Genomic DNA, 70,486 nt, shown 5'->3' with positions numbered 1-70,486 from the left:
ACTACCATATCCAAATCATCATCTGAGGCAGAATATAGAGTCTTATCTTCAGCAACATGTGAGTTAACTTGGCTTTTGTACTTGCTGAAGGATCTACATGTTGAAAGTTCTAAGCAGCCAGTAATATTTTGTGATAATCAAAGTGCCTTGCATATAGCTTCCAATCCAGTCTTTCATGAAAGGACTAAACATATAGAAATAGATTGTCATCTTGTGAGGGAAAAGGTTCAAGAAGGGTTAATGCGCCTATTGCCAATTTCAACACAGGATCAGCTTGCAGATTTCCTAACAAAGGCACTACCTACTCCAAAGTTCAACAATTTTATATCCAAGCTTGGACTGCTTGATATATACCAAGCATCAGCTTGTGGGAGGCTGTTAAGTGATAATTATGATCAGCACATTGTAAATAGCAAGCTAATTCAAGATGATCATGACTAACTTGTTGAACAAGTTATTGTATATAGCTAGTGTAGCTTAGCTTAGCATAGATCTTATGTACTTGTATATATATAGATCATTAGCTGCAGTTTGTAATTCAATTCATTCAATTCATAATGAAAGCATTCTTTCTTTCAATTCTCTCTTTTCATTAGATTGTAACAAACTTAACGCTAGCTAAGATTCTCATAAGCTAACTATAAAGGTTACAAATTAGCATTTAAATGAAGTTTGAAGAATGAAGCTAAAGAAAATAGGAATTTAGGGTAAGATTGCTTCAGATTGAGGGCTTTGTAGGGGAAAAATTAAAACTTAACTTTTGATTTTGTTATGGTATTATACTATAGATAGATAAATTAACATCCATTTGGCCTTCTCAATATCACACATCATGATTTATGGTGGAATAAAATGTTACGTACGTAACGTTTTTTTATGAGGGTAACATGTTAGATAACAATTGGGACTAAAATGACTATCGGATAAAATTTTGAATGATTTATTTGTATTCTTATTAGAGTTAAATGTGTTTTACACTTTTTACGACCAGTCGCTTAACCGTGTGAGAGAAGTTCCACAATGATTTTTTTGAACAAGAAAAAAATAAATTTATGGCCACAAACCCATTATAACAAGAAAAAATAAGGATGGTTAAATAGCAATACAAAGATTCATTCTTATAAATAAGAGGCAACCGAAAACTTATTTCTTAAAGATACAATATTCAAGAGCCTCTATTTCTGATTAGATATCTAAGTTTGATCATTGCCTCTTCAATACAGCAACTGGGATCGACACTCCTCCGCCAAGTCGAACTAGAACTCTAATACAACTTGTAAAGGAGTCTGGGGAATGCCAAGAAAAAGAACGGCCTAAATGATCCAACGGACCAAGACCCAGAAGAGGATCCAACCCCTCTTGCATATTAAACATTCATCTGATTTATAGTTAATGTGAGAGCGGCCACTCACACTTGAACTCAACAATCTCTCTCAAGTATGAGTCTCCAACATCCTATACTTACTAACCAACATAACACACCTGACTACACGACTACACTCTGAAGAAGATCATTTCAATAGAAGGATTCAACATTGGAATCTATTCACGCTCCTCCACCAAGTCGAATTAGAACTCTGATGCAATTTGTAAAGGAGTCCTTAGAGCGCAAAAAAAAAAAAAGAACGGCCTAAATGATCTATGACCCGTTAGAGATCTTGACACAACTCCACACAAAATTTCAAGATACTAAATGTGTTATTAGTCGTTCCTTTTGAATAAACATACCTTTTATGGTTGGTACGTTTTTATAAAGTTAACATTTTTTAATTTACTTTATAGTAGTTAATTATAAAAAGATCACCTGATCATATGCTTTTGTGGTTGGTAAAGTAATGGAATATCAAGAAATCAAGCATCATTAACATATTAAACATAACTAAAAGGATATGCCAAAAACAAACAAAAAAACTTCCTCCAAAAGTGAAAATGTATATGCATAAATATAATCTATAAAGTATATTTGCTCTGTATGTAACAATCAATTATTGTAGTTTATTTACTTTAAAAAAATTGACAGTTGAGTAAGATCAATCCCTTTATAAGTTAAAGCCATAATAATGTTAATCACACACAGTTATTATAACTTTATAATGTCTTCAATTCAAAACATTAACCATTAGCAAAGGCACATTTGAGTCCTTACATTTCTAACAACAATGACAATTGACAAACAAAAAGATAAAGATTAAGGATCCTATTCAAATGTGGGGTATAAAAAGCACTTTGAAGGAGTCCTCCAATGATGTAGTGGCTTACAATCACAGACTTCATAACACAAAAAGAAGAGATCACACACATTGCAATGTTCCACTAATTCCTCTTGCTCTCTCCTCATCAATCAACATTACCTTTTATTTTTACTCACTCATTATTATTAATATTCTTGAAAATAAATTTAAATGTTTAGAAAATAAATGGTTTAAATCTATTCCTAGAACCTTCCACTCAAATATTTTATGTCAAACCTAATCCTTAACTTTATTTGAAAGAGTGATCTGTCTCAAATGAATATAGTGGACATGTCACTTTCATATTCTTATTACTATTTGTTCATTGTACTAACTTTGCCTATAAATAGGGAAGTTTTCATAACAAACCTAAGCAAGTGAGGTGTGAAGTGTATACACAAAAAATCAAGAAGAGTAAAGCTTTCTTCTACTACTTTAGCATCTTAGAGTTTTTTCTTTGTTGAACTTCATAACATGGTTAGTTTTTGGTCAATGAAAGGTTTAACTTGAAATATGAAGTTCTTTTTTATTTTTGTAAATATTTTATCTCAATATTTTTAGGAGAAGAAAATGAGCTGGACAGTTGGAGATGCTGTGGACTATAAGGGCTTCCCTGCTGATAGGTCCAAAACTGGTGGTTGGGTGACAGCTGCTCTTATTTTAGGTTTGTTACACTTCCAGCATGCTCCCTCTGGCGACAAATATAAACAAAATTGCACTTTTCAGATTCATTGAATAACTGATGTTTTGGTCTGTATTATAGTCCAAATACATCAGTTATTCAATGAATCTGAAAAATGCAATTTTGCTTATAATTGTGACCAGAGGAAGTAACCATTCAAACACCCTTTATAGCTCATGAGGTGATGTAGAAACATTTAGTGTATTTGGTTATGGTGATACATATATAGGTTGGAGAATATGATCCATTTTTGGAACACTTTCCTTTCTCAGAAACATTTAGTGTATTTTTGTGGCCTTTAACAAGACTGTTTCATTGCAATAGTAGATTTTGAGTCATTGATGCATAAAAAAATCTTAACATAAAACATGTGAACTCACCTTAAAGTTTGAGATGGTAGTTAGATGTCATAAATGGTTTTAATTGCTTACTAACTGTAACAAAGTTTTAGTACATATTAGAATCAATACATTGGCCCATGTGTAAAACCCTTGGCCATGTGATTATAATTCAGTTGGTAGGAACATTATAATATGTAGAGGTCGATGTTTGAATTTGAGATTCTCTACTTATTCGCCACCTTAATGGATGAAATTCTGACAACAAAAAAATGTTTTAGGACATGTGTTACATTTATATATAGAAAAGTAGTACTAATTGTTTTTCCAATAATAATAATTTTGTTTATTTGATTAATATCTCAGTTCTTTCTGAGAAAATCATATTTCAGTTGACAGAGTAATTTTATTAAGATGTGTAAATTATTTTAGTAATGATAGATGATATGAGAATAATGATTTTTGGGGGTTATGATTGCATGAGAGGAAGGAGACAAACCAAGAGGATATTGAAGGACAAACAAACCATGTGAAATATCAGCTACAGCACTTGCATTTGCATACATACTCATTGAGAATAATTTGTCACTTTATGTTTGGATTAGGGGAAAAAAGCATAATATTATAATATTAGACTTTTTCATGTGATTTAAGATACTGATATTCCTTAATATGTATCACTACTTTTTTATCTTATTTTATTGACCCACTTTCTAAATATTGAGTTTTACTTTAGGTGGCTTTTAGAATGGACTATTTCTACATTTTGTCCTTTTTCAATAGACTAAGATTCACTTTTCACTTACAATATCTTCTTTACCAACACAAATATTTTATATTTTATATTTTATAGTCTCGAATTTATGGCTCAATCCACTTTTACATAAACGTATCCAATCACTTTTTACGAGAATTAAATTATTTTTTTTCACCGCAGAAACAAACACAATATTTTATAATGTACTTGAAAAAATTGTTACAGGGATTGAAATTGTTGAGAGGCTTTCCACTATGGGGATTGCAGTTAACTTGGTGACATATCTAATGGGAGTCATGCATCTTCCAAGCTCAACTGCAGCTAATACTGTGACTGACTTCATGGGAACATCATTTCTCCTTTGTTTGCTTGGAGGTTTTCTTGCAGATTCCTTCCTTGGAAGATTTAAGACTATTGGAATCTTTTCTGCAATACAAACACTGGTTAGTTACATTACTATAAGTTCCAAAGTTATATTCATATTTCGCCGAAATAAACTTATACTCATTCTCCGGGGATCAAAATTGAGATATTAAAAATGTGCGACCAAAATACTATATGTCATAAAATAAGTTAGGGGACTAAAACCGCAATTCTGCCAAAGTAATAAATAGTTTCTAATATTTGTTCCTAACATTTTCGACCCGACTAGTTCTGTATGAATTGAAAATATATAACTTGAGGACATATGTGACAAAAAGTAACATACTATTTATTATTTTAAGGTTAGGTACTAAATTGATGGTTTATTTGAAATTCTAATTTTAAAGCCAAACATTAGTATCAATGTACGTGTTCTTAGTTTCTTACTAGTATTAACTTGGAGGGGATGGTGATTTCAGGGTACTGCAGCATTAGCAATCTCAACAAAATTGCCGCAGTTACGTCCACCACCTTGCCACGCCGGTGAAAGTTGCAAGCCAGCAAATGGATTCCAAATGGGAATCTTATACTTGGCTCTATACCTTATTGCACTAGGAACCGGCGGCCTTAAATCAAGTGTTTCGGGGTTTGGTTCTGATCAATTTGATGAGAAAGATGAAAAGGAGCAATCCCAAAGGACTTATTTCTTCAACAGGTTTTTCTTCTTCATCAGTTTGGGAACTCTTGCGGCCGTCACAGTACTTGTTTACATACAAGATGAAGTTAGTCGAAGTTGGGCTTATGGAATATGTTCTGTTTCTATGGTCATTGCCATTGTAGTATTCCTATCAGGAACTAAAAGATACAGATACAAGAAGAGTATGGGAAGCCCTATTGTCCACATTTTCCAAGTTATTGTTGCATCAATAAAGAAAAGGAAGATGGAACTTCCTTACAATGTTGGAGCTTTGTATGAGGACACTCCAGAAGATTCAAGAATAGAGCACACCGATCAGTTCCGGTAAGCTCATAACTATTTTACACTGTCGCTGCATATCCATTACACTCTTCTGTAAGAATTAGTTGGAGTTTGTTATAGATATATAGTTGCAATTTGGTTAGGATTAGTCGCAAGTTAGTTAGGATTAGGACTGCCGTTCATTTCTGTTCTTAATATTTTGAATTTTACAGTTTTTTGGAGAAAGCAGCAATTGTGTTAGAAGGTGATTTTGAGAGGGATGTATATGGTTCTGGTCCAAACCCTTGGAAGCTATGCTCACTGACAAGGGTAGAAGAAGTGAAAATGATGGTGAGACTTCTACCAATATGGGCCACAACCATTATATTTTGGACCACATATGCACAAATGATCACCTTTTCAGTTGAACAAGCCTCCACCATGGAAAGGAATATAGGGAATTTTCAAATCCCTGCAGGATCTCTCACAGTCTTTTTTGTCGCCGCAATCCTAATCACTCTAGCTGTCAATGACCGAGTCATCATGCCCCTTTGGAAGAAATTTAAGGGCAAACCGGGTATAAAACAACTCGTGATTTGTTATACATATACATTATAACATCAACAATCGACTTATTTATCAACTTATCAACAACTAATATTACTCACTTTTTACTATGCATGTAGAGTCAACTGATAATGCCAAATTTGACTACATATAACTTACCAAAAGTTTAGACAAACGAGATCGAATCAATCCTTGTTATAAAAAGAAATAAAATATTGCATATAGATGTACCCTGGATCTCCAACTGAGCTGTCTGCTTTCTACATGTCACAGGTTTCACCAACCTACAAAGGATCGCCATTGGACTTTTTTTGTCAATATTGGGTATGATGGCTGCTTCTCTAGGTGAAGTGAAACGGTTATCAGTTGCAAAAGGCGCAAAAGGCAATCAAACAACACTACCAATAAGTGTTTTCCTTTTAGTCCCACAATTCTTCTTGGTTGGTTCTGGTGAAGCATTCATATACACAGGACAACTTGATTTCTTCATAACACAATCACCAAAAGGAATGAAAACAATGAGCACTGGTCTATTCCTCACAACTTTATCACTTGGTTTCTTCATCAGTAGTTTCCTTGTGTCAGTTGTGAAGAAAGTAACTGGTACAAGTGATGGTCAAGGATGGTTAGCTGATAATATCAACAAGGGAAGACTTGACTTGTTCTATGCACTTCTTACCATACTTAGTTTCATCAATTTTATAGCATTTTTGGTATGTGCATTTTGGTATAAGCCTAAGAAAACTAAGCCATCAATGCAAATGGGAGCAATTAATGGATCCTCAGTTGAAGAGAAGTGCTAAAAGTGTCTTAGCATTGGGAATTAGACCCATCATTAATATTTATGGTGCTTTTCTTGATTCTTAGATAGGTAGTTATGTGTATGCATCCAAAGAATGGGGTGAGTTTGATTCAGTACTCTTGGTGGGTTATACTAAAGAAATAATGTTTAGGTTGGTTTCAATGTGTAAAATTGTAACATATTATATGGTATTGTCAAGCCCATACTAGTTTTTCTCAATTAGGCTTGCTTTGTAATCTTTCCCTTAGGTAGATTTGTGAGCTTTAAAAATTTACATGCATGAATCGGAGGTTAAAGGGGGATGTTGAAAACTGGAACAATTATGATAGTGAAATTATTATTTGAATGATATAGAACTTGTCTTGTGGTATGTTGCAACAACTTGAACAAGAAGATAATGATGGTTGCTCAAAATGATTTTAAAGTATGTCCGAACACACTAAGCTTTAAGTTCAATGTCACCACGTGTATACGCAAACTTGATGCATTAGGCATAACCATGAATCTCCTCCAGGATACTTTTGAATCCGTGAAGTCAACCACACTCACTTGATGCATTATTGAAAAATTTATGTCGCTCTTCACCATGTGAGAGTTAAAAACATCATCAATGTCTAACACATCTCGAATAAGATGATTTAGCAAAAAGAACACAATCATTGAGCCATTTGGAAACAATATATACTTCATATTGAGATGTTGGTGATGAAATAGAAAGAGAAAAATAAAAAGAAATTAATTAAGATGTATGAAATTATAGGGTGTCTAAATATAAGAGTTGTTTATATTTTAAAAGGAGTGACTGGTATTTCAACTAAAAGATTAAAATTTGGTGTAATTGTTTTCAGTTTATTCATCATTGTTGCATATACTAATTATAAGAATTTTTTTTTTTATACTGAATTATAAGAAGTGTTTTGTTTGTATAGTATAAATAAAAGGCTTAATTAATAAAATAGTCCCTTAAAGATATTTTTGATTTCACATAGGTCCCTTAAAGAAAAAAAGGTTCGAATAGGTCCCTTAAAGAAAAAAAAATCCGAATAGGTCCCTTAAAGACATCTCCGTTAATCAGTTTGGTCCTTTCCGTCCATTTTTTCGAGGACCAAACTGATTAACGGAGATGTCTTTAAGGGTTCAAACTGATTAACGGAGATGTCTTTAAGGGAGCTATTCAGACCTTTTTTTCTTTAAGAGACCTATTTGGTCCTTTTTTTCTTTAAGGGACCAATGTGAAACCAAAAATGTCTTTAAGGGACCATTTTACTAATTAAGCCTAAATAAAACTATATAGTAGTACTATAGTGCATTTTGCATATATGAGCCAAAATCAAGTTAGACACTCCTGAGAGTCCGTTTGGTATGAAGGAAAGAAAGTGGAAGAAAAGAAAATTACGCAAACCAATGAATGAATTTGGATTAAAGTTAGTCTAGGTTCATTCATTGGTTTACGTAATTTTCTTTCCTCCCACTTTCCCCCTCAAACCAAACTGACCCTAAGGTTGGGGGAACATAATAGATATATGGATCAATTAAATGGAAAACTTTTCCATAGTCCTAAGGTGGTGAGATACTCATCAGTCAATCATTCTATAGTTGCAGGTGATTCCATTTGGTTGGATGGTTCAAGTTCTCAACAATTCAATTATAACACATGCATTGAGTCAGAGCATATAGTTAAAGTGACATGGTTGGTATATTCCTTCATGTTTTGTTATCTTATCAACATACCAAAATTCAAAGGAATATAACTGTTGATAATAATTGTAGATTCAGATTTTATTCTTCCTCGTCTATCAAAAGAATCCAAAGGCCGTTTTAACGAGAACCGTTTATTCTTTGTTTTTCTGTCTCTTCAGTGGTCTTTCTTATGAATATCAATGAATTCAACTATGAGTAGTATCAATTTAACATAAAGTTAGTCAAACTAGTAAGTTTGAACGAACAAAGCAAATCCACAAAAACAGTGTACAGATAAAAAAAAATGCCTAAATTAGCAAATTACTATGAAACAAATTAAGCAGGTATATCCTCTAACTGGATACATGTAGTAAGTTTGGTTCAAATTGCTGTACATGAAATGAGGAGGGGTAATCATGCAGAGTAGCACAACGGAACTACAACGGCCCATTTGGTGCGTAGATAGGATAGAAGTAGGATATGAATAAGAAGCTGGATAAGGATATGATACGATAGTGACATGATAAGCACATATCCTGTCATGTGTTTGGTGCATACATGATAAGAAAGAAGATAACATTATTTTATCATATCCTATGTTTGGTGCACACTTGATATTGACTTGATAAGATACCTGTTATATTTAAATGAAAAATTTATTCTTGTGAAGAAAATGTACAGTTTTTATAAAAATAAATAAATTTTTTATTCAAATAATTTATATTTTTAATTAACATTAAGAAGAATAAAATAAGTTATGAAAAATTATTTTATACACATTTTTTATAAAATAAAATAATATAATATTTTAGTTGGTATTAAAAAAAGGGTTGAATAAGTTTTTTATACTTAAAAAATTAATGAATTTTGATTTTTCATTCTTAAAAATAAAAAATATGATTTTGTTTTTACAAAAAATGTGATGTTTTTATCCTCCCAAATATTTCTATTTTGTTTTATTGCTAGTCCCCAATTTTATAATTATTGTCCACCATGTATTGAAATAATTATATATTACTAATATATTAAAATCGATTACCACCAAAGTTTCTAATTTATCCTTATTACTTTTAACCACGTTGCAAGTTTTATATCTTTCATTGTAATTTTACTAAAAAAAATATAGAAAGATGATATATTAAAAATATTTTCCACGTGTTAGTTAAATATGAAAGAAACTTGAGATTGCCATTTCCTCTCCAACAATGGCGGAAATGGGAAAAAAAATTGGGGTGAGCCGAGAAAAAATTTATAATGTATAAATTAAAGAAAAAATAAAATTTGCACCGATAATGTAAAATAATTTTACATTAATAGTACCCGTTAATTCTGCCAAATCATCTCATTAGTCCTCATTAAAATCTAAGCACAAATTTATATTTCATACAAAACATTAAGTCATAATAAGCACAAATTTGGTCATTAAAAAATTTAATTGTGTAACTCTAAATAATATATTTTTTGAAAAAAAATAGAAATTGTGCTTCTTTTATATTGATATATCTATATATTTTTTGGAAAAAAAATATAAATTATTCTTCTTTTGTATTGATATATGCATATGGATATTAAAATTGTTTTTTTAAAAGAAAAAGGAAAAGAAAATTGAACAAACTGAAGAAAAGAAAAGAAAAAAGAACAAAATGTTAAAAATCATACTTTGTACGATTCGAACTCACGACTTGAGTATGCTATGGCATGCTACAAGCCACTAGGCTAGTGCTTACATTTTGCATTTGGACGTGTAACTAAATATATATCTAGTATAATTGTTTATTTTATAATAAAATCAAGGGTATATTAGTAATTTTCTATTTTTTCGGGGTGGCCACAGCCCACCCCAGCCCCACCCTAGTTCCGCCAGTGCTCTCCAAATGGAGAGGATCCTGACTCGAAAGGAGTTAATTCAATAAAAAAAATTGAATAAATAAGCTTACAAGAAATACTTAACACAATAATTTCACTTCTATTTCACAAACGGGTCTCTAAACTAGTTTTTAATGAAATTAATTAAATTTGTTTGTGTAAAAAAAAATAGACCCCCGAATCAAATTAAATTGATGGTGAAAGTCAAAAAATTTTAAAAAAGTTAGAGTATTGCTATGATTGGGTATTTTGCGATATGGGTATTTGTTTACCTTCCTCGACAACAACAAATTTTGTTTTCCAAATCAATCTCAAAGGTAAAATCCTAATTTTATTTTAACTCACATATATCTAACACCTAACACAGCGGAAAGACCATGATTTCATGAGAACAATAAAACCAATTTCTGAAAATTAAATTTTAAAACGAAAAACAATTTAAGGGTCTTCAAAGGAGACCCGTGAAAAAGAACAACCTAATGCTTTACCCAACAATTTGGAGAAATTAAAGCCTTAAACTTTTATGACCCGCTTGATGCACATAATAGAAACAAGATATGATAAAATTATCCTATCTTATTCAAATTTCTTGTTTGGTGTACCGGTTGGAAAGGATAAAACAAACCTATTACTTATCCTATCCTATTGAGCCTTTATTATTTTAATCCTAATTTTAAGCTAGATTAGCAACATGATAAACATGTCACGCGTTTCCTCTCTTCTAGTCACGGTGAATACATTTTGCTGAATTTTTTATTATTTGATTCACCATATTTTACTTATGATATGCATACCAACCCACACGTATTTTTCCAGTAACCCACACGTGTTACATGATTCCTCACCCACATACTATTTTTTTTTACTAATCTTTGTATGTTTATATTATTGTTTTCAATTCTGTCAAAAAAAAATATTATTGTTTCAAAATATATCACTGACTGACTAATCTTTGTATGTTTATTTGGAAAACAAAATTTGTTGTTGTCGTCGAGGAAGGTAAACAAATACCCATATCGCAAAATACCCAATCATAGCAATACCCTAATTTTTTTTAATTTTTTTTGCTTTCACAGTCAATTTAACTTGATTCGGGGTCTATCACGACATCAAGTAATTTCAGCCCCCTCCCAATCGCAATTGCAGGAAATCGAACTGAGTTCTCCTTCAACATCCACTGAACCAACTAACGATTGATAGCAATATTTTAATTTGATTGCTAGTAACTTTATTTTTGACAATAGTAATTTTATTAGTAAATGCAAAAGAAAAACATAATTTTTTTTCCTTCTAATTTCATCGATAAGGTTTTTCTGTATTTTAATTGTTTCAAAAAAGAATTTTGTTTTTTTAATTTAAGAAATAATAATCTTATATTTAAATTTAAATAATATTAAATAAATTACAAATGATGTGGCAGCCACATAATTATAAAATACAATGTCACATTATTTCACGAGATGCCACATCATCAAAATTGAAGGGCAAAATATGAAAGGACTAAATTTTAAAAAAAAAATAGGGAGACCAAAATTACGAAAAATAAAATAGAGGGATTAAAATTGCAGATTTAGCAAAATAGGGAAACCAAAACTATTTTTAAGCCTATTCAAATAAAGAGGGATGCACCTTAAAGAAAATTGCAGAACACGATATGCAAGTGCTAGTACCATAAATACTCTCAAAAGCGGCGAAATAACAGCAATCACTTCACTGCTGACCAATAGAGCTAAAAAGATATACGCGAGAAAATGAGTTGAGTTAACTGTTCGTTTCATGAATTGGTGCTACTACTTACTGGTGAATGGTGATCAGTAGAAAGAAAGATGAAATCATATGCATGTATATAGTTCACACAAGTTCACCAAATTTGAATGAGCAAAGCAAATCCAAGAATGCACATAAACAGTTGACAAAATAAGAAAACCACCATCAAACAAGGATTCCGAACTTGAAAATTGATTTGATAAGGAAACAATGTAAATGGTGGTTCTAAAAGAAATGAAGAGTTGATCATGCAGAGTTCAGAACTTAAACATAACCAAAGATCCATTTCATGGAATCTACATACTAAAATCTCTGCACTATTCTCACAGTAAAATGCAATTCATAGGAATGTAAATGAAACAATAATTCATCGATATCATAAACATACACACAAAGATACAAATCCTTTCTCAACAAAAATAGAAACCCAAAGACTGTATACTGCTTAATCTCTGGTTTCCACATAGCACATCTAGACCACTTGTAAAAGTTGCAATATATTGTGACAATATTGTTCATGTTAGTTTCTCTTGCTCAAAACATTCTTGTTTGAGAGAAAATTTTAGAGTTTTAAATCCAAATTGAGCATCTTGTTACATTAAACAGGTTAGCTGATCCAATAACAAAAAGCCCCTCTTGAAATTTTTCATAATCACACAACTCATATGGGTAGTTAATACCTAATTCTTTGAATGATTTGGGGCAAAGGAAGTCTGATATTGTATATTTGCTTATTGTTAGTCATTTTTACAATACTTCTATTTTATATATCTCTAATTTCTTAAGAGCATTGTCATATGTTGGACCACTTACATAGTTACATATTTTCTGGAGCATATAAGCAAAGCATTTCAGCAATTTTACACTCGGAAGAGGAAAGTTTTTTCTCATACGCCAAAATTTCTTGATCAAAGGTAGTTAATATACTATAATCTTGTATCTATGATTGATCTAGGTTTATAATTTTAGATAATTCCATCAATAGTACCCGATGAAATCATATGCAAAAGATAGATAGAATAATTCATACCCAACAAATGCAAAAATAGCAAGAAGAATAAACACAAATTTAGTATGTCATCTTAACAATGAAAAACTACAATTGCTATAGTTTTTCAATGTTAACCCGATAAAACCATCAACTTCCCAAGTTGATAACAAACATTCATAGCATCAAGGAAGCTAAATTCATTATCTAATCATAATATGAAACACTGAATCAGCATATATGAGACAAACATCTCAGATCCAATACACAACTAATATGAACCAAAGAACAGAAATGAAACAGGCAGAAGTAAAGTAACATAATAGTAATGATGCTGATACTAGTAACAATTAATCAATTACCTAAAGTAGTACATTACACCACCACATATACCCAAAAGCAAATCGCGCCTCATCGATCATCCAGCAGCAGTAACAAATTTTGTATCCAAAAATGAGTTCGACATGTTGAATCAGTTCTGGTTGTCACTCTTCCTTCCGGTCCCTTCCCCATCTCTCTGTTCCAACAACTTTCCAGCTTCTTCATCATTCTGCTGAGCCTTCTTCTGCGTCTCCGAAGCCTTAAGTGCCTGCAACTTGGAATGATTATAATACGCAACCCCCAAAAACGCCAATCCATAACCAATCAAATTAATCGGCGTAACAGTATCCTTAATCACAGACCAAGAGAATGCAATCAAAAGCCAATCCTTAACAACACCAGCAACATTCATAGTCAAAGCCGAAGTCTTCCCAACAAGCAAAAACACAGCAAGATTCAAAGCAAAAGCACAAAGCGAATTCGTTCCAAAAATGGTGAAATCCAAATGAAAACTGGAGTTATCCCTCAATGAAGGATACTCAACAATAAGCCAAGGAACAGACAAAAACACCAAACAACAAGGAGCAATGTAATAAAGCGATGTAATAGGGTTCAAAGAAATTCCTTTAGAATTAAGCAAAATCTGAATCAAAACCAAACGAGTAGCTTCAAAAGCAACAGCCATAAGCTGAAGAGTAACACCCCAAGTATCAAATTTAGCTTCACCATAAGCAGCAACAGCAACACCAAGTGAAATCGAAATCATATTCGCCATAGTCTCATTCTTAAAACCCTCTTTCTTAAACAAAACACCAATTGAATAAACAGCAACAGGCATAAGAGCTTTCAGCATCTGAATAAACGAAACAGATAGATAAATATAAGCAGAATTTGAAAACCATAGCGAAAGAGAGTAAAGTGCACCAATCGGAACAACCGATTTGAGATACAGATCGCGTGACATTGAAACAGGTTCAACGAGCTTGAAAACACGAACGAGAATATAAGCGAGTGAAGAACAAAAAGCCATGTGAATCATGGTTAGAGAAATAGGGTATGGCCAATTGTACATCTTACGATCTAAGATGTACTTGTTGTAAACGATAACGGTGAAGCTAAGGAAGATCCAAATCGCGACGTAGGTGTATGAGAGGATAACTTTCTTGACGACGCCATCGGAAACCGCCATTTTTTCTGGTCAAACCCTAACCCTAACGGGTTTCGTGCGTTTCGGACCAGATCTGAAATGAAGGTTGAAGAAATTGAAATTTGAGGAATAATGGAATAATCGCGTTTAGAGATGCGATTTTGTATTATTTTTAGATCTAGAGTTTCTTTTTTATCTTAGCTTGAGTAGAGAGAGTAATGAGAGTAATAATGGATAATTTTAAATGTGACACTTGCCTAAACTATGACTTTTGGGCTATTTAATTAATGGGCTTTCTTTGTTTGATATTACCTACCCAACACTGCGTTGGATCAAGTACATATACTTACATACATATAGATACAACAAGTTTTTTTATTAAATAGTCAAATTCGCACACTTAAAAGTCCTAATAATACATTACTAAATTATTATTTTTTGAAGCAATAATACATAATATAGTACATTATTAAAATAGATAAGGCAATCTTAACATGTGGTTTAAAATGTACTTGCTTATTAAAAAAAATGTACTTGCTTATTAAAAAAAATGCACTTGTTAAAATAACAAATATAGAAAATATTATTTATAAAATGATTTGTTCAATATTGAAAGTAAAAAAAAATATTATTTTGATAAGTTAATTTAATTAGTTTATAATCACTCATCCATTTTTTTCTTTCTTGATTTTTTACACGTCGTCTTCCTTCAAAAAATTGAATATTAATTAAACATGTCATTTTTATGTTATTTCATATGATAATTAGTTTAATGGAAAATGCTTTAGTGTACGACACAAATTGTCGTCTAAACCGCACGACTTATTATTCCAAGCGGTGGTTATACATTTCTTTAAGTTTCTTTTATATTTTTTTTCTATTTTGTTTTTTTGGCCAAGATGGTCATCCTAGGACCAATTTAATATCTAGCACTATATATGATTTATAGAGTATTATATTTTTGATAAATTTTTATTAGGATTGGAAATGAGTGGAGTCAAACTCTTCTAAGCTCGACTCGATTCAATAAAAATTAGTTCAACTCGAAATTTGGTGTTTGAGTTCGACACAATTTTTTTTTTAAACTTAAATTCGGGTTGTTTAACATTTACGAACAATTCAGTACTTATCGCAAGAGAAATAATTTTTTAGGTTTATAGAATATTTAAATATAATCTATGAACTAGAAATGGAGATTAGTCACCGTTAACAACGATAAAAATTTCATACCTATATCATGGTCACACATCAAATATCCTATAAATCTAAAAATATATTTACTTTTTTATAAGAAAAATTGGTGGAATAATACTTAAATTTCTCACTATGAGACCAAACCTAATGGTTTAATAGTAAAATGTTTTTGTAATTAACTAAGTACAAAAATATAATTTAACATTTTAAGGATTTTAAGGATTTAATTGATATGCACCGACGGTGTAAAATAATTTTACACTGTCAATCAATATCAACCGTGTTTTTCGCCACATCACCCCACTTTCTTGATATATGACATGGCAAAATAGTGGTTGTTTATTGGACGATGGTGTAAAATTATTTTACACCGTCGGTGCATATCAATTAAACTCTTATTTTAATTAATCAAAAAGTGCCATTAGATGGACTTAATTAAGTAACAAAGGCTTGAGGCAAATTAAGTAACGGTCGTGCAACATAGACAAACAAATCTGTCGTGCTGTATAGCACTGCTGTAGTTTAATACTAGTTAATTTCTTTAACCACTACAAATGTAATTAGCTAATTTGATTTTTTTTTTTTTTCCTAAAGAGGGTATGCGGTATGCATATAGGGTAAAATGCATTTTTTTTTTTTTTTACCAGATGCTAAAGAACAAAAACCCAACTAAGGACGAGGATTCAAATGAAGCAAGTACAGCAGATCCTTTATTAGCGAATTCTAAATTTGCATTTTAGTGTAATATTGGATCATAACGTTAGTGTCTTTGGATCATTGGATGTACTAAAAAAAAAAGAAAGAAAAAAAACGTTAATGTCTTTGGAGAAAGATAAATGTAAATATTTTTGTAAGTGTTTTATGATCCTCAAGGCTTTTTCATTTTGGAACGAGACACTATTTTCTCACCCTAAAATATTTCTTTATATAAATATTTTATCATAATATATTCCTAAATAAACTCTAAAAAAGAATATATCAATCACATCCAAAGTGTGTATGGTCTGACTCTACAATATGTTTGTTGTTTTATAGCAAGGAAGTTAGGTGGGATGTTTACATTATCAATTTGATTTAGAAGGAGACTAGACTTCAACAACAACAAAGGATGAAACTTCATTCATGTTCTGATATTCCATCAAAATGGACATTGTATTACCTTTCATCGTGTTCAAGTGTTTGATGGACCCTTTTGATTCCACATACATTGCACATTTATTTCACTAAATCTAATGCATATAATTTACCTTGTCTACCTCTAACAAATACTCTCTCTTTAATAAAATATGGGTCATGCTAAATAGTGTCCCCGGAGCACTTGTTAAGCATACCTAAAAAGGAAATAAAAAATAAAATTTATATTGAAAAGACAACTTTTTGTACTTTTGAGGCATTGAATACACGTATTTCGAGACATAATTTCTATTTTAACATGCTTAACCAGTGCCCCGGGGACACTGTTTAGCATTTTCCATAAAATATAAGCAAAAAATATTTTAGATTCTTTGTATGATTAGTGTATATGGTCTAAAATAAAATCATACAAAGAACTTAAATTGTGATTTTTGCTTATATGGTGCTAATAAACTTTTTTTGGGTAAGACACAAATATGACGATCTTAACTTGGTGTACTAAGTGATCCCTTTACCGGGTAACACATATAGCTTTGTAATTTTCATTATGTATGGCTCCCTTGTGTGTGCATACATAGGGTCGGGTCTTCAACAACTACATAAGGGAGTTGGACACTACATTTTAACTCAAAATCTTAAGTCATTAGATTTATGGGTCCTCCCACTTATAAAATATTCAACATCTATTTTTTCATCTAATGTGGTACTCAACTCACACTTGAAATACCAACGATCAAATCAACTATTTCAATAAAATAAAATAAAAAAACTACACCATATAAAACTTATACTATTTAGATGTGTCCATGATCTCCACATCAACTAAACAAATCACCCTTGCTGATGAAGAAACAAACCCTCTTTTAAGAGAGTATAAGCATAGTAGTCCCTGAAATTGTCACTCGCTGTCATAGTAGTTTCTGAATCATCAAAAAAACATTTAAAAGTCTCTGAATTTAACTTTCGTTAGTCATATTAGTCCTTGACGTTAACTTTCATCACAAATTTGTTTGTTGTTGCTGATATGGACAATTGTGACCATGACGTGTCATATCTCTCTTTCAAAAACTCATTAATGACGAAAAAAATAATAAGATTGAAATATGTTATCAAAATCACCCCCAAATTAAAACTCTGATGAATCTTCATCTTCTTCCTCTTCTAATTAAACTTTTATCAAACATCATCCTCAAAGATGAAAGAAAATAGTTCCACCTTATCGGGTGATTAGGCCAGAGGATGACTCTTTACCCATGCTCAAGACATGTTTTTGGTTATTGTACTTGGTTCTTCTTGTTTAATCATACTGTCAATTTATTATACTGGTAAGATATTAGTGTGTGGTTATGACTTGTCTAGAAATTTTTTGTTGTGTCTTGTAAATTTGTTGTTGTTGTGTCTTATAAAAAAACATACAGGATAATTGACAAGAGTATTATGATAATAAAGAAGAAGGAATTGTAGTGGAATGATAAGGTGAATGACTATACAAGATGATGGATGAGGAAATAGTATGATTGTTAGCTCACTAAATTGAGGGTCAAAGTTCATAAGGATGGTTCCCAACATAAAGTCCATGCTCCTGTCAAGTACTGAGTAAATGAATTGTCTTTCGAAGAGAGGTGTATAACTTTGTCATTAGCTAGGGAGCTTTTTGGTAGCCTCTATGACTTTATGTTTTTCTTGATCACCTAAGCTTTTCTAAAGAATGAATGTATCTAAAAATCACCTGTGTTTGTATACAGTTAGTTTTGCTTATTTTACGGCATTAATATTATTTAATCCGCTTACAATCAACCTTTGAGCTGTCAAGTGAGCCGGCTCGCTTCGGTTCGATGGACCAACACATATAAATGGATCTTAGTGGATCGACTCGTTTGTTTTGTTACATAAGTTATTATCCATTAAATAAGTGAGTGTCATAATTTCATAATAAATAAATACTACAAAAATATTCAAGCAAAACAACAAAAGTAGAGAATATTTATGGATGATAAACCACAAATTAGGGCAAAAGTAGGAAAAACGGGGTTATGTCATACGTAAATCCAATTATACCATTAAAAATTAGGAAATGTTTTGAATTAGCCATTGAAAATAAGAGTCATTGAGTATGCAATCTATTCTTCTAAAAAAAATTTCAAAACAAACTATTTTTTTTAGTGGGTCAGCCCGACAAGTCAGCTCATACCGGTCCATGAAAATTTACGCCTAACGGGCCGACTACTTACAACTAAATGAAATTGGAAATTTTTTTTTTCTACCCCAACACTTATCTCTTTACCCCAACATAATTTAAAATATTCTCATTATACCCTTGCCTTACTCTAATATACATTTTTTACTACACCCTTCAAATATTGTTCTGATAAGCATTTTTTTTCTGGTATGTTAATTTTATCGGAACACTTTTTCAAAAGTGTTCTAGTGTGCAACAAATTTTTGGAATCGTTTTTGTTTTTACCGGATCACTTTAAAAAGTGTTTCGGTTTGTATTAACGTGTTCTGGTTCTCATCACCATTAACTCACTCTCAACACCATTTTTTGCTGCCGTTTCTCGTCACCAGCCTGTCTCCTTCGTATGGTTCTATTCGAACCCTGTTTCTTGTCACCGAATATGTTACTTTTATCGGTTTGATTTTGAGTGAACAAAAACCCATCATCTGATTTGCTATATGGTTAATTCAAAGTAGGAAGGATAGGATTTTCATATCTAGATGAAGAAATTTCAGTCTAGCTAAGGAGGAAGAAGAGTTTTATTCATGTTGATAATTTGGATTTTGAGTGATTGTTTAGATCTGATTTTTTTTTTTGTTGATGTTGTGTTTTAGATAAAAACTTGTTTGAAGTTTTGGTGCTTTAGATTAAGGTTCTTGTGTATGAAGAAGAAGAGAGATGGAATGGAGGTGATAATGATGATGATAAGAGAGATGAAGAAGTTGTTGTTTGTCTTCTCGGTTCCAACCCTTCAATTGTAGTGGTGGTGGAATTATTGGTGGTTATATGATGATGATTATACGGTGATGAAGGGTGATGATGTTGATGTTGTTTTGAAAGCTTGAGGATGTCAAAGGAGGCACATGAAACATGGTGAAAAAGTGTTCCAGTAATATAAGAATGATTCCAAAAACTATTCCGGTAAAATTAATACAAACCGGAACACTTTAATTTGCACACCATAACACTTTTGAAAAAATGTTCCGGTAAAATTAACATATCAAAGAAAAAAAAATGCTTACCGGAACAATTTTTGAAGGGGTGTACCGGTGTAGTAAAAAAAACAAAAAAAATACTAAAGTAAGACAATGGTACGTACAATGAGAATATTTTAAATTATGTTGAGGTAAAGGGATAAATGTTGAGGTAGAAAAAAAGTTTTTCATGAAATTGTCTATTAGCGGGGACGCATGCAAAATTTAATTATCATGTGGTTATGTTTTTCTTTTTTTAAGGTTTTCACCACCACTGGTTCGGGCGTTAGTTATGACATTAAGTGATTTCAGCTTTCTCCCGATCGTAGTTGCAGGATTGAACCGTAGTCCTCCCACCAAATTTAGCGTCACGTCAATCATCACTAAACCAACTAATAATCGATTAAATTATCTCTACTTATAAACATATTTTCAAACCAAAATGTGAGGCTGTTAACATTTTTATCTTAAATTTTGGATGACATTAATGTGTTTTGACTTTGAAGAACGTGCAACATGCTTCAATGGGTTACAATTCTTCACACGTTTCATATATGCCAAAATGAAATAAAAAGTTGGGGGGAAATGAATAATGTGACCTTTTTTTAAGCAAATGAAAATGTGACTTGAGACAAAACTCGGTTTTACCATTATATTGACTCTTTTTCATTTTTCTACTATTTGTTTGATTGCATTTTTTCTATTGTGGTGCATATTCCCATTTGGTGTTGTTTTAAATTTTTCTGCTATTAATATAGTTATACTTTCTTATTCTTCTACCGGTTCAGTAGTAGTTTTTTTTAACTCATTTTCTGTTATTAATTAGTTAACTTGTATTACTCATTGTGAAGAGGAAATCCCTTTTTTCTTCATGGGTGAAGAAATGTGGTGTGGTGTCTAATTATGTCTTGGAACTGTGAATGAAATATTTTTGTGCCACAACCAATTCATATCTTCCAACCAGTTTGATCATGTCTAGTCTTATGGTGGTCTCTGTTCTGTATATGACGTGGGCTTAGATTTTTTCTATGTAACCCTGTCATCTCAAACTACTTAACTACCTAAGATAGTGCACATGCCATGCCAACATGAAATCATGACATTGCTAGATAATTGTCACTTATATGTATCTTGATTCATTTATATTATGTTTTCTTCAACTAGATAGCTTTTTCAAAAAAGGACAGCAGTGTTAATTTTTTCAAATTGTCCTTTTTAGAAAAAAGCTTCAAAAACTTTATAAAAAAAAATCTAAAAACTCAAATCTTCATCTTAAACTCATATTTTAAAAAGGTTGATTTTCATATTCATCTTCTCAATTGCTCCTCTCATCAATCAACTTAATCATAGACTCTAACAATAAAAAACACAAATCTTCATTATCTTCAAAAATTTGATGTTATTGGACTTCATTTTTTAAAACTCATGTACTCATATTCAACCCTATGAGCACTGTTGTTAACAAAAAACACAAACAACAATGTGGTCTTTTTGTAGAGCAAGAGAATGAGTGTGATTTGAGTTTCATAGGAATTCCACGCAGCTCAACTGGAGGGTCCAGAAGAGTCATAAAGATTAAACCGCGAGAGTAAAGCAATGCTCATTGCATTCGCCGTAAGGATTAAACGCAACTCAACTGAAGGGTTCAGAAGAGTCATAAGTCCACTATGAGATCACGTTCCAAGCTTAGCGAGGTAATCAACAAGCCTATTACCTTCCCTAAGAATTAAGATTAAGATATGATACAAATGAAAAGTTCAATCCTTATTCGTGTATTTTTTTTTTTATTACCGTTATTTCATTACCATAATGGTGCGTCAAACACATCAACATAATAAACTAGGTGTATAGTATGCAACAAGTCAATGTAACACCTAATAAGTACCATAAAACCTTCCTCACAACGAATTTGAATCCCATGCATCAATGCCATAATTTTTGCGCAAAGACCATTGCTCTATTAGAATTACCAATGTTACCATAGAAGCCACACAAATATAAACTCCGTCGAAGTCCCTAATCAATCCACCAAACCTCGCCATCCATGGATTAGTTTGGGCACTGCCATCCACATTGAAAATGTAAGCATATGTTGCATCTTTCTTACAATTTCAAGTAATTAATACATCCAAACCTTGCGAGGATTACAAAAAATATGATTAAAATTTGGGTCATGTTAACATGTGCATCAAGGGCACATGTTAAGGTATCTAAAAATAGAAATATGCATTTAATAACATAAAAAAATTTAATATTTAAAAAGTATAATGCACAAGTTACAAGAGAATATTACTACATTTGTATTTTTAACATGTGCCCTTAGTGCACATGTTAACATTTTCCTTAAAATTTTACTCTATCATTAGTGCTCCGGTGAAATTTGACTTTTACAGTATTTTTCTTTGAAATTTTGGGTTTCTATTGGATGATGAAGATGAGTTTTTTTTTTGTTTAACCAAGATGTAGCAAATTCTGCAATTAAGGATAGATAGGTGAACACTTTCGAATTTTAGAATTTAGTTGGGTAAAAATATTCTATAAATAAAATTTAGGCAAAATTACACTACAGGTCCTTTATCTTATTTTTTTGTAATATTTTGGTCCTTTATCTTTTTTTGTAACAATTTGGTCCTTTATTTTTTTTTTGTAACACTTTGGTCCTTATCTTATTTATTTATAAAAAATAAAGGACCAAAGTATTACAAATAAAAAAAGATAAAGGACGAAACTGTTACAAAAAAATGGACTAAAGTGTTACAAATAAAAAAAATAAAGGATTAAAGTGTTACAAAAAAAAAAAAAAAGACCAAAGTGTTACAAAAAAAGATAAAGGACCAAAGTGTTACAAAAAAATAAGATAAAGGACCTGTAGTGTAATTTTGCCTAAAATTTAATATAATGCCATATTTTTTATATTAAAATAAATATTATTTTTAAATGTATTTCACTTATGGGTACCATTAATTTATCCAACTACATATCATGAATATCAAAGTAAAACCGATTTAAAAACCCATTAGCAATTTAGTATGTACCTTTGAGTTATGCCAAAGCAATTGGTGCTCTTAATAGCGATGGGTGCCCTTAACCTTACCGTGACTAGTGGTTACAAAAATGGATTAATGACACACATGGCCGAGCTACCCACCGACATTAACGAGAATCATCACCACCTTTTTTCCTTTTTTTTTTTTTTTTTCTTCTTTCTCATTCATTAGTGAGAAAGAATCATGATCAATACATTATTATTTTTGTATTTGAAAAACCAACTCTATATTCATACAAAAAATAAAAAACTAGTTTAATACTATTATTTTCAGTGTAGCAAAATAGAGATCTACTAAAATAAGTGTATTTTTGGTTTTATGTTAGGATGATAAAAAAAAAAGATTTTAAAGATAGATAATTTTGGCATGTTTGAACATGTTTTAGTATAATTGGTTCTAATTTGAAAATATAATTTGAAGATTTTGCCATTACAATTGAGTTTTATTTCAAATTTATTTGTTTAAGTCGTTTCTATATAAATATATATTATGGAATTTACATGAATATATTTAAATTAATACCACTTAACATTAAAAAATTTAATTACTTTTAGTTACAGTCAATTTTACAAAATTTAAACAAGAATAACTTATAAAATATTCACTATATGCACATTTTTTTATAAATTAAGTTATTAACTATCCGTTATTTTAGCTCAGTTTGGAAGACTATATTTTAAGTTTATAGCTTATAATTTTATATAACTATAACATTTTTTTAAAAAAGTTTATAAGTTATTTTATACTTTATTTTATTAGTTTATATCTTATTTTTTAAATGTTATTTCAAGTAGTTTATGAGCTTATAGCTTATTATTTTTCCTTTCAATTTTACCGTTGCCATCTTAATTGAAAAAATTAAATATTAATTAAATATATATTTTTTATGTCATTTCATATTTATAAGTTAATTCAACTGCTAATTTTATTAAACACTACAAATTCAATCAACTACTCCCTCCGTTTCAAATTACTTGATTTTTTAGAAACTTTTATTTTTTTCAAATTACTTGTCTTTTTGATAATTTATGTTATATTTTGTCTATTATACCCTTTTTATTTTAAATCTTTTTATTGTATTTTTTTTACTAAACTTCTTTGTATAATTTGTTTTAAAAAAAATTGATACATAACATATTAAATTTATTGGAAAGAGAAAGTGTGTGAAAAAAAAATATTGGTGAATTAAAATAAAGATATAATAGGAAAATAAGGTGCAAAAATATACTTTCTTAATTTCTTATTTTTTTTTTCTAAAAAGTCAAATAATTTAAAACAAAGTGAGTAACTTATTTATTAGTATCAATTATAAGCTATTCACTTTAAGTTCATTCGGTGTAAAATAATTTATCAGTTATCCGTTATTCAACTAAGTCTATTGAAGTTTGTAGAGGGAGTAGTCTCTATCTACATAATGATTTTTAACAAAATCTAAACATCATTCATTAAATACTTTAATGCTTAATTAATGCTTAATAACATCATTCTAACAACACTTTCCTTTCAACTTATGTCCACTCTCTCTCTATAGGTGCCATCTTCATTCTTCACTCACTCTCTTCAACCCCCAAAACCTCCCTCTCCACCACCACAAACTTCAACTCCCTCCAATGGAAACCAACAACAACAAACAACACAAAAAGAAAAAATGGTTTGCACCACTAATCTTCTCACTTCTACTAACCACCTTCCTAATCCTCCTCTCCATCTTCATCTCCTCCGATTCCTCATCCTTACTCTACCTTTCTCGTTCAACAACCACAAAAAACTCACCTCATTTCGTTGAATCAAAGCTAAGAATATCTTCAACATCACCCATTAACTCAGTTCCAAGGATCGCTTACTTGATCTCAGGTTCAGTTGGTGATGGTGAAAGTTTAAAGAGAACCCTTAAAGCCCTTTATCATCCAAGGAATCAATATGCTGTTCATTTGGATTTAGAAGCTTCTCCTCAAGAAAGATTAGACCTTGCTAACTTTGTTAGAAATGAACCTCTTTTTGCTGAATTGGGTAATGTTAGAATGATTGTTAAGGCTAATTTGGTAACTTATAGAGGTCCTACTATGGTTACAAATACTCTTCATGCTGCTGCACTTTTGTTCAAACAAGCTGGAAATTGGGATTGGTTTATTAATCTTAGTGCTTCTGATTATCCTTTGCTTACACAAGATGGTTTGTGCCATGTTCCTTCTTTTCTTTAAATTTTACTTTTTTAATCTTTTTAAGTTTTGTTTTGGTGAGTGAGTGAGTGAAACAATGTTTTTTGTTTTTATGTTTGTGTTTTTAGTCATTTAAATGCTGTTTTGTTTTGGATTGCGTTATTTAAGAATTGACATTTCTTGTTGAGGTTTTTGCCAGCTGTATTTTGTTGCTAATTTTGCTCCTAGGTGAAATGTTGTTAAATGAGTCTGATCTGGTCCCAATCTGGGTTCAATTTGATTTCTTGTATGAAAATTTTGATGGTTTGCTTCAAAAATTGATTTTGATTTAAGCTGGATTATATATTGCTTTAGGGGAAAGTGCCTTGAGATGGCAAATTATCAGCTTATGCATCAATTCTAGTCTTGTTTTCGTAATTGTCGACAAACTCTTTCGATTTACTGCATCTCTTTTGCACCGCAGATCTACTACATACACTGTCATCAATTCCAAGACACCTTAACTTTATAGAGCACACAAGTGATATTGGCTGGAAGGAGTATGTTACTAATCCTTTTGCCCCTTCATTTTAATCTGATTTTCTTTGTTGAATGAATTTAGTGTGCAATTTTGTGAAATGTCAAATTTATATTTTCTTTACTGTTTTCATTTTTCGATAGAGATCAGAGAGCCAAGCCTGTTATAATTGACCCGGCTCTTTATAGCGTCAATAAATCTGATGTGTTTTGGGTGACAGAGAAAAGAAGTGTTCCCACTGCATATAAGCTGTTTACAGGTGAGAAACTTGGTTTTGACGCCTCTCATTTTGATTCAATCTATATTTTTGTTATTTTCTTCATTCCAGCTTAAGTAATTTGTTACTCTCCGTATCTCAAATTTGTAGAATGTTTTGGTAGTATGAGACATCTAACCCATTCATAAGTTGAAGATATTAGAAATATGGGAAGGGCAGTAAAAAGAAAACAAATTGAATTATAGTCAAACAGTCATAATGAAAAGGAAGAAAATAGAGAAAACAACGATAGTAGCTTGAAAATAACTAGAGTAGTTAGTGGCTTTGACTATGATTACTCAGAAGTACTAGGTCATCTTTCCACCTGTTCATTAGCTTTTTACTTGAATCCGTGAGATTCGGAACCTACACACCAATCAAGCTTCTTCATTAGCTAATCATCAATTACGTGTATCGGTGTTGGACATTGACATGTGTCGGCGCTACATGGCTAGAAGTTTCAGAGTTTGGAGAAATTAACTTGAATAGTTAGTCAGTCCTATACTACATCTGTGCTATATGATTTATGATTTGCTATTTGAATTTGCTCAGGTTCTGCGTGGATGATGCTCTCTCACCAATTTGTTGAATATATTTTATGGGGATGGGATAACTTGCCTAGAATAGTGTTGATGTATTATGCCAATTTTCTGTCTTCCCCTGAAGGATATTTCCACACGGTCATCTGCAATGCCGAGGAATTTCGTAACACTACTGTGAACCATGACCTCCATTTCATATCATGGGACAACCCTCCGAAACAACATCCACACTACCTTACAGCTGAACACTACCAGAGTATGGTGGAAAGCAATGCTCCTTTTGGTCGAAAATTTGGCAGGAACGAGCCTCTCTTAGATAAAATTGATACTGAACTCTTGGGACGAAATGACCATGGTTATGTGCCTGGCATGTGGTTCAGTCGAGCAAATCCAAACATCACCAAACCTTATTCTTCTATAAGAAATATCACTGAACTTAAACCTGGCCCTGGTGCAGAAAGGCTTAAACGCCTTATCAATGGTTTATTATCAGCAGAAGATTTTAAGAAAAATCAGTGTTCTTGATATCTATCATTGCTGTTTTTTAACTCCATCATTTAAGAGCAACATGCAAATGATTGATATTGCTATTGCTATGTCCACTTTCGGCACACGAGGTTGCTTTGAGACCAGTCAGGAAAGACGATAACAATAGAAAACACAGAAGATAGCTTCTTCAGAAACACAGCATTGTCGACTACTTATTTTTTTACACTAATTTTTACACGGCCACAAATATGTTGTCCATGTGTATCGATTGGTTCACACGATTCATTAAATTTTACTGGATTACATTTGCAAGTCATCCATGAAATTGTTGTGCTATATAGAATGTGTTTGTAGCAAATAAATTAGTATGAGGGATTTCAGTTGTAAGTTATAACATAAGTATGATTGTGTCTATCTGATTGTAAACTAGGAAGTACTGATACTATGAAATCTCTGTTATTCTTCAATGGTGAATCTCTTTGAAACTCCTGTGAAATTTAAATCACATTCATTCTTCAATGGTGAAATTCCTATGAAACTCAAATCACACTTATTCTCTTGCTCTACAAAAAGACCACATTGTTCTGTGTTTTTTGTCACTGATTCATCGTCCTTGACAACAGTGTTCAAAGGGTTGAATATGAGTTTTAAAAAATGAACTCCCATAACATCAAATTTGTGAAGACAATGAAGATTTGTGTTTTTTATTTGGGGATTTGATATTGTTAGGGTCTATAATAAGTTGATTGATGAGAGGAGCAATTGAGGAGATGAATATGAAAATCAACCTTTTTAAAAAATTCATCTTCAAAGTGTTGAAAATGAGTTTGAGATGAAGATATTTGAGTTTTTAGATGATTTTTTTTTTTTAGTTTAAAATCAACCCTTTTTTTTTTAGATGAAGATATTTCTTTTTAAAAAATTCATCTTCAAATTTTTTCAAAACAGCATAGCAATGTTAATATTTTCAAATATAAATGATCAAGTAAAAAAAAAGGATCTTTTTGTTTTTTAACTTTTCGTGAATCCCAATATAGCCTTGCAATCACAACAAAAGTATTACTAGTACTAATTTTAAAGAACTACATTAAAAGAATACTCCTTCCGTCCCAAAATATAAGGGAAAATTGATCAAAGAAAGTTAATGTATTTGGTTAAAAATTTAGACTAAATACATCAATTTTGTTTGACCACTTTTCCCTTATATTTTGGGACGGAGGGAGTACTTAATTTTCAATTGATCGGTTCATCACCCACCCACCCTTATGAAGTTTACAGCCTAACACCCGTGTGCCATGTGACAAAAACCCCCCGATGAAAAAGTTACAAGTAGTTGTTAACATTTTAGTTGAAATAAATACAATTAGGGTGAGGCTTTTTCTAATGTGAAAGACCTTACTATGTCTTTCACCGTGCAAGACCAAATTATGCAGTTGGATTAAATGTTCTTTAGAATATTATTGTGGTCCATCATACACATGATTATTTTACTCTTTTTCTCTCTCTTCGTTTTTTTCACTTTTGTTTTTCTCTCTCTTTGTTTTCTCCTCTTTTGCTTAACTTGTTGTTAAACATCCACCAAAGATTTCTACCATATTGATTCATATCTTTGAGAACTCGTAATTCTTAACAAGAATATCCGAGATTTGGGTCTTGGTATGAATTTGAAATAAGTTATTTTTTGTTTGAAAAAAATATGTTTGAAAGTCACCAATTTTTGTTTTCATTCCCCTATTCTAAGATCTGGATTTTGTTCCAAACACAAATGTTTCTATGAAAATTGCACTAAAAAGTTGAAATCTATTTTTTGTTCAAGAGACCCACTCAAATTTGATAATTTTTAGAATATTTTTTTTGAAGAATAATTTTTATTTTTTAGAATATTAATTTATCATCTTCATGAAATAAGAAGAGTTGTGCTTCTTTTTGAAATAATTAAGTTTTAGTCAAATATAGATCTAGACCGCCATTGATGATGTACTGTAGTTGCTGGATAAGAATAACCATAAGTGGTGTTACTGTTTACTGTCAGGAAATTTTTTTTGCAGTGCAATAATTGCAGGCTAGAAAGTGACGAAGTTAGGAGAAAATAATTATGTGTGGGAAACTATATGTTAAGATTGGTGAAACTAAAATATCTAATGATCAATAACTGTCTTTCATCATACACAACTTGTGCAACTTGTGCACAGTAGCATTCGCCTTAGGGTGAATCTTTATAGAAATACACATTCATACAAGGGAAAAATAGTACAATTAACAATCGATATATGCCAAAACCATATTTAATTAGTTTGCCAGGGTTCCAATGGCATTTGATTTTTTCTGTCCATAATTTGATGCAACCTACGTGAAGGTTGCTTAAGAAAGAAGAAATACCCTAATGTATTGTCACGGTATATTTTATTTTATTTTGCATGTATAGTGTGAAACATTAGATTAATTAAATTTAATGGCTGAGATTTGGTGTAAGTATTTTAACTTACATTTAGTGTTAACGGATCTGACATTATGTTTTTTTTTTTTTTTGGAATTAATGCTGACTCATTTTACATACTTATTTAAATATATTGTTTAATTTATTGTTTAATTTTTTATTTTTTATTTTTTTTCCCCATTTTTCCCACTCATGTGTGTATCCAAATTCTTTTTATTTAAGATTGTGAATGAGCAACTCGAAACAAAAAAAAACAAAAAACAAAAAAATGTAACTCAAGTGTTATCCACTATTTAATATTAAGATTAAATATATCGTACAAAGTTAATCTATGAGTTATTTTTCGGTGCATCATCAAGGTTAGGTTTCCTGATAATAAAACTTTGAAAACTATATTTGATGCATCATCCTGGCCCTAGACTTAATCACGCACGCTGAGACAATTTTACTACATATCAGTCCCAAAGCATGTAATTAAACTGATATATGTCAATCTAACACAATTATATGTGTATAATATGCAAAGTATTTATTATACCTGCCACAAAAATTTTACATGCCGCTTTTTTTGTGCCTCAAATTCCAAATTAGCTTTTTCTTGAGTTGTCCATCAGTATTGTTTTTCTTAAGGTGAGTCAACCATTCATCATATCATAATATTTTTATTTAATTTAATAACAGTCCAAACAGTGCTTATGGAATAAATTAAGTGTTAGCAATGGTGGGTAAACAGTGTAGTGGTATTGTAGTGTCATTCTATATAGTATGTGAAATTTCAAAATAATTTCACACCGTAACAACCGCATTAATTACACGCTGCAACAACCGCAATGACTGCAATCGCAACAACCGCATCCGTGATCGCAACCGTAATTTAAGACCTTGCTCACACAGAACAAAGCATTGGCAGCGGTAGTTATTTGGTTCCATATATGCAAGCGGTGTAAAGGACAAAGTGACCATGACAGAAGGATAAAGAAAAAATATTGCATAGAATAGACTGACTTGGATCAGACAAGCCAAGAGTAATTTTTATGCATACAGTGCCAAGAGTATAGAAGTGAATCTCTAATTGTATAGGAGTGAATTGACAAGCCAAGAGTAATTTTTATGCATATAATTTGTATATATAGAAGTGACTCAGATAAGCCAATAGTAATTAAAGAAAATCAGGTATTTAAATGATTCAATTAATATGTACCAAATAATTACATACTTTGGGACTGATATATAGTAAAATTGGCTCAGCGTGCGTGATTAAGTCTAGGACCAGGATGAAACAACAGCCGCAGCAGCAGACAGTGTTGCAGCTGAGGATCCAGATTGATGATGAAGGTCATCAAGTCTTATTTATAGTAATTGATTTATCTCAGAAATGAATAATTAAATGGATTCCTGAGATGAATTCTTTGTAAGCAAATTGGCAAGTTCCACAAGTGCAAAAATGGTAAAGCTAAAAAAAAATCTTTGAAGGTCGTATGAAGGGTCTTGTAAATCAAGAATACCAAGCTATTGTGTTGTTTAATTATTTACGAAAGAGCCTTGTTGGCAAGGTTGTTAAAATCTTCGTTTGAAATTGTTAAAATTATATGGATTATATATTTTTATGTATGACTTCGTATTAAATTGGAGTTAAAATTATTTTGAACAAAATAATCATTTTGAATAAAATATAAAGTTAAAATGAGTTTACACGATTTAACTCTATATAAAATCAGTAAAATCACTTAAACACGCATGTTTTCACCCAACGATTTAAAAATTTAATTTTTTGTAATCAATTCAAAAGTTCAATTTTACTACATCCGTCCCTAAATACAATATCTTATCGAGATAGTAACAATTATTACACATGTGATTATTTTTTATAATAGTATACTCTCTATGTTCCTTTTTTTTTTGTTCTTTTATTATAAGTGAAAATCATGGTTGAATAATTGATTATTTAGTCTATATTACCAAGTATATCAATTATTAAATGAGTATATCAAAAGTTAAACAAATAATAATTTTTAGTACTTGTATGTTTTCAACAATGTCACGTATTTTTATGCACATGAGCGAAAAAAATAATATAAAAGGAATAGATGAAAACAAGTGAGAAACAATATAAAGAATTAATTATTTATATTTTGATAAAAATAATATAATATTGCTAAATTTTATATGATTATTTAAATATAATATTTTTTTGGTAGATAAACGAAATGACGTCTAATCTAGCAATTTCGACATTCTTGTCGGTTGAGCTAAGAACTGTGGGCATCTAAATATAACAAGTTATTTGATAAACAATAAATACATAAATATTGTAAAAAAAAATACATAGTATATAATAGGGGTTTCTTAAAAATCAAATTAAACAATACGGGTTAAAATATACAATCACTTTATATTTCAATCATATATAATATTTAATCTCACGTTGCTTCTTTAGAAAATATTCAATCTCACATGATATGCATGATTCAAAGAGTCATATTTAATAATTATAAAAATAATGTCATATTTAATATGTGAAAAAATGAGAGACATATTATTTCCTAACAAGATATATTGATGAGAATATAGTTGTTGTGTTATTTGTTATTGAAATGCGCATGACTATATATAGTCATATTTAACTAATAAGAATGAGAGAAAATCAATTAAGTGTGAATTATTCAATATTTATTTTTTTTATTTAAAATTGATAATATATTAATTTTGTCATTTTCTTTAATTAATATTCATAACACTTAAATTTCTAAATTAAAAATAAAATTTTTAATTTCACGTTCAAAATTAAATAAGTTAAAATATATATTATATATGTTTATTTTAATACGAGGTAAACTCTGCAAATTTACGAGTTGAATCTACGTTTCGTTTCCACCTAACCGAAACGAGTTCACGTAAAAACTAGATTCTGACAACCTTACTTGTTGGAGCTATTGCTTGTTTACTTTGTTTTTTTTTTTTTCCTTCCTGTGATTTTCTATCTATAGTCTAGGAGTTCATTGCAACTTTTGAATCCGTGTAAATTGACTTATTTAAATTTAGGTTTAAATGTAGTTTTGATCCCCCAATTTTGAATTTTTTGAAGTTTTGGTCCTCCTATTTCAAAAACCAACTTTCCAGTCCCCCTATTTTAGATTTTTTGTACTTTTGGTCCCCCACTTCATTTTGAGTCAATTTTCATGATGTGACAGATGACACATGGACACTACAATTACACGTGGCATTATTATTTATTTTATTTCAATAAATCATATTATTAAAAATTATTTTGATTACAGTAAAAAATAATTATTTTGATTAATAAAATATTAAATAAATAAATTAAAAGAGATTAATTCCAAAAATCTCTAATTTTACTAGAATTCTTCACCATCATAGTTGTGTTCATCCTCTCATCTCCAAATCCAAATTTATTCGTCTATTAACAAAAAAAAATCCAAATTTATTCAACTTCATCACCAACCCCACCAAAACCTTTCTCCGTTTCTTCCACTTAACTCCTCGTAACCAAAAATCTCACTAATGTGAACAAGAAATTTTTTCATGTTTTTCAATCAGGAAATCGTTCATTGTTTCCCAATATCAATAAAATTACTTATTTACTGTTCAAGTTTATTTGAACAATAACTTTTCTCATAGCATAAAACTCCAGACCTAAAGGGAAATCAACTCAACAAAGCATTCCCTAATTTTGAAGATAGGATGAGGAAAAAATTTAGATTTGAGATGAGATGATGATCGTAGATGAAGAGATCTGGGAAAATTTGGGATTTTTGGGATTAATCTCTTTTAATTAATTAATTTATTTAATATTTTATTAATCAAAATAAATTTTAATAAAATGATTTATTGAAATAAAATAAACAATAATGTCACGTGTAATTGTAGTTTCCATGTGTCATCTGCCACATCATGGAAATTGACTCAAAATGAAGTGGGGACCAAAAGTACAAAAAATCTAAAATAGGGGGACTAAAAAGTTGGTTTTTAAAATAGGGGGACCAAAACTTCAAAAAATTCAAAATAGAGGGATCAAAACTGCACTTAAGCCTTAAATTTATTACAATTTACAAACTTAAGTTTTGTTGAGTAAAAAAAAAACTTAAGTTTTGTGAAACTTAATTTACAAAAACAACTTATAACAATTTCATAAGTTTTTTTTCAATTTACTTTCATAAATTCTTCAATATAGCTTATAAAAATAGGTTGTAGGACACATTAAAACAATTTATCTTTATTTAAATTTTTACTGTAAAAAAACTAAAAATAACTTGTATAAGCTATACATAGACATTTATCATGAATTGATAAAAAAAAACATTTATCATGCTAATGAACTATTGATCCAATGAGAGTTAAAAAAAAAAAAATACCACTCCTAGTCTTCTATTAACTTATTATTATGAATAAACTATTTAAGAATTTAAAAATAGTTATAATTAGGGGTGTGCAAATATATTGTAACAGATGGAATCCACTCTAAGGAGATTAAGTTGGGTGTTTCAGGCGAGTTTATATGATTGCCGGGTCTACGGATAGCAAATACCGAATAAATACGGTTAAACATGGTCGGGTTTGATTTTGAAAATTTAAATATGTCGTTAACCGAACCCGACCGAGGTTGTAAAATCACGAGTTTTTTATATCTTATCGTAAGTATTGAAGCATCGTTTCTTTTATAAAAAAGACACTACAAGTTATTTACACACGACTCAAGATAGACTGTATTATTGCAAAGTTAAATTATATTTTTATCATATCGCTGGTCTAATCTATGGAAGATATTTACTAACAAGTTAACCTAAAGTGAAAATATTATATTATTTTATATGTGTATGTGTCTATTTTTTGATTGATGTGTTGACCCGAATAAACCGAACCAACCAACCCGTAATTCATATAAACCGACACCCGACAAAATCGAAACTTGAAATAGTCGGTGACGGGCCAAAATTTTATACTCTCGATTTTTCTCGGATGAGTCATTTATGGTCTGAATCCGACCGAACCCGCCAGATGCCCTACCATATAATAACTTCACTTTACTCGTCATCCCAGTCACTCGGTCTTCCTGTTCCAAGAAGCTGCTACTGCCATTTCACAGATCCAAATCTCAATTTTCCCTCACATTTTCTCGAGAAAATTTCCCCTTTCACTGAAAAAATCTCAACCTTCAATCATCTCTCCATCGCCATTTTTTCCATGGCAAATGCCTGGAAAAGAGATAAACCCTCTCGACTACTCTCACCAAAGTTACTTTTTTTACTCTTCTCTTCCACTCTCCTCTTACTCTTTCTCTACTTCGCATTCCTCACTCCTCGTCCTTCAAACCCTAACCCTAATTTCATCACTCTCAACACCAATCTCTTCTCAAATTCAATCTCCCCTTTCGATTGCCTCAAATCTCCACAAGCTCACCCCGTCGTTGCAAGCGTCGTTGAAGGCGTTCGTTACCCGTTTCTCTTCTCGCTTTCCGATTTCGGAAACTTACCTGATAAGCCACACAAGAATATTGTGAGATTGCTGAAAGGGAAACCTTTTCGAAAACCGGATATTTCTGTGACTATTCAGGAGGTTCTTGAGAAGGCGAAAAGTGAGGGGAGTAATGGGTTTGTTGTAGATGTGGGTGCTAATGTTGGTATGGCGAGTTTTGCTGCTGCGGTAATGGGGTTTCGTGTTTTGGCTTTTGAACCTGTTTTTGAGAATTTGCAGAAGATTTGTGAAGGGATTTACTTTAATAGAGTTGCGGATTTGGTTACTTTGTTTGAAGCTGCAGCTTCAGATCATCTTGGTAACATTACCGTTCATAAGGTGATTTTTATTTTTAAAAAAAACTTGTTTTTGTGATTTTTCTGTGGTTGAATTGAATTTATGGTTCCTATTTTCCTATAGTTTATGGTGATTTTGTGAATTGGACTGTTGTGAGGAATTGTGGAAAGAAGCTTGAGTTAGTATGTAGTAATGTAATAAGCTCATAAGAAAAGAATCCTCTAAAGTGGGGTAGATTGCTTTGATGAGGGGCAACAAAAAAAATAACAGAATTGTTTTGAGTTTTAGAATGTCTGGTGAGTGATGAATGAATTTGTGAAAATGAGAACCTACTTCCTTCTATAGTTCAAGTATAGCAAGCAATTAGAGATGTTTTAAGTCTTTTCTTAGTTTATTTTGGAAAAGGTTCAGTGTTACAGAATAAGGTAATATGTAAATTAGTGGAAACAGTTTTCTAAACTTCTCTGGAAGTTATTAACTTGCTAAATAAGGTAGACCCAGTGTGCCATTTGTATAGAGCTAATGTTTAGGATATTTGCATACTCTTATCTGTGTTACGGAAAGATTGATCAATTTGAGGTTAATCAGTGTGCTGTCTGATTTATTTGCAAAACATGACCATAGTGAATATGGGTTTGATATTTAGCTACTGGTTGCAAACTTGCAGTGTCTTACTGTGTTTGTCCTTTCCTATTTAGCTGACAATTCTGATTCTACTTTTTCTGTTATCTTCTCTTGTTTACTCAGTAAACTTGATGTTAGCTTTGCATTTGAAGTTATGTTAAAGCTTAAAGGACATATCTGATTAGTTCAAATGGTTGGGTTGGGTGGAGACTAAAAAGATCCCAGGTTCTGGTGATGGTAATGACTTCCCAATATACCCCCCCAAAATCCTCAAATTGCTGACTGAAAATTTGTTTGGGTTGGTTAGTTCCGGCACTTGGCATATTTCATTGTAAAAACTGGGATGAATGTCATAAGTCTCATTATTTTCCGCTTAGGGTGGCAACATGAATATGGTGGTCTTAATATTTAATGTGCTACCAACATTACTCACTTTTCATGGCAACTTAAGAAATAAGAATAATGCACAAGATGAGTATGCAATAAATGCATTGTGGTTCTAAGGATGCTTAGTAGTTTGAAAATTGAGAAAGATGCAACAAATTTGTTCTATTTTTGGTTTTGGTTATAGTTGTCTAGTCTGATTCCTTGAAAGTGTATGTTTCTTGAAATGAAATGGTTATGGGGTGGAAATTTATAACACAAGGCTTCTAAGCCCTCATTGTTCCGGACAAGAAAATCAATCTATTTATCATAAAATGCTACTATTGCTTGTTATTCATGTGCTGATGTTGTTTTTATTTTCTGTGTTCTTAATTTTCCAGTTGGTTGGTAGGCTGGACAACAGTGCAGTTTCTGCCACAGGAGCAAAGTTGGCATTTAAGTCCAACGAAGAAGTAGCTTTTCAAGTACGCACTGTTCCACTTGATGAAGTGATTCCAACATCAGAGCGCGTGCTTCTGCTCAAAATAGACGTTCAGGGCTGGGAATATCATGTTCTCAAAGGAGCTTCAAAGTTACTCTCAAGGAAGGGAAGCCAAGCTCCTTATCTCATATACGAGGAAGATGAGCGTTTGTTGCAGGCCAGTAATAGCAGCGCTAAAGAAATTCGAGACTTCCTTCGTAGTGTGGGTTATCATGATTGCACCCAACATGGCACAGATGCACACTGCACCAAGAAGGATTGATTGTAATTTTGGTTTGGTTTTGCAGCACCTTGATGGAAAATCAAGTCATTCCTAGTTCATGTCTACACTTTCCAGTTGACTAATTCTGAGTGTCAGCAAATTGCTGAGCGACGAACGATTAGACAAATTGACTACAGGTGATGATGGAAACACGTTGAGATGGGTGGCAACTGCACTGCTAACAGCAAGCTGCTTAACAACATCATCATGCAAAAGTATCTAATTGACCTGCATTACATTCCATATGATTCTTGTGTAGATGTCTTTGGATTTTACTAAGGTTCTGTATACAATCTTTTAATTGTAGGCATTTATATTTATTAAATGCACGCGCCCTCAAGTTTCGAGTTCCGTTGAAACTTATGTATTAGAAATCCGGAATACAAAAGCTTCTCATGATTGATTTGTCCGAAACATACATAAATTATATCATTTATGGAAGACAACATGATCCAAATATTTTATAAATGGGTATCGTGAACCTGTATGTTTCCAGAATACAGTAAATAATTGTCCAGCTCAAATAAATAGAATGTACTAAGCTTATGTGCTAGCAAGACTAAATAATAAATGAATTGCTATTAAGTTTCAACTTGTGGGTGAGTTGAAACATCGAGCACTATGTGGAAGAGAAACAGGAAGTCTTTGTCATCTTCAGAAATCTCTTTGCAGGACTCCCAGGATATCTATGGTTCAAAACTGTAAATCTGTAAAAACGAGTGCATTAAGAAACTTTAGAACCATTGTTCAGCCTAAAACGTTTGATGCTCAAACTATGTTCAAACAGAAGATAGTTGTGTCTATTACCAAAACAATTACTGTCTAGAGACATTGATTCCTGAGGCTCAAGCCACACAACTAAGTCTTCAGGATTCTTTTGGGCCACTAGTTTTTGAAGGGCCAGCTCTCTCCACCATAACATCATAAAGCTGCTTTCCATTCTGTTTGGCCAAAGCAAATCAGCAAGAAAAAATGAAGATAATGTTAAAGCTTAATGTATGCAACACTAGCAAGAATGATATTTAATTTCTAAACTATTTCCTATTTGGATATTTGCTTCACTTGCTTACAAAGATTATTGGGAAGAAATGAATTTGTCCTTCGGGTTTTGTTTGCGTTTCCTTGAAGTAAACCAAGATAGGAAAGTTCGGCCACCAGAATTCCCAATTAACAAAGGTTGAGTACCTACAGCATATAAACATGTTTTTTAGTTCTATTGTTGCGAAAGTCTAGTCAGTGTTGAATCAAAACAGGTTACTTACTTCCAGCGGTTTTTTCCACCCACGAAAGCATTCTCGCCTGATTCGTCGAGCTGATCGCCTATCTTCACCTCCTAAACCACATTTTGCATGTAACTCTGAGGGTTTTTAGATAGATACAGGAAAGCAAGTGCTTGAAAAGAAAATACTAGTATGGATAAACAAGAAAACTCTTGGAGGGTTAGGAAGGGAACAAACCAAAGTTTCATCATCAAAGACGAATCTCACTCTAGTGGCCTGTGAAAATATAAAACAAATAATAATTAGCAAAAAAGTCAGCCTCAGAAAAATGGAATGGAAAAATCAGTTGGCAAACAATGTTCTTGCTGCTTTAACTAAAGTACTTGGATCATGATGCAAGTTAGCACATTTCCTAATTAAACTTTCTCCAACTTGTAACTACCTGGACCAACAGAAGTAATCCAAGGAGACCAACAGGTACAGCAGGCACTAGATTTTCTGTGTAAACTAACCCACCAGCTATACCTGATAGTACAATTTAAATCATCAATAATTTAGAACTTTTATGAATCTACTTATACAAGGAAATGCAAAAAAGAAAAAAAAACTGAGTACACTTTCTTCTACTAATAATAATCTCACTCAAGATTTTATTTGTAAGCCTAAAATCATGTGAAGAGAGAATGAGTGGTTACCTAGTAGTACAATTGGAATCCTGTAATCTGGTTCAGGAATCACAGTCTCTCTGACTATACTCTTCTTCACCTTCTTTCCAAGTCCAAACTGTCAACAAAGAAATTCACAGTTACCAGTCATAGTAACCTACCAAACACACGGATATAGACACCGAACACAACAATAACACTGAGCCATGGAATCAGTATCAGACACCAGACACACCTTCATATTGAAGTGTCAGGGCTACATAGGTAACTACATGAAAGATAGTTATACAATACTAGTACTACAAGCTAAGTAGTACAACTTTGTAAGCAACTACAAAAAAATAACAACATAGAGCCAATCGAGGTTGCAAGTTACCAGTGAGTTAACAACAAAACGGTTTCCATGGATTCTTGCTATTTGTCTCTCAGAGAAATTTGGATTGAACAAAACTTGTCCACACAATGAAGTCCTAAAACCACTCAAACATCCAATCTTTTCCCTCCCTGAAACAACCAACCACATTTAAAACCCATAATTAATATCAAACTTAAGGGTATGAAATCTTTGTGAAAAAATCAACTTTTTTGAAAAGGGTGAATTAATTTTTGACTTAAATCAACACAGAACACCTATAAATGGAAATTATATGCAAATTTGCTTACTTTGGGAGGGAAGAAACCGGTGTACGGACAGTAAAGTGGTTGCCATTTGTTTCTGATTCACAAAATCCTTGTCTTTGTTTTGTGTGGTGGAACACAGAAATGATATTACGGTTAGGCCCACTATTTTGTGACATAATTGGAATATGCCTAAGGGCAATAAAGTAATAAAAGCGTGATCATTAGTTAACCACCGATTCATTCATTAAAGGGTCTTATCTTTCTTACAAATATCCTTTACATTGAAAACTGATAAGAGTTCACTCCCAGTTCAATTCAGACCAAGCTTCACTACCCCTTTTAATAATGGCACACTCTTTGAGTTTTGCTCCTATTTGTTCCTTGAAATCATCAAACACACCTGGTATTGTCAACTCTTTCTGCTTGTGTGTGTGTGTTAGTGTTTTCTTATCTTTTTTTTTATTTATTTTTTATTACAAAGCTTATGTATTGAATGAGAATTTGTTTTACTTTTCATAGGATCTCTTATCGGTAATTCAGTTGCCCGAAAGGCTTTTTCGATTAAGGAAGTTAGTCTGAATTCTAAAGTTGGAAACTTTCAGTCTTTGGAAGTTAAGGTGAGATTGATTTTAGTATCTCAATTTACAAATAAGATATTTTTTGTTCATTCTCTTTGTGTAAAAATTGCTGGCAAGAACAAACACATGGGTCTTTTACGGTCTTCTGTGATATGTAGTTCATAAGCTGGAATTTATGGTATTGGTAGCAATGACATTGATTAATGTTTGGTTCTAGTAAAGGATAAGTTTGGATATTTATTGCCTAATGAAATGGAATTATGGAATCAAGTGAATTTGCAAAAATAATTTCTTTTTGTAGATATTTTTATAATGAAAAAGGAAAAATGAGACTTGGGTCCTGTTTGGATGAGCTTATTTGAGTTTATTTACTGCATAAGTACTTGTGAGACTATTTGAGAGAGCTCATAGAAACAACTCATGGCATGTCAGTAAGCTATTTTTAGCTTATTTCTATAAGCTCTCTCGAATAACTTATGAAAATAGTTTGACTTTATTTTATCTTTTGTTATAGAAACTGATTATACATAAAGCACTTAATTATGCTGTATCCTATCCAAACAGGATCCTATGTCTCCTGGATTCCATTTCATTTTTTCCATTCTGTTCCATCTCATCCCTGTCGGTCAATCCCAACATAGCATTGGTAGATCATTAACCAGTTTAGTTGTTCTTCAGAAAAAGAATGCGAGTGTTGATGCAACGGTTAGAGTTGGTGTCATGTGTGTACAATAGATTCGCAATAGCTTTGACCTTTTTATTATACGTGTCATAGCTGCATATATAGCGAATCAGTCTTTGATTTTGTTTTAATACAGGCTACAGAAGATAGTAGTCCAGCCATAAAACAGGCTACAGGAGATAGTAGTCCAGCCGCAAAAGCAAGAAGCCTTTTTTGTCCTGATTGTGATGGAAATGGTAAGTGAAATTGTAGATTTCAACTTCTTGTTTATGTTTATACTTGGTAGTTTTTATTCTTTATTCAAAGAAGGCTTTAAATTAACGAGCTCCATCGCGTGATATCATATATAGCATTCTGCTTCCTATTTGAGTTTAGCAGATATTTTACCAAATAGAATGTATCACCTTAAACAATATGGTCTAACAATCAGCTTCTTCTTTTGTTAGTTGCTCAACCTTTAGTTTTATTCTCGGCAATTTTTTCTGCGTCTTTTCAGTTAGTTATTGTTGACTTGTTGATGATTCTGTAGTCTCTACTATGCATAAACATAATTAGCACTCAATTCACGGAGCTGATATCTTTTTGCTGAACTTTCAGGTGCAATAGCATGTACTCAATGCCAAGGCGGCGGAGTTAATTTGATAGATCACTACAATGGACGGTTTAAAGCTGGTGGATTATGCTGGCTATGCAGGTAACTGTTACATGTGACTGTGATATGTTGTGGCTTGTATGATGTATTAGTATAATTTCTTTGCAGCATGTATGTATGTTTGTTTGTTCTGATTCTGATCATATGTATGTATGTTTGTTTGTTTCAGGGGTAAAAAAGATATTTTGTGTGGAAGCTGTAATGGAGCTGGTTTTCTTGGTGGATTCATGAACACAAATGATGAATAGAAAATTGGATAGATTGAATCATGAGGATTGCCTTTAGCTGTGAACAAAGAGAAAAGGAAGTGGAAATGTGTTGTTAGTCTTTTTTGTACTAATGTGTATTTATTTATTTATTTATTTATGTAATTTGCTGGCAACAAGATTTTGTCTGAATTTATAACTTTTTTTGGACTGGACTTCAATTTATAATTGTTCTATGGATGGATGGATGAGTGTATACCTATTAACTGCTATAGTGCTATATTTAGTTTTATTTGTTTATTTTTTTGAAAAAATATATTTTGTTTGATTGGATTAAGCATAAAAGTTCAACTAATGATCCAGCAAAATAAAGCACAAAAATATGAAAATATTAAAAATATTCCCTTTTACTTTTTTGGCAAATCAAGGTATCCTATGCATGCAATTGCAGAGATCCCACTTTCACTATTTATCCGCTCAATTCCCTTATTGAAAAAAATTATTAGGAATGTGTTTGTTTCAAGTTATTTTTGTAGATTCTTAGAAATAAAATGATAGAAAATAACATTTCAATAGTTGTTACAAATTTACTAAATTTTATTCTTGGATATAAAAAATTGTTGAAAAAGGAAAAACTTTCTCAAGAAAGGAAGTAGATGGAAAAATAAATTCCACAAAGATGAGAATAAACTCACATGTAATTATCGATTAACTATCTTATTATAAAGGTTTCCGGAGATATTTAAATTTAATCAAACATAATTTTTTTAAAATACTTGAAAAAATATTTATAAATAAAATACTTATATTCACAAAAATAAATTTAGTAAATTTGAAACAAACACTTCCTACTATTAAATTATTGCTTATGCAAAAAGTTCTAAATTTCAAAAAATAAAGAAAAATCTCATTTTGTCCACAAGTCTTAGTTCAACTAACAAAGAAATGTTGAAATTGTTAGACCAGGGTTCGAACCCAAACTCCATCATTTGTGTGTGTGAGTTTATGATTGCTTTGCTATGCACCAAAAAAAACTCATTTTAGCCTGTGCTTTGCAGTTGATTTGAATGTTTTCTTAATAATTTTTTGACAAAGTATCAGTAATAGACTAAATAATAGCATTGAAATGTTATATGTTGTCAAAACACACTTTATTAACGTCATATAGCTAGCTACGAGACGATATACCAACAAGTCGCTTTGGCCGAGTGGTTAAGGCGTGTGCCTGCTAAGTACATGGGGTTTCCCCGCGAGAGTTCGAATCTCTCAGGCGACGATTTCTTTTTTATTTTATTTCTTAACATAATTAATTTCATATGCTTTCGTTGTGTTGGTTCTCTGTTTCTTGCAACAAAACAGGTTCTGTTAGGAGATATTGGTTATAATCTGTTTCTTATTTGGAACTGAGATTGAAACAGGCAGTGTTATGAAATTGGTACTCTCTTTTCTGGTTTGACCTTCAACCTTATATTTAATCGGTTCTTTCTTGTTCTTGCATGTCACTTTAGTGAATCTTGGTGCTAATTTGTGTTCATGCATTGTGTTTAGTAAGGCAAAATTAAGTTTTTTTTTTGACAGCCAAAGTTTAGTAATTAATTGTTAATGTTGTACTTTTCTACTCTACAAGGACTTAAACTCAGGTCATTTTACTCCTTAACTCTTAGCTCAAATCAGTTGAACTACTCAACCACTACAATAATATAAGTTTATGCCGTGATTGTGTTTTGTTTTTTCTGAGGGTGCTTCTTCAATTTCTTCATTACCCTTTGTTGAATAATATTCTTAATGTAATGCTTATTGTCTTAATCATTTGCTTCCTCAAACTGTCCCTACCTAATTAGTTGAATTATAATCCAAGATGCGTTTGTAGTCCAACGGTTAGGATAATTGCCTTCCAAGCAATAGACCCGGGTTCGACTCCTGGCAAACGCATTTACATATTTTTTGTCCTCATGAAAAGGAGAGATGGTTGGCATCTCCTCTGATTGGGACAGGAACAGCTTTCGGGCTTTCCTGTTACACACCTCGGTTAAGGCTGTCCACCTCTCGGAGGTTGGATCTATAACCAATTAGTTGAATTACAATCAGATTAGTATCTAATTGGAACAAACTTCTCATTTCAAGACCAAAATCAATTATTTTATTATGCTGTTGTTTATTTTAAGCACTTATTTACTGTTTTATGCTTATGAAGTACTAGTAGCATATTTATTAGTCTTTTCTAGATTTTCCATGCCAAAATCAATTAAATTTTGAGCACACTTTTCTAATCTCTCCATCAACACCAGTCTTCACATCTACATTACTCAACTTAATCATAGCCTTTGGAAATTCAAAATCAAATCTAAACCCCAATAACCCTCTAAAATTCCCACCATAATTTTGCACCACCCTTCTTGTAGCAGAATCATCCCACAGCCTTTGGTCTGACTCTAGAATCCCGTTACCATCGCGTACATTTTTGAAGAAACTCACATCAAATTTGGCTGGACTATCTTTGTCCAAAGCCACCCTTCTCAAGCCATCACCATTTTTTGGACATAGTACTTTAAGTTGAGCTAAGAAAGCTTGGTTAATAGTAGGATCAGCATTGCCAGTGGTTGTGAAATTGTATAGACGATAACTAAAGAATCTGCAATCTGTTTGGCCTATGGTATGTGCACCTTCACACAAATCAAGAGTTTATGTCATGCATAAATAAGTATATACCAAATACTAGTACATGATATTGATATGTCTAAAAAATTTGAAGAAGTGTTGAAAATTAGAGACAGGTTTTATTTTTTCGTCGGTGATTCAATTTTGTTTATATATAGATTAGATGCTGTGAAAGAAAACATACCAAGTAAGGTAACAAGGTCATGATCATCTAGACCTTTGGCAGCAAATTTTTGTCTATGGACAGAAACAGGTTCAAGTGGAGAAGGCAAGTTTGAGGCTTGAGATGATAAAGAAATCCTTCCATCTCTTCTTCCTGTAGGTACTGACCAACTTGGGCCATCACTCTGTCATGTTAACAAATCACAAGTATTAATTTTATCATGGTTGTGTTGTGCATGTCGCGTGTGGTAGAGTTTGAGTAAGTTTTAAGATTGCTTTAATACCAAATCGACGGCATCACGAGCTGCCAATGCTAGAATGTCAGCACATGAGACTACTCCAGGGCATATGGCTTCTATTTGTGATTTTGCATTATCTATCACTTCAAAACCTCTTAGACCAAGATTTGGCAATGCATTCCTCTCTGCTGAGAAGCCTGCAATCAATATGGATCCATCGCAGCCCTGTGGGAGTGGAAGAGATATCGTCAGATGACTATACTGTATATCAAAGTAAATGAGACTATGGATCCATCTTAATGTTTGAGATTTCACTACTCTAAAGCTAGTGTTCAAGTGCAAAGTTGACAAATTATAATATATAGTTAATTAGAAATTCAGCAGAATACTTTTCAATAATCTCATAATTTTCCTATGTAAACTTATTTTATTACAGCTTGAACTATTACTTATTTTCAACTAACAGGTTTGGTTTTTCTTTTTCTCTAACGAGCTTAGTAGCGAAACTCACACATACACTAAGTGTTGAGATATAGAGAATTTTGCAGGTTCGAACTCGCTCCCAAGCATATCAAAAGTCGCGGGCAGCCTTTTATCATGTGAGTTGTACTTACATGGCACATGTATTACTACAACCTTTGTAAAAGAAAATCTATATATAACATATGGTTTTATATAAGGAGGGTGATTTAGCTTACTTGGACAAAGCAATCATGAAAATGAAGCCTGAGAAGGGCAGGAGCAATGGTTGGATCTTTGTTGAAGTAAGATACAACTGTGGACCGTACGATGGACTCAGCTGTTGGACATGAAGTTGAATAAAACCCACTTTTCAGTTGGGCTTTAGCTTCCAAAGCCATCACCAAAATCACTAGTAAGCCCAATTTCACAATCATTTTGTACTAAAATGAAAACTGAAACAAGTATTCTTTTGGACACAACTTCACACTGGATTTTATGGTTCTATCACTCCCTTGCTTGCAGAGCATTTGTATCACTGATTGTCACTTATATATAATGGTTTGTCACTAGGCAAAAGTGGATATCACACTATATGATTGAGCTTTTCTTAATTATTTCATTCTGAATGTGGATTATAAGGTATTGGCCAATAAGCCAAATACATTCTCTTAAAGTGGAGATATATGTGTATAAATTAAAAAAAAAATATATTCTTCAACATCAGTTTTTGACGTCAAATACATCAGTATCTTTTATTTTTTGACGTGTACTTTTGAAATATGTACTAGTTATCGAGATAAAAACATAGGTGTTGCATGTATATATTTTGATGTTCAAATAACACAACGCTAGATTAAAAGATACCTTTCCATTTTATGTTTTTTCTTAAGTTCACATTAGAGATTCGAACCACGAGGTACTATTTCCATCAATCTCATTTGATCTGTCAATGTGATGCATCTGCTTTATTCCTCAACACGTTTCTGCTTTTTCTATCTCTCATATCTGCCCATGCTCATCTTTTTTCTTTATAATTCTTTACTTGTTTTGGTTTTGTTCACACTAGTAGTTGGTTCATGTATTTAAGTGAAATTTTTTAGGTATAATTCTTTAAACAAAAATTGCAAATGGAGCATCAAATTAAAGTGGATTAACTGTAAAGCACTAGGAGGAAAAAACTAATAGTTGAATAACAATCAGATAATCACTATTAATAGTTAAATCAAGTCATATATTGCTTCCAAATTTGCTCTCTTAATGGTTAATAATTACAGGTGACACATGTAATGTAACCAGTTAAAAATATGGCTAAATATCTACTATAAAATTATATACTATTTACTATATGCTATTGTTTGGTAAAATAACAGTGAATTTTTTACTTTTTTATGCTTATGATTGAAGTATTTTTTAGGCCTTTTTGATCGTATAAATCTGAAACTAATCAAAGCAACACAAGAAATGAGTCAGTGTGAATGACCATGGTCTATTCTAGCTAAAGCCATAGCACTAAAGTTGTAAGTGTCAAAGAAATTTTGCCTTTGCAAAGTGTCAAAGAAATTTCTGTTTTCCTCCCGCCCCACACGGTTTATGCAGACGAAACTTTATCTTTTCTTGATTCTTCCTTGATTGATGGTGTACATTAATCAGTGAGCATAACATGTGAACCACTTGTTATTATTCATCATGCATACTAAGCAGAAAATAAAAAACAAAGTTGAATAACAATCAATTTGACTCCATTAAAACATCAGATGAGTCATCCAAATGTTACAACAAGTATTATTATTTCTGTTTTTCTCCAATATAATTGTTGCACAATTATAATGGTAAGATTAGTTGTTTAATTTATGTTGGTTAATCTGTTAAAATCAGAATGATATTTTTAAAATCTTTCATCAAACTGAAAATTTGATTTAAAGAATGATATTTTCCCCTATATTTTTCTGTTATATAACAAAACCAATTAATCTTGTTAATGTTTAAGTCAAATTAAAATTATAAGAAAATACTAAATATATGCTGCTAAATTGTAACATTAATTGACATGAAGAAGAACTACATTAGTTTTTGGCTTGCTATCTTTATTTTTGCGCTACACAAGAAAACTTTAACAAATGAAAGAAAAGCAATGACAAAAATTAACAAACTGGAAGCCACATGAGGAATGGCTGCAACATTTTCTTCAGGCAGAATTGGAAACTGGACATGGAGGAATTGCTATATCAGTAACTCCTTCTAATATCAACACCACACCCTTCATTGTTGGCCTGAGAAAAGGGTCATCTTGGATACACCAAAGTGCCACATTAACCATATTTTCCAGGACATCTTTATCGATGACTTCCCAAGGAACAAGCTTACTTACCTCTCCTACAACAAAAACCTTATAAGTGTTAGAAATAATATAAAACCATTGATATGGCTCTATCCTAACACCTTAAGGTTTTGGGATAATCGGTTATTTGACATGGTATCAGAGCCTCTATGACTAAGTGGTCTAGAGTTCGATCCCCGCTCCCCTCACTTTCTAATTAAAAAAGTGGAATTTAAGCATATGGTAGGTGGGCCTATGCATTATCCACGCTTCAAGCCCAAGTGGGCTCTTGCGTGAGGGGGCGTGTTAGAAATAATATAAAACCATTGATATGGCTCTATCCTAACACCTTAAGGTTTTGGGATAATCGGTTATTTGACATAAATATGTACAAAATTATTTATTTACTGTTTTATTCTTATCAATTAGCATATTTTTTTCTAACTGCTAAATGCTAATTGAGCAATACAAGAAGAGTACTTAATTAATGATCATGGGTCTATGGGAAATGGATCACAAGCAGTCGCGTTTTTCATGCAATGACGATATTTGTGGCTGTTTGATCTTGATTGGATGGCCTAGAAAAACATTTAATTTTTATTTAATTTAATAATTTCAAAAATATTGTGTTTAAATAAGGACCGTCCGATCTCGATCAGACAGCCTCCCTGATGCACGACTTTATGACTGCACCTAAACTTGGTCCGGGTCTATGCTAGCTAAAGGCAGAGCACCGAAGTTGCAAGTACAAACAAAATTTCTGTCTTTTTCCAGCCCCACAAGGTTTATGCGGAAGAAACTTTACCTTTTCTTGATTTTCCCTTGATTGATGTTGTACATTAATCAGTGAGCTGGGCATGTGGTGTGAACCACTTGTTATTATTGATCATGCGTGGAAATTCAGATTCCGGTTCCGGGAGGAAGACTTGAATTGAAGCAATGTATGGTAGTGAGTAGTCAACTCTTCAAAAGGACAATTATTAACCTCGTTCTTTCATACCATAATCAACTTTGATCCTTCCTTGACAGTTCTGGTTTGGCCAGTGAGTTGATCCGTAAAAATCATCCTTTTCTCTGAGACACCATAGAATTATATTATCTTTTTTCCCAAAGTTGTGGTTAACACAATCATGAAACGTAAAATAAACGAGAACAATGTAAGACGAGCATAATTTAAAGGTTAATGGTGCAAACAAAATGTAATATAATGACAAATTTGGGAAGAAAAACTTATGACCAATCCAAAAAATGGTTAAACATAAAGGACCATTATTATTTTATATTTTGAATTGAATGAAACAAACTCATTGGCAATAATATGAGGGCAAAAAATATAAAGTTTTTAACTTTCAAGCACAGCATGAAAATAAAGAAACAAAGTTGAATAATAATCAATGCTGAATCTAAAACATCAACCGCTACACAACATGGATTAACATGAGGAATAACCACATTAACTTTTGGTCATCATGTTCCTGTCAAATTAAATATTTAAGAAAATACTAACTATCTTCTGCTAAATTGTAAAATGAATTGACATGAGGAACTACATTGGTTTTTGGCTTGCTAACTTTATTTTTGCTCTACACAACATAGAGACAACCTTAACAACTGAAAGAAAAACAAAAATACATAAACATGACACAAATAAACAAACTGGAAGCCACATGAGGAACAGCTGCAACAGTTTCTTCTAAGCATGATTAGGATTCGGACAAGGAGGAATTGCTATATCAGTAACTCCTTCTAACATCAACACCACACCCTTCATTGTTGGCCTGAGAAAAGGGTCGTCTTGGATACACCAAAGTGCCGCCATAACCATGTTTTCCATGATATTGTTATCAATGACTTCCCAAGGAACAAGCTTATTTACCTCTCCTGCAGTAAAGCACTTATAAGCCCAACCAGAGAGAAGAATCTCCTCAGGTTCCAACACATTAACATCTAGGTTTCTTCTGCAACATAGAATCTCCAACAGCATTATTCCATAGCTATAAACATCTGCCTTCAGTGATATTGGGGTGTTCTTGTTCCACTCTGGAGCCATGTAGCCTCTTGTCCCTCTAATCACTGTGAAAGTTCTGGTTTGGTCCGGCATTAGAAGTTTTGCAAGACCAAAATCAGATATCTTGGCAGTCCAAAACTCATCCATCAAAATATTTTGAGGCTTTATGTCACAGTGAATGATTGATGCCTCACACTCTCCATGGAGATACGAGATCCCTCTAGCAATATCCAGTGCTATTCTTACTCTTTCATCCCAACCCGGACGTCTTTGACCACCAAACAGAAGCTTTCCAAGTGAACCATTGCTCATGTATTCATAAACCAGAAGCCTTTTAGAACCCTCAGAACAGAAACCAAGTAATCTAACTAGGTTCCTGTGGTGGGTTTTCCCAATGGCTCTCACTTCTGCTTGAAACTCCCTCTCTCCTTCTTCCACTAACTTCTCCAGTCTCTTTACTGCAATCAATCTATTGCCTTTGTTTAAGGCTCCTTTGTAAACTTTTCCAAAAGCTCCCTTACCCAACTCTTCCTTAAAATGATTTGTTGCTCTTCTCAGCTCATTGTATGTAAATCTTCTCAAAGCCAAATCTTCATTCAACCCTCCAAAGTTCCCAGTTTCTGTTAGCCTTTTATACTTTAGTACACGAATCTTGTACATGTAATGGATGGATATAAACATACCTGAACACAAAACGATGCTAAGTACCAAAGTAACAACAATAATATGCACTATTGCTTTGTTACTTGTACTCTTGATTGGAAGGGGAAAAGCATAAGGGTTTTCATGCTCCTCTGAGTTTTGGATGCTGTTGTTTCCAACCTTTATGAAAGTCGTGGTAGAATCGTAAGCTTCATATGTTCGTTTGACATATCTCAAAGGCAGTCCTTGTTTCGTGCAGCTTCCAGATTCATACTTTGCAGCCCAACAGTTGCAATCAACCAAACAAGCCAATGAGCATGCTTCTTCTGTTGGCATCTTGTCATCTTTAAAATAAGGATGGTCCTTCCATACAATATTGTTCATCAGGACCATGTTATAAAAGGTCAAACCATCTTTGTCACCTCTACACTCTACTTTTGAATAGTTCCTTTCACAGCCAAGAGTCTTTTCATTTTCATCTATATATTTATAACCAGAGAGACACTTGCACAATTGTTTGTTGTCATCGAATGTGCAGTAGCTGTTGAAGCCACAAAACCCTTTTACTGCACATGTCCTGCTGCTTGTTGGAAAACCTGCTATAATTTTGTCACTGCCATTGTTAACATAATGAGCATGCAGCCGAAAAAACCCATCAAAATCGAGGGTTGCACGATAAACAGTCTGGTGTCGTCCAGTATTTTGGTTTTCTTCAGCATGAATCAAAGTTTTAATAAGGTCATAATCACGGCTGCTATTCAAGATCTGCAGTAATCCTGTATTGTTGAGGTAAAGATGATATTTGACATTGACACCATTAGTATCTGACGCCCAATAAGCATCCCAAACTGTTTCTGTTGTGTATGCTGGATACAGAACAAGATTTCCATCAACTTGCATGTTGAGATGAAACCTTCCGGTTGAGTAATTGGTCTCTGACAAACTAGAGGACAGTTGGCCTCCACATGGTAGAGATTGACTCCCTAACAAAGTATCAGTTGGGTGATCGAAACTCTGCCATATGATCCTTGAATTATTATTGTCGCTGTATAGTACAAAGTTCCCAGAATCAAGCATGGAGGCAGAGGAAGCTCTTGTATTAGCATTAACAATAAGCTTCCCTTGTCCCTGTTGATCTGTTAGTATTATTGTACCATTAACGGTGAATTGTAGCTTTGCAGTTGAGGTTACTGGAGGATCATCCCGGTTTGCAGTCCATACTAGTGTGTTGTTTATCTTGCCAATCAACCAAATCCCAACGACAAAACCATTGTTGCCTTGTGGATAAAAGCCAAAAGCAAATAGGCAGGAAGGAGAAATCCACATAGAGTTGTAATCACTACTATGGGGGGAAAGTGAGGAACCCGGTGCTATCCGCTCTAGTAGTTGTGGTTTTGTTTGAGCTACTGTATTTGGTAATGATAAGGACATGAACAGCAGGAAGGTGATAGTTGCAATATAGGCACCCATAACTATTGGGTTTTGATTATCTCAGAGAGAAGAGAAGCAAAGTTGTTGTTTGTTAATGTCACTGCTTTGCATAGTTTATACTTTTACACTTAAAGGAAATTGGTGTCTTGGAACAGACATTTTGACACAAAATGAGACACTTCATTGTATTGGTACCTTTTTTTACCATAGAGGACTATTTTTGTATCATAATTATTCGGTTGTGTAATTATCAGTCTTGTAATTTGAAAGGGGTTTTATAAAAAGGGAGTACTTGAAAGAAAAATATATTTTAAACAAAACATTAACTCATCCTCTCTTGAAGGATAAAATTGTAAAAATAATATAATTTGTCAACAAATTTAATATCACAAATAACTTTTTTAATCTCCGTTATTTTTAAAAAGAGTCTTATATTTAGAGACGGATATAATATCTATCAATAAAGACAAAAAAGCGAACGGAAAAAAATCTAGGATGTTTTTACGGTAAACTTTGGTTAACGGTTATATTGAATCTGACTATAAATTAGTTAGCAATCTTATGTGTGGGGGAAAGAAACTTAAGAAAATATGGTTTTGGACTATAAAGATTGCGATGGTAAATTAAAAGAAAACGAAACCAAAGCGAGTAAATTTGAAGCGACCTAACAAACTAACCAATTAACTAACTAATTACTCTAACAAAACATAACTACTCAAATTTCCCTTTATTCTATAATAATCCTAACACAAAATCTTAAGGTATTAGGAATATGAATTGCCTCTCTTAAAAATCTAACAATGAAGTCATTCATAATTGATGTGAGACTATAACTACTCCCATTTGAATTCAATAGCATGTCCTTCTTTTTTTTTTTATTTTTAAAGGCAATAGCATGTCCATAAATTTATGTGATCCAAATTTCACGCACGGGCCAAGTCACAGAAAGACCATTTCCTTCTCTTATGAGATTAAATTTTTAAGATTCACACAAATTCCAATCAAAATAGAGAAAATACAGATGGTAGTTCTATTTTCCACCATATAGCTAGCTAGCACGACCACGACAACTAAGAATAAAAATCTTGTTAGCCATCTATACTTGTGGAACAAGGAGAGAGACGTGATTCCCTTGTTTGATGGAGCTAACTCAGGATAAGAAAGAATAAAGTATGTGTGTTTTTAGAGACATGTATGTCATATACTACACTTTTTTTTCTATTTTTTTGTCTTCGTTGAAAGGTATATTGCTATAAAGTAAAGTGATGTTAGAGACATGTATGTCATATACTAGACTTTTTTTCAATATTTTTGTCTTCATTGGAAGATACATTTCAATGAAGTAATGTGATGCTAGAGACATAGATGTCGTATACTATAATTGTTGTGAATTCGGATTGAATCACACCAATAAAATAATTGATGTGTGGAGCAAATAACGATTAAGCAATCAAATAATGAGATCGGCAATAAAAATCACAAATCAAAAGATAAAGCGATAAAAGAAAAGAACACAAGAGAATTGTTTACCCAGTTCAGTCAATGTGACCTACTCTGGGGGAGAGAGCAGTTCTCCGATCCACTATCAAACTTGTTCCTTGATTACAATGAAATTCACCACAAGAGTTACAAGATTTAGAGTTTTTCCTAAATCTACCCTAAGCCCGAATTTCTTCCCGTGACCAAGAAATTCAATATGAAAGTGTTTCCCAAGGTGATAGAATGTTTCCCTAACCCTAGAGTCTTCCCAAGATGAAATCTCTCAACCCTAGCCTTTTTGTTAGCCTTTGAAACCCTAAAAACCCCTTAAAAAAGTCAGAAAACGCATAACATATATATAGGCCCGCAGACACTACGCCTGAGCGCAGCCTCCCACGCCTGGGCGTGAGCAACCTGAGTTCAGCCCAGTTTTTCACGCCTGGGCGCCAACTCCCACGCCTGGGCGTGAGCAGGCAGAGACTACCAAAACATGATTTTCTGATTTTTACATTATTTCAAGGCAATATTCAACAATTCTCCACCTTGCCTTTAAATCAATGGTGATGTCGACTTCTCATCAACCATCGTGCTGCTCTCTCCAACCTCCGTCTACTCTTCAACGAAGTTAATCAAGTCCAAGCAATGCTTGAACTTAGCTCTAGGTAACGATTTGGTGAACATGTCAGCTGGATTCTCCTCCGATGCAATTTTCTCCACCATGATCTCTTTTGTCTCAATCATGTCTCTTACAAAATGCAACCGAATGTCAATGTGCTTTGTCCTTTCATGATACACCTGGTGATTTGCCAAATGAATGGCACTCTGATTGTCACAATGTATCTTCACACATCCTTGACTAATCCCCATTTCTCCAATCATACCCTTCAACCATATGGCTTCCTTGACCCCTTCAACAAGGGCTATGTATTCTGCTTGAGTTGTTGACAAAGCTACAACAGATTGTTGATTGGCCTTCCACGTTACCGCTGTACCGAACAATGTAAACACAAAACCCGATAAGGATTTTCTAGTGTCTATGTTACCTGCATAGTCCGCATCCACATATCCCTCCAAAGCATCTCTTCCTGGATCAGTTCTTGTGTACTTCAGACCACCCTCCAAAGAACCATTCAAATATCTCAGAACCCACTTCAAAGCTTGCCAATGAACTTGGCCCGGATTTGCCATAAACCGACTTACCACACTAATTGCATATGATAAATCAGGCCTACTACAAACCATGCCATACATGATGCTTCCAACCCCACTTGCATAGGGAGTACTCTCCATCTTCTTTCTCTCATCCTCGGATTGAGGACACTGTTTTATCGACAACTTTGAATGGTGACCAAGTGGCGTGTTCACTACCTTAGAATCTGTCATTCTAAACCGCTCCACCACTTTCTTCAAATAATCATGCTGAGATAAGAACAACTCACCTTTACTCCGGTCTCTCAAGATATCCATACCAAGTATCCTCTTCGCATTGCCAAGATCCTTCATCTCAAATTCACCATTTAGTTTCTCCTTGAGCTGTTGAATCTCTTGCTTGTCAGAACTTGCCATAAGAATATCATCTACATAAAGAAGAAGGTAGAGAATGACTTTCAAATTCCTCTTCATCATGTACACACAACTATCATAGTTGCTTCTCACAAATCCAGTCTTCAATAAGAAATCATCAAACCGACGATACCACTGCCTTGGACTCTGCTTCAACCCATACAAAGATTTCTTTAACAAACACACTTTTGAATTGTCTTTCACAAAACCTTCAGGTTGTTGCATGTAGATAGTTTCTTCTAACTCTCCATGTAAGAATGCGGTCTTCACATCCATTTGTTCTAACTCAAGATCATACATGTTAACAATCGCCATAAGTACCCTTATAGAACAATGTTTCACCACAGGTGAGAAGATTTCGTTGTAATCAATCCCCTCAACCTGAGTAAAACCCTTTGCTACAAGTCTTGCCTTATACCTTGGTGCTTCGACCCCTGGTATACCTTCTTTTCTTTTGAACACCCACTTGCTACCAACTACCCTTTTATTTTTAGGTAATGGCACAAGCTTCCAAGTCTGGTTCTTCTCCAATGAAAGCATTTCCTCATTCATTGCCTTCAACCAGTCTTGACTATCTATGCTTTCTGATGCTTCCCTGAAGTTCTTTGGTTCCGAGTCTTGCACTTCTTCAGCTGCATTCAAAGCATAACAAATAAGGTCAGCATAACCGAGTCTATTAGGTGGACGAATAACTCTCCTCTCCCTATCTCTTGCTAGCTGATAGTCAGGAACAGTTGTTTCATCACTTCCACTTTCATCAGGTACTTGAGTCTCATCCTCCTTTTCCCTCTCATCTGTGGAAGGCTCCACCTCAAACTGAATTCTCTCCACCCCCGTTTCTGGTCTTTTCTCAAGGTCTTTGCACTTCATCCCCATTCGGGTCTCATCAAAAGTGACATCCCTGCTTATGATAAACTTTGATCCTCCAGGCTCCATCTTCCACAGCTTGTAACCTTTCACACCTTCAGGGTAACCAATGAAAACACACTTCACAACTCTAGCATCAAGCTTATCTTGCTTGACATGTGCAAATGCTAAAGCTCCAAAGATTTTCAAGTTAGAGTAGTCTGCCGGCTTGCCACTCCAAACCTCCATAGGTGTCTTTAGATCAATTCCTGTTGATGGACATCTGTTGATCAAATATGCAGCAGTGTTAACTGCCTCTCCCCAGAAACTCTTGGGTAATCCAGCTCCCAACAACATACATCTCACGCGCTCCAGCAAGGTCCTGTTCATCCTTTCAGCCAGTCCATTCTGCTGCGGTGTGTATGCAACGATCTCATGCCTCTTTATACCTAGTTTCCTGCAAAACTCATTAAACTGCTCTGAAACAAACTCCAGGCCATTATCAGTCCTTAAAAGTTTTAGTTTACTTCCTGTTTGATTTTCTATTAAGGTATGCCATTCTTTGAATTTTTCAAAAGTGTCACTTTTATTCTTTATTATGTAAACCCATACCCTCCTAGAGTAATCATCAATTATTGAAAGAAAATATGAACCTCCCCCATGAGTAGACACAGATGCTGGACCCCAAAGATCCGAGTGAACATACTCGAATGGCCTAGTAGACTTATGCACTCCCACCCCAAACTTAACCTTATGTTGTTTTCCTAGAGTACAATTATCACAAAAGTCTAGTTTGTTCAATTTTTCTTTCCCTAGTAAACCTTGTTTAGCTAGTTCAACTAAACCCCTTTCACTAACATGACATAACCTCAAATGCCATAGTTTAGTTATGTCTGCATTTTCAACACTAGTTACTAATGCATTAGAAATAACAGTTGAACCTTCTAAAATGTAAAGACCATTCATTTTAGACCCCTTAGCAATTACTAATGCACCATTAGAAATTCTCATTACCCCACGTTCAATCCTAGTACAATACCCTAGATTATCAAACATGCTTATGGAAATTAAATTTCTTTTAAGTTCAGGAATATACCTCACATTCTTCAAAAGGAAATCACGATCGTCATACATTTTAAGACAAATAGTACCCATACCTTGAACCTTGCACGCTTTATTGTTACCTAGACGGACGACTCCACCTTCTTTAAGCTCCAAAGTTTCAAAGTACTCATTTCTTGGACAAATGTGATATGAGCACCCCGAGTCCATGACCCAGCTCTTTTCAGGTTCCCAACTTGTAACTGTCAATGCTCCTGCACTCTCATAACCTTCCTCTTCACTAACGGCAATTTGAGCTGACGAAATACCACCACCCCTTCTCTCAGGGCAGTCCTTCTTGAAGTGACCTGGTTCATGACAATGATAGCACTTTAACTTGCCACCACCATCACCCTTTGACCTAGACTTGGACCTATGCTTCTTTCCCTTCCCCTTACTTTTGTTCTCGCTTCTTCCTCTCGCCACATTCAGCCCTTCTCCGCTGTCATCAATCCTCAAGTCTCTCATCTTAGTCATCTCCTTGGTTCTCAAAGCCGATTGGACTTCATCCAAGGTGATAGTACCTTCTTTTCCATAGAGCAATGCATCCTTGAGGTTTTCAAATGACTTAGGTAAAGCACACAATAGGTGGAAAGCTTTGTCCTCATCCTCCAAGTTCACATCAATGTTCGCCAAATCATCAATAATCTTATTGAACTCCGAAAGCTGCTTAACCACGGACTTGTTCTCCGACATACGATAGAAGAACAACCGTTCTTTCAGACACTGCTTATGTGCCAAGGACTTGGTCATATACAATGCATCAAGCTTCGACCACATCCCTGCAGCAGTCCTCTCCTTTGCTACTTCTCTCAACACATTATCCGCGAGGCACAAGATAATGGCACTCAATGCCTTATCATTCATCTCGTTCTTCTCTGCTGCTGAGAAAGTATTAGGCATGTTCGCAATTCCTAACAATGAAGGTGTGAAAACACAAGAAGGGGGGGTTGAATTGTGTTTTACTCAAGTTTAAAACTTTTTCAAGTTCTTAACTTAACTACAACAGCAGCGGATAAATAACACAATAAAATACGTTGAGAGAGAGAGAGAGATCACACAAGCAATTTATACTGGTTCCTCTCACAAAACGAGAGTAGTCCAGTCCCCTTGCACTTCCAAGGGATTTCACTATAATCACACAAGATTACAACTGCTCAAGCACACAAGCAAGAGACTTCTCAACAATGCTCAAGCACACAAGCTTAAGACTTCACACTTAAGCACACAAGCTTAAGTTATCTCAAGTACTAGATGTAATAAAGTAATGGAAAGTATACAATAGCTCTTAGACAGAACCTAGAAGAACAAATACTAAATATTTGAACTAAAAGTGCAACAACACAGTTCAGAGGTTCAGAGCTTTGTATGAGGAATTCAGAGTTTGTTCGAGCGTGATAGTAATCCCTTGATCAATAATCCTTTTTTTTTTTAATACAACTGATTCCTTTAGTATATATACGACTAGAAAAGAGTCGTTGCAAAGATGACCGTTGAAGTAGATAACCTTTTGTCTTCAAGCAGCCTGTCTTGATGCAGTTTGGTTGTATCCAAAACTAAGTAAGAGTTTCAGGTACTTTGACTACTGCAGAGAAGACTTTCCTTATTCAGCTAACACAACTGATGACCCACGTTCTCAAAAGAGGACAGACAAAAAGAGATTAGCTGTTCTGATCAGGCTTGAGAGGTCCTTTTCTTCATTGGTAGAAGAGTTGACTTGCAAAAGAGAATCTTTACAAACTTCAAGAAGATCACCAGAGCTTGATGAAGTTAAGACCTTAAGAGGTTCTGAAGACTTCATCGTCTGAAGTTTACAACTTCTGAGTCTCACGATCTTCTGAGCGCTTACGAACATCTGAAGTCCTTATCTTCTGATCATTAATCAGAGCTTAATTGAATCTAAGTCCTGCACACTTAAATTAAATTTTTAGTCCTTCCAATTGTTTATTAATACTTTGTTATCATCAAAACCTTAATAGATTTAGGGGCAAACATTTTTAAATCAATTTTGTTCCAACAATCTCCCCCTTTTTGATGATGACAAACATAAGTATTAATTGACAATTGTTGTTAAATTAACTTATCATGTTTCTCTTAGGTTTGTGAGGTTTGCAAGCTCCCCCTAAGATTGATACTCCTTAAAGCCTAAGCTTTAAGTTTTATCCATGATATTTTAATTTAGTATAAGATTAAGATACTTTGAAATAAAATTGTTGGCGTTGTATGGTTGGCCTCATTTTGCTAAAACATGTGAGTCCTCTTGATGTGGAACTACACGCTTCCACCATCCAGTATAAGCAAGATGTTCGGTACAATGCTTCAACATTGGATACCACATCCAGTAGGCCGGGCCTGTGTATGTTGAGATCTCGCGCCTAAGTTCTAAATATGGAATCCACAATAAATGGTCGTTTGTGATAAGGAGCGTTGTCACGCATAATTATTAATGGATCTCGTGATCAAGTGTTGCTTGTTAATCAGATCTTCAAGTTAAGGAAACAAAACATTTGAATTAAAGATTATTTCTTGAAAGGAACCATTAATCATGCTGAGCTATTGAAGCCTAATTGAAGACCTAGCCTGAGCTCGTGAAGGTTATTTAAAGAAGGTTGACTCCATTGTTCAAATCACTGAAACTAGAATTGAGTCTTACAAAGCGTGAGTTTAGGTTTTAGTATTGTGTTTATTGTGTTCTAAGTCTTGTGTTGATTTCCCACTAGACTAGGAACTGTGTGTTTTTGCATTGTAATATCTCTGGAGCTTCTAAGCAAGGAGATAGTGTGTGTGAACCATTCCTAAGCTTTGAAGTACGGAATTGGTGTGTGTTTTATGAAGTGTGTCTTCACCTATTGAATCTAGAAGTGTACGATCACAGTGGCTGTGATTAAGAGGAGGTGAGCGGAGGTTCTCATACCTAGGTGTGTCTTAGGTAGGATATAGCACGGGTGGTGATTAGGTGAGAAGTCATAAACGGGAGGTTTATTGAGGGCTTCAAACTAATACTATCATAGTGGATTCACTCCTGGATTGGTATCCCCCAGAGTAGGCTTATGCTGAACTGGGTTAACAAATCACTGTGTTAATTTACTTTCAGTTTGTTTAGTTTATTATTCCTTGTGTATGCGCTGTTGGATGTTGGATCATTGATTCACGCATTAAAAGTGAACTAAAGTGGTGAAGCGTTGAGTACAACATCTTAATACTAGTGTGCCAGAATTTCAATTGGCATCAGAGCAGGCACCCTGCTCGAAACTCAGGGTGAGCTTCAGGGACGGAAATTTCTGGTGAGATGGACAAGGAAGGAGGAACGGTCTCTAAACCACCACTGCTAACTGGGCCTGAGAACTATGACTACTGGAAAGCTAAGATGATGGTGTTTCTTAAATCCATTGATAGCAGAACATGGAAAGCTGTAGAAAATGGATGGGAACCCCCTATGGTCATTGATAAGGATGGGAAGGTTACAGGTGAAATCAAGCCTAATAAAGACTATTCCAAGGACGAGGATGACTTAGCTCTGGGAAACTCAAAAGCCTTGAATGCCATATTCAATGGGGTGGACATCAACATGTTCAGACTTGTTAAACGATGCACTGTAGCCAAACAGGCGTGGGAAATACTCAGGAAAGCACATGAAGGAACCAACAAAGTAAAGCTGTCCAAACTTCAGATGCTTCGCACAAACTTTGAAAATCTGAGTATGAAGGAAGAAGAGACTATTCATGACTTTCACATGAATATTTTAGAATTTGCAAATTCATTTGATTCCTTGGGAGAACCCATATCAGATGAAAAACTGGTGAGCAAAATTCTCAGATCTCTACCTAAGAGGTTTGACATGAAAGTAACAGCAATAGAAGAATCTCAGGATCTGGCCAACATTCAAGTAGATGAACTAATAGGCTCACTTCAAACCTATGAGATGAGCATAAACCAAAGAAAAGAAAAGAAAAACAAAAGTTTGGCTTTTACTTCTAATACTACAGAAGATGATGAGATAAATATGGAAAGTGATGAAAGTTTATCTGAAGCCATGGTGTTACTTGGAAGACAGTTCAACCGTATCATGAAGAGGATGGATAAAAGAAATAAATTCAATGGTCCAAGCACCAAATCTGACTTCAACAATAAGTTCAATGGTCCAAGCACCAAAACTGACTTCAACAAACCTGTGTCCAGTCAAAGGAGGACCAGAAGTGATGACAAAAGTACTTCATCTAGAGGAGTTCAGTGTCATGAGTGCGAAGGATTTGGTCATATCAAATCTGAATGCCCTACTTTTCTGAAGAAGAAGAAGAGTCTTGCTGTTACTTGGTCAGATGAGGATGATTCAGAAGAAGATGAAGGTGAATCTGCAAAACTTGTCAATGCATTGACAGGTGTCTATGAATCTGATGTTGAATCCTGCGATGAAACATCATATGAAGAACTTCTGGCTACCTATAAGGACTTATTCATCAGGAGCAATGAATTCTGCAAAGCCTTGGAAAAACAAAAGGAGACAAATTGTCAACTTCAGGCCGAGAAGAATGAATGTCTGGATATAATTAAGACTCTCAACAAAGAGATTGAAAAGCTGAATGAAGACTTGGAGCATGCTAGAAAACAAGTTAGGGTCTTTGCATCAGGAGAAGAAAAGTTTCAAGCCATGCTTCTAAAACAAAGTGCTGGTAAGAAACCTATTGGTTTTGATTACGAGATAGTGGATCAAGAAATGGGTTACAACAAAGCTACAATCACTACCCCCATTGATAAAACTTTTCCTGTTAGTGGTGGGTTACTACCTCCTCATCCTCCCACACATCAGGGAACTGACACATGGTTAAAACCCAAGCAGCATGTCCAGACTAACTCGATGCCTCAACACCCGCCTCACCATCGATATAACAGGTCAAGATCTAGGACTAAAAGAAGGAATTGGAGGTGTCATTATTGTGGTAGGAAAGGGCACATTAGACCTTATTGCTACAAGCTGTACGGATATCCACAGAATTCACGGCCACTTGAACCCAAATCTGAGAACGTGAATGTCAAGAAAGAGTGGAAGAAGAAGGAAGATGGTGTAAGCCTGATAGCTCATACTTCACTACGGGCATCATCTAGACAAGATTGGTATTTTGACAGTGGATGCTCTAGACACATGACTGGAGTGGAAGGGTATCTAGCCAACCTAAGGTCCTATGCCACAAGCTTTGTAACATTTGGAGATGGAGCTAAGGGAGAAATAAAGGGAATTGGGAACCTAATTGATAATGGGTTACCAAACTTAGACAATGTTCTGTTAGTAAAAGGACTTACAGCAAATTTGATCAGCATCAGTCAACTATGTGACCAAGGCATGAAGGTGAACTTCACTCAATCAGAATGCCTTGTTACAGATGAAGAAGGAAGACTGATAATGAAGGGAGTAAGGTCCAAAGATAATTGTTACTTGTGGGTGTCTGAAGAAGGAAATTATATGTCTACCTGCCTCATAAGCAAAAATGAGGAAGTCAAACTCTGGCATCAAAAGTTGGGTCATCTACACCTGAGAGGAATGAAAAAGGCCATAGCTGAAGAAGCAATCAGAGGATTACCCAAGCTAAAGATAGACGAAGGAACAATATGTGGAGAATGTCAGATAGGCAAACAAACCAAGGTGGCGCACCCAAGGCTTCAACATCAATCTACTACCAGAACACTTGAATTGTTACACATGGATTTGATGGGACCTATGCAGACTGAAAGTCTTGGAGGAAAAAGGTATGCTTTTGTTATGGTGGATGATTTCTCTAGATTTACATGGATAGACTTCCTTAGAGAAAAATCAGATAGTTTTGAAACATTTAGAAACTTATGTGTACAACTTCAAAGAGAAAAGGGGTCTGTCATTATAAGGGTCAGAAGTGATCATGGAAAGGAATTTGAGAATAGCAAATTCTATGATTTCTGTGCAGCAGAAGGTATCCAACATGAATTCTCTGCTCCTATAACACCACAACAAAATGGTGTAGTAGAGAGAAAGAATAGAACCATTCAAGAGTCTGCTAGAGTAATGCTTCATGCCAAGGGTCTTCCATATCAGTTCTGGGCAGAGGCTATGAGTACAGCCTGCTACATACACAACCGTGTAACACTCAAAAAGGGAACATCTGTAACCTTGTATGAATTATGGAAGGGAAGAAAGCCAACTGTGAAACACTTTCACATTTTTGGGAGTAAATGCTACATCCTTGCTGACAGAGAACCAAGACGAAAACTTGATCCTAAAAGTGAAGAAGGTATATTTCTGGGATATTCCTTGAATAGCAGAGCCTACAGGGTCTATAACACAAAAACCAAAATCATTATGGAAACGATCAATGTTGTGATTGATGATGCACCATCCACTCAACCATCGGATGTGGAAACAGAGGTTGAACCATCTCCTGACAACTCTGATGAGATGACACAAAGTGAAAAGTCTGAACTAAAAGGTGATGAATCTGATCAAGACTCTGTACCTGCCCCAGCAAAAGCACCATCTATTAGGACACAGAAGAATCACCCTAAAGATTTAATCATAGGTGATCCAGACCAGGGCATTGCTACCAGAAGAAAGATTGATGCTATTTCAAACACTTGTTTTGTATCAAAATTTGAGCCTAAAAACATAAAAGAGGCTCTTACTGATGAATTCTGGATTGAAGCAATGCAAGAGGAATTGAATCAATTCAAGAGAAATGAAGTCTGGGACCTTGTTCCAAGACCACATGGAGTAAATGTCATAGGCACTAAATGGATATACAAGAATAAGTCTGATGAGAAGGGTACAGTAACAAGGAATAAGGCAAGACTGGTAGCTCAAGGCTACACTCAGGTGGAGGGAATTGACTTTGATGAGACCTTTGCTCCCGTGGCAAGACTTGAATCCATAAGGCTACTTCTTGGTGTAGCTTGCATCCTCAAACTCAAACTCTACCAAATGGATGTCAAGAGCGTTTTTTTAAATGGGTATCTTCATGAAGAAGTGTTTGTTGAACAGCCCAAGGGGTTCATAGATCCAAATCATCCGGATCATGTCTATAAACTAAAAAAGGCCTTGTATGGCTTGAAACAAGCACCAAGGGCTTGGTATGAAAGGTTAACTGAATTCCTGATCAACCAAGGATACAAGAAAGGTGGAAATGACAAGACCTTATTTGTCAAAGAAATGGATGGAAACTTGTTGATAGCACAGATATATGTTGATGACATAGTCTTTGGAGGGATGGCGGAACCGATGGTCCAACACTTTGTGAGACAGATGCAATCTGAATTTGAGATGAGCTTGGTAGGTGAATTAACATATTTTCTTGGATTACAGGTAAAACAGATGGAAGACACAATATTTGTGTCTCAAAGTAAGTATGCTAAAAATATCATAAAGAAATTTGGCATGGAAAATGCTGCTCACAAAAGAACACCAGCTGCCACACATCTGAAATTAACCAAGGATGAGAAAGGTGTAGATGTAGACCAAAGCCTGTACAGAAGCATGATAGGGAGCCTATTGTACCTCACAGCAAGCAGGCCTGACATCACTTTTGCTGTTGGTGTATGTGCTAGGTACCAAGCTGAGCCAAAGATGAGCCATCTTACACAAGTAAAAAGAATTTTGAAGTATGTCAATGCAACTTCTGATTATGGAATAATGTATTCTCACACCAACAATGCTAGGTTGATGGGGTATTGTGATGCAGATTGGGCTGGATGTGCTGATGACAGAAAAAGCACCTCTGGTGGATGTTTCTACCTAGGAGAGAATCTTATCTCATGGTTTAGCAAGAAACAAAACTGTGTTTCTCTATCCACTGCAGAGGCTGAGTACATTGCAGCTGGGAGCAGTTGCTCTCAATTATTGTGGATGAAGCAGATGCTTAAGGAATACAATGTTGAACAGGATGCTCTAACATTGTACTGTGACAATTTAAGCGCCATAAATATTTCAAAAAATCCTATACAGCACAGTAGAACAAAGCATATTGACATTCGTCATCACTTCATCAGGGATTTAGTAGAGGAAAATATTGTGAAGTTGGAGCATGTTGCAACTGAAGAACAGGTAGCGGATATCTTTACTAAAGCTTTAGATGCTCATCAATTTGAAAGGCTTAGGGGCAAATTAGGAATTTGCCTATATGAGGAATTATAGCAGTTAAGGCATTATGTGCGCGCAACCGTTTTGTTCTCCAAATTTCATCTATTGGCGCACGTAAATCAAGGAAAGACAAAAAATACTTTCCATAACTGCTCTACTACACGCTATCAACTCACATATCTTCATTATTTCGTTCAAAAACTCTCAACTTCCTCTGAACTTCCTACTGCGATCCGCAAACACAAATCATCATCTCAAATCATCAAAAATCTCAAAAACTTCAACAAGTTCTTTGTGAAAATGTCTCAATCTTCCGGTTCCGCTCAGATCAAAAACAAAATTGCTGATACTGTGAAAACAAGATCAAAATCTAAGAAGGAAGGAACAACTGTTGTGGTCGATGCGATGCCTATATCAAGTATTCCTGCAACTACTTCTAAGAAGAAGAAATCTGCAAAATCGTCTAAGAAAGTAAGTGAATCGTCTCCCTCGATCTCTATTAAGTCTGATTCTATTAAGTCTAAGAAGAAGAAACCCCAATCTCCTGTAAAAAGGGGTTTAAGCATGTCTGATCTGTACTTAAGTAAGAACTTTTCTGAAACGGCAAATGTGGAATCGCATGATGTTGCCTCCGGCAAAAATGCGAATGTTGAATCATCTGTTAAATCTGTGTCAGAAAAGGTGAATCAAGAAAACCCTTCTGTAAAGGAAAACCCTAGTTCTGTTGAAACCCTAGGAAAAACCCAAAATATTGCTGAGAATGTTGGTGTGAGCAATAATCCTAGTGTTCCTGAGAATATGACAGTTCCCACGAATGTCATAACTGATGTTACTGAAAAATCTCAAGAAAAGGCTGTTGTAACCGATGCTCCAACCGGTGTTGAACCATCCTCTATACCATCTGATGCTGAGAAGGATGTTGAAGCATCCAAAGGAGGATCTAGCCCACATGCTAACACTGCCACTGGGTCGTTTGGCAGTGGATCTAATACTGAAGCTTCCACTGAAGAGGAAGTAAACAAAGAAAGTACCCCTGAGGATGTGGCTGATTCTGAGCCAGAGAATGAAGCTGGTGAGGACTCTGAGAAAACCACCAATGAAGAACAGGACATAGTGGATGTTGATGAAGTCCCCTCTGAAGAAGATCTGCAACCTCCACCTACTCAAAAAGGTATTGGGAGAAGACTGAGAAGCAGGACCACTACACCTGCACCTGCTGTTACCACTACCCCTGTCGTTACCAAGAAAACAAAGGACAATACTCTGAAACCTGTCAAGTATGGTCCTAAGAAAGGATGGAGCAAGCCTATACCTCCTCCTGAAAAGAATAAGGGTGTGCTGAAAAGGAAGAGTGCACCATCAAGTGACTCTGAATTTGAAGCTGAAAAGGATGACTCAAGCATCAAGCCTCCTACTAAGAAGGCTATGTCTGCTAAGAAGGCCATGCCTCAATCTGTTGCTCCTGACATTGAAGACTTTCCTTGTGACAATGTTTCATTTCATCTTCCATCTTATGCTCAACGATGGGGAATCATTTGCAAAAGAAGATTGGCTCTGGAAAGGGAACTGGCAAAGATATTCTGGAATGTGAAGAGATTGTGAGTTTGATCAGTGATGCTGGATTGATCAAAACTGTGTGGGGCTTAGGCTCCTGCTATGAAAAGCTGGTTAGGGAGTTTGTTGTCAACATCCCCATTGGTTGTGACAATCCCTTGGACAAAGAATTTCAGAAGGTATATGTTCGAGGAAAATGTGTTACTTTCTCCCCAAGTATGATAAACAGGTTCCTGGGTAACTCTGACGAGCCACACCCTGATATAGATGTATCTGATAATGTGGTCTGCAGAATCATCACAGCTGATAAAGTGAAAACCTGGCCCAAGAAGAAGAAGGTACCAGCTGTCAAGCTAACCCAAAAATTTGCCATCTTGAATCGTATTGCTTCTGTCAACTGGGTCCCTACCACACATGCATCTGACATTGCAACAAATCTGGGTAAGCTCATTTATATGATTGGTACTGGTACTAAGTTTAATGCTGGACTATACATTTTCAATCAAGTTGTGCAGCATGCCAAGACCTCTGTCACCAAGCAACCCATTGCGTTTCCAACTTTGATCTGTGATATCATCTTGTCCCAACATCCGAATATCAGGCATGAGGATGAGTCTGCTAAGAAAAGGGCATCTCCTCTGGCCATTCATCAGAAGCTGTTCAGTAAACAGCATGCTCCAGATATTGTTGGACCATCAAATGCTGCTGCTGACACTCCTATGACAAGGAAGGAGATGATTGCTATGCTGGAAGCAAACTGTAAGGAGCTAGATGAAAAGAAGTTGCAGTTTGAAAGGATGATACATGCTCTCAGGGTTGAAGAGGCTGCAGCTCAAGCAGCTAATGCAGATGATGATGGTTCTAGTGGTGAAGAAGAAGGTGACTCAGATGCTGAAGGAGAAGAAAGTGATTCCTCCCCAAGTGCTTCTGTTTAATTCTGATGTTTCTGTATTTGGATTTTTTTGTTTTGCATGTCTGTGGGCTGAGCCCTGACTTTAGCACCTAGTGTGCATGGTGTGTAATATGTTGTCTGCACTTTATGTTCTGCTACTATCTGCACTGCGTTTGGATATTTTTTATGCAGTTCCCATTTTGTCTATTTTGTGGCTAAAAAGGGGGAGTAGTTATTGTATGCCATAATAGGTGCTGAGGCCTTGATGTGCCACCAGATGCTGGATCATCTGAATAATCCGATGCATGAATTAAGGGGGAGTAAGATGAACTTGGTACTCGACTAGTAAGATGAACTTGGTACTCGACTCTACCTTTGAGGGGGAGCAATATTTAGCACACAATGTGCTACTGCATGTTGAAGCATCATCTGTTCCTGAGAATTTATTTTTCTCAGTTTTGAGGGAGTTTAATTTTTCCCCAGTGTTTCTTTTATGAGAATCTTATACTCTCTACTGGCAAATTCCTGTGAGGCGAGTTGTGTTCACTATTCCGCTGTTGCATGCCTCTGAAGTTCTAAATTGATACACATTAAATATGCTATTTTTATATGAGGGGTTATTAAAACAAGCATGTTAAATTGATCTACTTTACTTCATGACTGTGTGCCTACGTTGAGTTGAAGAAAGGTAGCTTGTGTATCTCTCTAGAAAGGTTGAAATAATCTTAGGATGTTTTAGCCAAAAATTGCCAAAGGGGGAGATTGTTGGCGTTGTATGGTTGGCCTCATTTTGCTAAAACATGTGAGTCCTCTTGATGTGGAACTACACGCTTCCACCATCCAGTATAAGCAAGATGTTCGGTACAATGCTTCAACATTGGATACCACATCCAGTAGGCCGGGCCTGTGTATGTTGAGATCTCGCGCCTAAGTTCTAAATATGGAATCCACAATAAATGGTCGTTTGTGATAAGGAGCGTTGTCACGCATAATTATTAATGGATCTCGTGATCAAGTGTTGCTTGTTAATCAGATCTTCAAGTTAAGGAAACAAAACATTTGAATTAAAGATTATTTCTTGAAAGGAACCATTAATCATGCTGAGCTATTGAAGCCTAATTGAAGACCTAGCCTGAGCTCGTGAAGGTTATTTAAAGAAGGTTGACTCCATTGTTCAAATCACTGAAACCAGAATTGAGTCTTACAAAGCGTGAGTTTAGGTTTTAGTATTGTGTTTATTGTGTTCTAAGTCTTGTGTTGATTTCCCACTAGACTAGGAACTGTGTGTTTTTGCATTGTAATATCTCTGGAGCTTCTAAGCAAGGAGATAGTGTGTGTGAACCATTCCTAAGCTTTGAAGTACGGAATTGGTGTGTGTTTTATGAAGTGTGTCTTCACCTATTGAATCTAGAAGTGTACGATCACAGTGGCTGTGATTAAGAGGAGGTGAGCGGAGGTTCTCATACCTAGGTGTGTCTTAGGTAGGATATAGCACGGGTGGTGATTAGGTGAGAAGTCATAAACGGGAGGTTTATTGAGGGCTTCAAACTAATACTATCATAGTGGATTCACTCCTGGATTGGTATCCCCCAGAGTAGGCTTATGCTGAACTGGGTTAACAAATCACTGTGTTAATTTACTTTCAGTTTGTTTAGTTTATTATTCCTTGTGTATGCGCTGTTGGATGTTGGATCATTGATTCACGCATTAAAAGTGAACTAAAGTGGTGAAGCGTTGAGTACAACATCTTAATACTAGTGTGCCAGAATTTCAAAAATAAATTTCATATCTTTCTTCAGAGTGAGAGGTTTGCAAGCTCTCCCCCTAAGTCTCATAAGGCTAAGTTAAAATTGCACTCTTAACTTATCCTTACTTATGAAATTTATTTCAGTTTCAGCTAACTTAGTCTCCACATTGAAATACGTAAAACAACTTAAAAGTAACAACTTTTAACTTAATGGATAAAGGCGAGAGCGTGGTTTCAGCTTTGAAACTTATCACTTATCAATTAATGCGTAACTACTCCCCCTTTTGTCATTATCAAAAAGTAAAAAAAATGTATATAACCAAGACAGTGAAAGAAGAAGAGTGGTTGTTACAAAGGTGAATTTATTTCAAAAACAAAAAACAACGCGCTCAAAGGTTTATAAAAAGGTGAACGAGTTAACATGCATTCTTCACATAAAAACAAGAATAAACGAGTATATCAAGAAAGATCAAGAAGAATGAGAAGGTTTAGTTCACGTATCGCAGAGTGTCGATGAAAGAAAGAAGAAGAGAAGCGCGAAAAAGATGAGAAAGAGAAAGAAGACGACAAGAAACCACAAGATGCTGAGATTATAATCATTTCATCAGATTCTGAAGCTGAAGAGAATGAAGATGATGCTGACTATGTTGAGTTCTTGGCTGGCTATGTTCCAGAAGAAGAACAAGAACAAGAAGAAGAAGAAGAGCAAAACCCAGATCCCATAGAAATTTCATCAGAGGATCCTGAGGAGAAATCTGAGATTTCTTCTGAGTATTATCCATCTGATTAGGATTAGGTTGTCTTTTTCTTTTTCTTTTTACCAATGTACTCAACATTGTTAGATCATTAATAAAAAATTTGCGTTTAAAATCATCTTGTGTTCTTATGTTCTTGTTTATCAAAGAAAAACAGCACACACAAAAAATAACAAACCACATAACTAAGTGAAAATCCAGAATAAAAAAATTGTTCAGACAATATAAATAGCAGGTTCAGACGAAAAAAAAATAATAAAAAAAAATCATAAAAGACATAAAGTGCAAAGATTCCTAAGGTTTCTTGAGAAAGGCTAAGAGCTGGTCAAATTTGTCATTCAGAGACCCCACGTTGGAAACTAGACCATCCACTTTGGATTCCAAATTGAGGTGAGCTGTCCTTTGCCTTTCCAAACCTTCTTGTTGTTCCCTCAGAGCTTCTTGAAATATCTGCAGCTGATCTACAACCACAGGAGCTTGATCTTCAACCAAAGGTGCCTTGCCTTTATCAGAGGAGGGTTCACCTTCCTCTGGATAATCAATCATCAGAATATCAGCATCTGGAGCATCCTCTTGGTTTATCTCAGGGATTTCTTTAGCAAGTCTTGCAGCAGCTTCAGCTAGACGTTCATTCTCAATCCGTTGATCCTCAAGACTTTTAAACAACTTAGAATCCACCCAGCATTCCTTAAACACAGACATATGCCTTGCAGTAGCAGCAATAGCAGCAAGCTTAGCACGCTCATGCTCTTCATGATTAAACCCAGTTAGACGTTTCAAGCTAGCTCTGGCTAAGCTGTCCTTCAGCAGATGTACCAAATCTAAATCTCGTTGCCCAATCACAGTCTTGATTTCATTACCCATAGCATCCAGAGCATTGCAGATTCTAGCTTTGATTAGTGACACCTCCATATCCACATCAGAGGGACACACCAAAAACTTGTCCTGAATGTG

General features: G+C 34.1%; 9 protein-coding genes and 3 non-coding genes across 12 annotated transcripts; 8 read left to right on the top strand and 4 right to left on the bottom strand.

Annotated features, from left to right (window-relative positions):
- Positions 1-2,247: 2,247 nt before the first annotated feature.
- LOC123921328 (protein NRT1/ PTR FAMILY 6.2) lies at positions 2,248-7,049 on the top strand. Its single transcript, XM_045973820.1, has 6 exons — positions 2,248-2,708; positions 2,793-2,895; positions 4,234-4,451; positions 4,851-5,392; positions 5,563-5,906; positions 6,170-7,049. The coding sequence occupies exons 1-6, from the start codon at positions 2,706-2,708 to the stop codon at positions 6,697-6,699; spliced, it is 1,740 nt and encodes a 579-aa protein (XP_045829776.1). The 5' UTR covers positions 2,248-2,705; the 3' UTR covers positions 6,700-7,049.
- A 6,130-nt stretch (positions 7,050-13,179) lies between these two features.
- Positions 13,180-14,790, bottom strand: LOC123921327 (probable sugar phosphate/phosphate translocator At5g25400). The gene has a single exon (XM_045973818.1). The coding sequence runs from the start codon at positions 14,507-14,509 to the stop codon at positions 13,472-13,474; it is 1,038 nt and encodes a 345-aa protein (XP_045829774.1). The 5' UTR covers positions 14,510-14,790; the 3' UTR covers positions 13,180-13,471.
- A 9,718-nt stretch (positions 14,791-24,508) lies between these two features.
- On the top strand, positions 24,509-27,516 carry LOC123921326 (beta-glucuronosyltransferase GlcAT14B-like). Its single transcript, XM_045973817.1, has 4 exons — positions 24,509-25,206; positions 25,657-25,732; positions 25,854-25,969; positions 26,519-27,516. The coding sequence occupies exons 1-4, from the start codon at positions 24,645-24,647 to the stop codon at positions 27,031-27,033; spliced, it is 1,269 nt and encodes a 422-aa protein (XP_045829773.1). The 5' UTR covers positions 24,509-24,644; the 3' UTR covers positions 27,034-27,516.
- Positions 27,517-34,399: 6,883 nt separating this feature from the next.
- LOC123921322 lies at positions 34,400-37,895 on the top strand. Its single transcript, XM_045973814.1, has 2 exons — positions 34,400-35,245; positions 36,592-37,895. The coding sequence occupies exons 1-2, from the start codon at positions 34,412-34,414 to the stop codon at positions 36,952-36,954; spliced, it is 1,197 nt and encodes a 398-aa protein (XP_045829770.1). The 5' UTR covers positions 34,400-34,411; the 3' UTR covers positions 36,955-37,895.
- Positions 37,387-39,648, bottom strand: LOC123921323. Its single transcript, XM_045973815.1, has 9 exons — positions 39,503-39,648; positions 39,216-39,343; positions 38,870-38,957; positions 38,617-38,699; positions 38,412-38,450; positions 38,217-38,287; positions 38,025-38,139; positions 37,762-37,895; positions 37,387-37,661 (listed from the first exon to the last, which is right to left on the bottom strand). Exons 1-8 carry the CDS (start codon positions 39,546-39,548, stop codon positions 37,821-37,823), a joined length of 645 nt encoding a protein of 214 aa, XP_045829771.1. The 5' UTR covers positions 39,549-39,648; the 3' UTR covers positions 37,387-37,661; positions 37,762-37,820.
- LOC123921325 (protein BUNDLE SHEATH DEFECTIVE 2, chloroplastic-like) lies at positions 39,506-41,870 on the top strand. The gene is made up of 5 exons (XM_045973816.1): positions 39,506-39,863; positions 39,980-40,077; positions 40,857-40,956; positions 41,318-41,414; positions 41,542-41,870. The coding sequence occupies exons 1-5, from the start codon at positions 39,806-39,808 to the stop codon at positions 41,618-41,620; spliced, it is 432 nt and encodes a 143-aa protein (XP_045829772.1). The 5' UTR covers positions 39,506-39,805; the 3' UTR covers positions 41,621-41,870.
- Positions 41,871-42,772: 902 nt separating this feature from the next.
- Positions 42,773-42,854, top strand: TRNAS-GCU. The gene has a single exon. It is a non-coding gene; the product is annotated as a tRNA-Ser (tRNA).
- Positions 42,855-43,438: 584 nt separating this feature from the next.
- TRNAG-UCC lies at positions 43,439-43,510 on the top strand. The gene has a single exon. It is a non-coding gene; the product is annotated as a tRNA-Gly (tRNA).
- Positions 43,511-43,524: 14 nt separating this feature from the next.
- LOC123882559 lies at positions 43,525-43,655 on the top strand. The gene has a single exon (XR_006799884.1). It is a non-coding gene; the product is annotated as a U6atac minor spliceosomal RNA (small nuclear RNA).
- Positions 43,656-43,772: 117 nt separating this feature from the next.
- Positions 43,773-45,943, bottom strand: LOC123921321 (peroxidase 25). Its single transcript, XM_045973813.1, has 4 exons — positions 45,336-45,943; positions 44,683-44,862; positions 44,421-44,583; positions 43,773-44,241 (listed from the first exon to the last, which is right to left on the bottom strand). The coding sequence occupies exons 1-4, from the start codon at positions 45,531-45,533 to the stop codon at positions 43,820-43,822; spliced, it is 963 nt and encodes a 320-aa protein (XP_045829769.1). The 5' UTR covers positions 45,534-45,943; the 3' UTR covers positions 43,773-43,819.
- Positions 45,944-47,117: 1,174 nt separating this feature from the next.
- LOC123921320 (G-type lectin S-receptor-like serine/threonine-protein kinase LECRK1) lies at positions 47,118-51,775 on the bottom strand. Its single transcript, XM_045973812.1, has 2 exons — positions 49,312-51,775; positions 47,118-47,486 (listed from the first exon to the last, which is right to left on the bottom strand). The coding sequence occupies exons 1-2, from the start codon at positions 51,534-51,536 to the stop codon at positions 47,285-47,287; spliced, it is 2,427 nt and encodes an 808-aa protein (XP_045829768.1). The 5' UTR covers positions 51,537-51,775; the 3' UTR covers positions 47,118-47,284.
- Positions 51,776-64,884: 13,109 nt separating this feature from the next.
- LOC123922708 lies at positions 64,885-67,073 on the top strand. Its single transcript, XM_045975407.1, has 2 exons — positions 64,885-66,075; positions 66,129-67,073. Exons 1-2 carry the CDS (start codon positions 64,885-64,887, stop codon positions 67,071-67,073), a joined length of 2,136 nt encoding a protein of 711 aa, XP_045831363.1.
- The last annotated feature ends 3,413 nt before the right edge of the window (positions 67,074-70,486 follow it).

Source organism: Trifolium pratense, linkage group LG4, assembly GCF_020283565.1.
Source record: "Trifolium pratense cultivar HEN17-A07 linkage group LG4, ARS_RC_1.1, whole genome shotgun sequence".
Classification (NCBI taxonomy): Eukaryota; Viridiplantae; Streptophyta; class Magnoliopsida; order Fabales; family Fabaceae; genus Trifolium; species Trifolium pratense.
This window is presented reverse-complemented; position numbering and strand designations above follow the sequence as displayed.

Coding starts and splice junctions, on each gene's coding strand:
- LOC123921328 (XM_045973820.1), top strand. Junction 4,452..4,850: donor TTTCTGCAATACAAACACTG/GTTAGTTACATT, acceptor TGGTGATTTCAG/GGTACTGCAGCATTAGCAAT. Junction 5,393..5,562: donor GAGCACACCGATCAGTTCCG/GTAAGCTCATAA, acceptor TGAATTTTACAG/TTTTTTGGAGAAAGCAGCAA.
- LOC123921327 (XM_045973818.1), bottom strand. CDS start 14,509: ATGGCGGTTTCCGATGGCGTCGTCAAGAAAGTTATCCTCTCATACACC.
- LOC123921326 (XM_045973817.1), top strand. CDS start 24,645: ATGGAAACCAACAACAACAAACAACACAAAAAGAAAAAATGGTTTGCA. Junction 25,733..25,853: donor AGTGATATTGGCTGGAAGGA/GTATGTTACTAA, acceptor ATTTTTCGATAG/AGATCAGAGAGCCAAGCCTG. Junction 25,970..26,518: donor TGCATATAAGCTGTTTACAG/GTGAGAAACTTG, acceptor GAATTTGCTCAG/GTTCTGCGTGGATGATGCTC.
- LOC123921322 (XM_045973814.1), top strand. CDS start 34,412: ATGAGTCATTTATGGTCTGAATCCGACCGAACCCGCCAGATGCCCTAC. Junction 35,246..36,591: donor GTAACATTACCGTTCATAAG/GTGATTTTTATT, acceptor TTAATTTTCCAG/TTGGTTGGTAGGCTGGACAA.
- LOC123921323 (XM_045973815.1), bottom strand. CDS start 39,548: ATGGCAACCACTTTACTGTCCGTACACCGGTTTCTTCCCTCCCAAA. Junction 38,958..39,215: donor GTTTTGTTGTTAACTCACTG/GTAACTTGCAAC, acceptor CTTTGTTGACAG/TTTGGACTTGGAAAGAAGGT. Junction 38,700..38,869: donor GATTCCAATTGTACTACTAG/GTAACCACTCAT, acceptor TTGTACTATCAG/GTATAGCTGGTGGGTTAGTT.
- LOC123921325 (XM_045973816.1), top strand. CDS start 39,806: ATGGCACACTCTTTGAGTTTTGCTCCTATTTGTTCCTTGAAATCATCA. Junction 40,957..41,317: donor TCCTGATTGTGATGGAAATG/GTAAGTGAAATT, acceptor CTGAACTTTCAG/GTGCAATAGCATGTACTCAA. Junction 41,415..41,541: donor GGATTATGCTGGCTATGCAG/GTAACTGTTACA, acceptor TGTTTGTTTCAG/GGGTAAAAAAGATATTTTGT.
- LOC123921321 (XM_045973813.1), bottom strand. CDS start 45,533: ATGATTGTGAAATTGGGCTTACTAGTGATTTTGGTGATGGCTTTGGAA. Junction 44,584..44,682: donor CTCGTGATGCCGTCGATTTG/GTATTAAAGCAA, acceptor TTAACATGACAG/AGTGATGGCCCAAGTTGGTC. Junction 44,242..44,420: donor TGACCTTGTTACCTTACTTG/GTATGTTTTCTT, acceptor ATTTGTGTGAAG/GTGCACATACCATAGGCCAA.
- LOC123921320 (XM_045973812.1), bottom strand. CDS start 51,536: ATGGGTGCCTATATTGCAACTATCACCTTCCTGCTGTTCATGTCCTTA. Junction 47,487..49,311: donor CTCTCTGGTTGGGCTTATAA/GTGCTTTACTGC, acceptor TAACACTTATAA/GGTTTTTGTTGTAGGAGAGG.
- LOC123922708 (XM_045975407.1), top strand. CDS start 64,885: ATGTCTCAATCTTCCGGTTCCGCTCAGATCAAAAACAAAATTGCTGAT. Junction 66,076..66,128: donor AAGACTTTCCTTGTGACAAT/GTTTCATTTCAT, acceptor CATTTGCAAAAG/AAGATTGGCTCTGGAAAGGG.